Source organism: Xenopus tropicalis, chromosome 8 (genome assembly GCF_000004195.4).
Source record: "Xenopus tropicalis strain Nigerian chromosome 8, UCB_Xtro_10.0, whole genome shotgun sequence".
NCBI lineage: Eukaryota > Metazoa > Chordata > Amphibia > Anura > Pipidae > Xenopus > Xenopus tropicalis.
Genome location: NC_030684.2, coordinates 131,931,042 through 132,003,130, shown reverse-complemented (window position 1 = coordinate 132,003,130; position 72,089 = coordinate 131,931,042). Strand labels below are relative to the sequence as shown.

General features: G+C 42.7%; 3 protein-coding genes and 1 long non-coding RNA gene across 5 annotated transcripts in view; all 4 read right to left on the bottom strand.

Moving 5' to 3' along the window:
* Positions 1–3,773, bottom strand: part of LOC108648398 — a 5,229-nt gene extending 1,456 nt beyond the window's left edge. The window contains exons 1-2 of the long non-coding RNA XR_001925242.2: positions 3,478–3,773; positions 1–1,063 (exon numbers count right to left, since the gene is read on the bottom strand). The exon at positions 1–1,063 is cut by the window's left edge and continues 1,456 nt beyond it. This is a non-coding gene — a long non-coding RNA (uncharacterized LOC108648398). The remainder of the gene's footprint in view (positions 1,064–3,477) is intronic.
* A 5,015-nt stretch (positions 3,774–8,788) lies between these two features.
* On the bottom strand, positions 8,789–34,488 carry etv3 (ETS variant transcription factor 3). 2 transcript variants are annotated; one of them, XM_012967807.3, is made up of 5 exons: positions 34,321–34,488; positions 24,895–24,958; positions 22,018–22,255; positions 16,839–16,954; positions 8,789–14,709 (listed from the first exon to the last, which is right to left on the bottom strand). In XM_012967807.3, the coding sequence occupies exons 2-5, from the start codon at positions 24,938–24,940 to the stop codon at positions 13,514–13,516; spliced, it is 1,596 nt and encodes a 531-aa protein (XP_012823261.1). In that variant the 5' UTR covers positions 24,941–24,958; positions 34,321–34,488; the 3' UTR covers positions 8,789–13,513.
* Positions 34,489–50,873: 16,385 nt separating this feature from the next.
* LOC116407080 (protein kinase C theta type-like) lies at positions 50,874–52,054 on the bottom strand. The gene is made up of 4 exons (XM_031892412.1): positions 51,877–52,054; positions 51,510–51,723; positions 51,335–51,426; positions 50,874–51,212 (listed from the first exon to the last, which is right to left on the bottom strand). Exons 2-4 carry the CDS (start codon positions 51,612–51,614, stop codon positions 51,035–51,037), a joined length of 375 nt encoding a protein of 124 aa, XP_031748272.1. The 5' UTR covers positions 51,615–51,723; positions 51,877–52,054; the 3' UTR covers positions 50,874–51,034.
* Positions 52,055–52,159: 105 nt separating this feature from the next.
* On the bottom strand, positions 52,160–54,001 carry LOC116406564 (protein gar2-like). The gene is made up of 3 exons (XM_031890705.1): positions 53,580–54,001; positions 53,061–53,124; positions 52,160–52,509 (listed from the first exon to the last, which is right to left on the bottom strand). The coding sequence occupies exons 1-3, from the start codon at positions 53,919–53,921 to the stop codon at positions 52,340–52,342; spliced, it is 576 nt and encodes a 191-aa protein (XP_031746565.1). The 5' UTR covers positions 53,922–54,001; the 3' UTR covers positions 52,160–52,339.
* Positions 54,002–72,089: the final 18,088 nt, after the last annotated feature.

Sequence of the window (72,089 nt, the reverse complement as noted above, 5' to 3'; positions counted from 1 at the left end):
TTCCCTGGTGAGACAACATTGGGCGGCTTCAGAAAGCCAAAGTGGCACATATGTTTTGCCACCAGTGATTTACATTATTGCCAGCGGGAAGGCATTTGGAATAAAATAAGTCAACCACGGTAGAGGAAGGTTTATTGCGGGCGACTAATCTTGCGTCAGGGCCCTTAAAGTAGGGATACACTAAACCAAACCTCCAAAAAGCAGATTTGGTGCTTCCCTACTGTAAGGACTGTTAGCCAGTCAGTAAATAGCAGTGGAACACAGGGAGGTGTATCTCTTGGATCCAGTTAAAAGGTGCTACTGCACAGGTTTCCCCATCCTAAGGTCCTATGGTTTGCCAGCAGGTAAGTGCCAGGAGTGACTTGAAGGGTAACCCAGCCTTAGAAGTAAAAAGGATATAAATGGAAGAAGCAGCTTTGAAGAGATTGCCTTCTAGCCTTGTGCTTTGGGCAACTATGTAAAGTCTGTTAGACTGCGCCTAAGGTCTGTTGCTAATGAGGCGCGAATCACCCAATCAGGTCTCGCAGTCCATCAGGTTTGCCATAGAATACACCTTGGGTGCCATGAACCTAGGAGCTGAGTGAAACAGTTTAGCAGAAAGTCTGGGGGTGCATATACAAGTGTGGCTGTGGCACAGAATGGAATATAAGTTCCAGGCTGGGGTGAACCTAAAAACGGGCCATTGGCTAAGAAAGGCAGGAAAGGGTTAATTTCCAGTGTACAGAACCGTGGCCCGGGCAAACCCATGCCCAGAATAAAAATGAGGCCGAGGAGGCCGATTGCATTGCAGAGCAGCCAGGGCCCCATCTCTGGTTTCTGAAGGCTTTTCAGCTCCCATTAGCACCAATGAGAAGTGACAGGTGAAGGATCAATAGCAATCCAGCCCAACAGACTGACTGATAAATCCATTCGGCTCAGATTTAGGTGTCAGTTCGTCGGCGCTTCCCCACCCTCCTGTATTTATAGGAGAACAGAGGGTAACCAACCTTTGCAGGAGACCTTAATGAACCTTGGGGCTGAGAGTGGCCAATCAATTACTCCATGAGAAGAGTTTGCTCTTTCTCTAACAACGAAGGAAACGAGAGTTAAATTAGTGCTGATGCTTAATAGCAGTTATTTATTTATTTATACAATAAAGTATGATGCTTTATCACCCCAAATATATCTTCCATATACCTATTTCATTTGCATCCATGCCTAATCAGTGAGGGGAGAGTTTTGTTACTGTAGGTTTGTCATAAAATGACATTATAAAAAGTAATTGTTTCCATCGGCTTTCTTATGCCAGTCTGCTCATTAACTACAGGTTTCAGCTAAGATAATGCTCCGTTATACAGATAGAATCTCAGCCATAAAGCAGGGAAGGACTGCTGCTTACAATGGGGGGATCAGATAGGATCTGTGCCACTGTGACAGAATGCTCTGTTATACAGATAGCTAGAATCTCAGCCATAAAGCAGGGCAGGACTGCTGCTTACAATGGGGGGGATCAGATAGGATCTGTGCCACTGTGACAGAATGCTCTGTTATACAGATAGCTAGAATCTCAGCCATAAAGCAGGGCAGGACTGCTGCTTACAATGGGGGGATCAGATAGGATCTGTGCCACTGTGACAGAATGCTCTGTTATACAGATAGCTAGAATCTCAGCCATAAAGCAGGGCAGGACTGCTGCTTACAATGGGGGGGGGGGATCAGATAGGATCTGTGCCACTGTGACAGAATGCTCTGTTATACAGATAGCTGGAATCTCAGCCATAAAGCAGGGCAGGACTGCTGCTTACAATGGGGGGATCAGATAGGATCTGTGCCACTGTGACAGAATGCTCTGTTATACAGATAGCTAGAATCTCAGCCATAAAGCAGGGCAGGACTGCAGCTTACAATGGGGGGATCAGATAGGATCTGTGCCACTGTGACAGAATGCTCTGTTATACAGATAGCTAGAATCTCAGCCATAAAGCAGGGCAGGACTGCTGCTTACAATGGGGGGGGGATAGGATCTGTGCCACTGTGACAGAATGCTCTGTTATACAGATAGCTAGAATCTCAGCCATAAAGCAGGGCAGGACTGATAGGATCCCAGAACTGCAGAAAAGAAACTTTAATGGGCTTACAAACCCAAAAAATAAAATAGAGGTATCGGACCCCTTATCTGGAAACCCATTATCCAGAAAGTTCTGACTTACGGAAAGGCCATCTCCCATAGACTCCTTTATAAAGAAATAATTCTAATTTTAAAAAATGATTCCCTTTTATCTGTAATAATAAAACAGTACCTGTACTTGATCACAGAAAGATCCCTTATCCAGAAAATCCCAGGTCCCATACCTGTATAGTAAAAGATCGGCTGCTGGGAGGGGGGATATTACTCCAACTTGCAGCGCAGCAGTAAAGTGTGCCTGAGTCTGAGCTTTCAGAAGGAGCCAGCGCTACACATTAGAACTGCTTTCAGCTAACCTATTGTTTCTCCTACTCCCATGTAACTGGAGGAGTCCCAAGCCGGACTTGGATTTCTTACTATCGAGTGCTATTCTGATACCTACTGGGAGCTGCTATCTTGCTCCCTTCCCATTGTTCTGCTGATCGGCTGCTGGGAGGGGGGGGGATATATCACTCCAACTTGCAGCGCAGCAGTAAAGTGTGCCTGAGTCTGAGCTTTCAGAAGGAGCCAGTGCTACACATTAGAACTGCTTTCAGCTAACCTATTGTTTCTCCTACTCCCATGTAACTGGAGGAGTCCCAACTTGCAGCGCAGCAGTAAAGTGTGACTGAAGTTTATCAGAGCACAGGTCACATGGCTGTGGCACCCTGGGAAATGAAGAATATGGCTAGTTTCAAAATTAAATATAAAACCTTTCATTGTGTCTCCAACAGGAGGGGGGCCCAGGCACAATCCCACTCCATACTACTTTTAGCACAATCTTCAGCTGCACTTTGGTATGACCTGGCAGCAGCTGGGGGTGTTTTATTTATAACATTTTAGCAATAATACAGGCCCCCTTGGCACAGGCCCCTGGGGTGCCTATATATAAACATGGCCCTGCTATCAGTATGACGTTTTGGTGTGTGCTGCAATAATATACCCTGATCATATTTATGGAAATATAAACCCTAGGCTTGGTATATTTCCCCTTTAAAAGCCTTGAAGCAGCACCCATCTGACTAAAGAATAGGGTGCTGGACAGAGGGTGCTTGAGCGCTGATAGACGAAGCAAAAGCAACATCCTCTACCCCAAACAATGGCAGTTAAACTTAAAAAAAAAAAAAAAAAAAAAAAGGCCAATTTCTTAAAACATCAAGCCCTGAACTTTGTAATTACCCACCCGTGGGCCCCTGGCGAGCCGGAGCAGCCACCCTGCTATTGTTATTAGGGAATGGGCTGCGCGGAGCGGAGGCAGCGAGACGAACCGACACAGAGAAAAGCAATAGCAGAGCAACGTAACATCTAAATGAGATCTGAGATCAAGCAATTACCTGATCGATAGCAGCGAAATGGAGTAATCTGTGGGATCAATAGCGGCGGCACGTGCAGCGATTGTGATGTCTCCCCTGAGCGAGCACGGAAACGGAAACGGCCCCACGGCGCCCCAGCCTCACGCTCTCTCCCATCATACGAGCAGCATCTGCCTACAAACGGCTCAGAGCCAATTAGAAAGACTTACTAAATAGATTATTGGGGAGAATCTGCCTAGAAATGGTGTATTTTATACACTGAACTTACTGTACTAGGGTGCAAGCTACCTTAGCAACCAGGGAGCGGTTTGGACGAGAGTAGGCGAGGCCCTGAATAGAAAAGAAAGTTACACAAAGTACCAATAACAATAAAACTGTCGCCTCACAGAGCAAGCGTTTCTTGGCTGCCGGGGTCAGTGACCCCCATTTTAGAATGGCAAAGATTTGGAAGAAGGCAAATTATTGAAAAACTATAATAATGAAGACCAATTGAAAAGTTGCTTAGAATAGGTCATTCTATAACGTAGTAAAAGTTAGAAGCGGTCTGGTCAAGAGAAGAAAAGTTGAGGCCTGAACTTGCCCCTTGTTGCCTCTAGTGGCCCAACTGTATACTGCAGGCTTGGGAGACTATAACAGGGTCGGAAACATAGTGGCCCCTATGGGAAGATAAGATGCTTGCCTGGGGGTAACAAGTGGGTATAGTAAAGAGCCCTGGATTAAAGGAGAACTAAAGCCTAACTAAAGAAGTAGCCTAGAAATGATACGCACACTTACTAAACAATATTGAGATAATGTCGATTTTTCTTGGATATTTTCAAGATTTAACAATGGGTTTGTGCCAGTACTCTATTTTTCTGATATTGTTTCTTGAAAATTGAGGTTTTTTTTTTTTTTTGAAAATGTAAAATTTGGCAGGTTTATCTGTAGAGGACCATTGAGTCCCATGGAGGCTTAGAATAGAACAGGAATTGAATAGTCAGTGACAGCCTGGCCTTTACATTTTCAAGAAGTTAATTCCCTCATTGTTTTCAGTTTCACCCAGTTTCAAGGAGAAGTTAATCCCTTTATTGTTTTCAGTTTCACCCTGTTTCAAGGGGAAGTTATTCCCATCATTATTTTCTATTTCACACCTTTCCAAGCGGAAAATTAATCTCATCATTGTTTTCTATTTAATGTAATGCAAATGGTACTCAGCGCTATAGGTGGTCTGTGAAGAATACAACCCTTCTGTACAGTGTTAGAAGTGTTGCTTGCAGCTTCCTCTTGACAAACCCCCTTGGAATGGGCCTCCACCAACTGGGTTTGGTAGGTTAAAGCACTCACCAGCAGTCATCATAAGAGAAACCACTTATTTGGCTCCTGAGGAAGCGTAACGACAATTATGCGAAACGCGTTGAGCTTCACTTTGATACGTCTGTTCCATACTACCATTCTGTAAGTAGCCTGTATTGTGTAGGGTTTTATTCTAATAAACATTACTATGGTATTTTGCTTTCTCTTGTTTTACAACTAATTGAGGACTCGCCCATTGCTCCTATCAAAATGTATCCATACTGGAATCCAGGTCTGGTGAATGCTTTAACCTACCAAACCCAGTTGGTGGAGGACACTTACCATACTGCACACTTCAACTCCATTCATATTTTGCACAAGTGCACTATTGGTCTTCTTCATGGCTTTTTAAACGTACTGAACTATAATATAAAAAATTAAATATAATGTATGTATGTACATGTACAATCCCAAATTTTTCGAGCTGATATATATATATATATATATAAATTTATTTTGTTTTCACCTTTATGCGCTTCCATCATGTTTCACAAATTCTTTTCTATTTCACCCAGTTTCAAGTGAAACTTAAACACATTATTGTTTTGCAAGAATGAGCGCCAATGCTCCTAAAATGGCTGCTGAAGCGATTCCTGTTTGGGAAAAATAAATGGGATTCATGGAAATGTACGTCCATTTAAACTCAAATTTTTCAAGCTTTAACAACACTTTCAGCTCAAAAAATTTGGGATTTTCGAATGTAAACTCTACATTTTCGTACAAACGATTCAAGCATTAATGTGACATTTTATAAACACAATGATAGAGTTTAATTCACATTTATATCATGTCAATATGCCCCAGTAGCCCCCCCATCTTCTTTTCTGCTGATTCCCTGCCCATACTCTGTGCTGCTGGCACTTACCTGAGCTTAGGGACCCACCCACTATATACGGTGTTTGCACATATAATAAATAACACCGATTATTACATTCTGATGCTATTTGCATAGATTGCCAAGTTGCCATTTACCAACAACCAGCCCTGTAGCATCCATATGACAGTTGAACCTCATTTTGTGCTTAATAATGTGTGACGACCCTTAAGCTCAACAGCTGCCCACAGCCCACTGAGCATGTGCAGTGCCACTGACACTTTTGGTAAAATCCACTATGGTGCCCCCTGTGGAGACCTGGATCATTATTACTATATAGATGCTGAACTTTTAAGTTGGTGCAACAAGTTCAGTATATAAAATATGGCATTTCTATTCTTTGGTTCTTCTTTAATCAATTGCTAAGGGAGGGCAAGACCCTTGATATATTTCTAATCTATTGGATTTGGCGACAATGTGCCGCACATACCCATTGCACAGGGAACATACCGTCACACATCCATAAGCTCGCTATGAGGGTAAGGGGTGGCCGGTCAAGAGCAGGACTAAACCACATATGGGTTAAACTACTTCCGAAACATGAGAAACCTTAATAAGTCAGAGCAAACAAAACCACAATACTTTGTATATCTATAATCACAAAACAACACAGACAAAGAAACTTATGGAAAAGGGAACTTTATTAACTTGGTTTTTTTTTTTTTGTTTAATCTCATGTCCGAGGTAAAATACTTTTACTTTCAAATTCCATACAAAATACAGAGCTATCACATACCCCAGGGAAAATATGTATATTATACATATATTTCTATATAACATTACATCATATATATATAATATATATGCCAAAAAAAGGTTGTAAATTTTTTTTTTTGATGACTTTATAGAAATTGGAACGTCTAAAGGCACTGCACAGATCAGCTAGTTTACAGTTATGTACATACGTCACTTCTTCCTGAATCAGCGGGGAGGGAAAGGGAACCCCGTACGCTCCCACCCAAGAGCGACTTCTATACATCAGGGGAACACAAAGCAAGGGGCATTGGAGGGGGAGGAAAGAACACTACCATTAAACCTGACCCCTCTGTTTCAAAGAAAGAGTAAAGGAAAAAGTCCCTAGGGTTAGAATAAAAGGACAACCAATCAAGGATATGGAGATGTAAAACAAACGGATTCGGCTTGTGTTTGTCACAAGGAGAGGTTGGTTTGAACACACACACACACACACACACACACACACACACACACACACACACACCAGAGGCACTAAGGGTAATAGGAACAGGTTGGATTTGGATACTGTGGCACTATGGGTAATAGGGTAGGAGGAACAGGTCTGCTTTTGATACTGTGGCACTATGGGTAATAGGCAGAAGGAACAGGTCAGATAGAAGAGTTCTGCACAATATGGAATTTGCAATCCATTCCAAAGGAGGAGACTTATTCTGGGCCCCATACACAGAGAATATAATATATATATATATATATATATATATATATATATATATATATATATATATATATATATATATATATATATATATATATATATATATATATATATCCCCAACACAGATGGAGCAGACTTCTTCATATAAATATAGCACTGCTACATCAACACATAATCCCACATGCAAACAGACCGGCTATTAAAAGCAACATCCCTCCACCCAATAATAAATTCCAGTTTAACTCCACTTTAATGCTGCTTGCATTGGGGCATTTATGTACATAATACCACTGGCAGGGGTGTATATATACACACATATACATATATGTTTATACACACACGCACACTTCTGACACTGCCGCTATTCCACTGAGGTATTTTTATGTTTTAGTGTTCAGGCATTTACCACCTCGGACCTAAAAGGCAAGCAAAGGGCATATTTATAAAAGGCGTGCAGCATTTGTTTTTTTTCATACCAGAAGTGCAAATGCTGGGGCAAAATAAGCAGCTATTTTAGGGTAACAGCTTTTTTTTTTTTTTTTTTTTACACCAGAAGCTATACACTACACACAGCTTTATAAATACACCCTTTGGCTCCATGTATAAAATGGCCATGCTGGGTATAGAACATGCCCCTACACCAAGAACCTAGCCAGGACCGGTGATGTACTCAGAGGGCTGTAGAACTGATAGGCCCTGGCATTACAAGTACCCAGAGGCCCAAACAGCCCCCCACAGGCCCAATAAACAATGACTGTCTTTGGCATGTTCCTAGAAACCACAGGCCGGGGCCTAGCAGAGGGGGAAAGGCAGCAGATACAGTAGATAGCTAAACGAGTTGGAGATTTTTATTTTAATTATAAGTGGTAATTTGATATTGCCCAACAAAGCAAACCTTTGCCTATAATGCTTGTGTGGTTACCTCCATGTCTGTGAGCAGATGGAAAGCAGAGAATTAATGCTTATATTATATATAGGGAGTGTGTGTGTTTAAATTATATATATATATATATATATATATATATATATATATATATATATATATATATATATATATATATATATATATATATATATATATATATATATATATATATATATATATATATATATATATATATATATATATATATATCTCCAGACTCATCACCCATTCTACTTGATTGATTGTCCACTTAGTGTTTAAAAAAAAAAAAAAAAGCTAAAACACATCACAAACCAGTAACTCCTGTTTAACTTCTACATTCCTAGTTCAGAAATATTACTGGAGATTAAAAGTATTTATGTTACAAATATTTGGCACTTGTTTTTTTTGGACACAAATGGAGCTGGGGCTGGAGCCGAGGCAGCACCAAGCAGCATTGGGACACGTTGCAGACCCTCGCCCAACCCCAAGATTTGAATGGTTTGGTTTTGCGGTGTGTCCCATTTGCTGTTAATGCACCCGGCCCAATTATGGTCCAGTGTCAGAGACCAGAATTGTTTCCCTGAAAATTAAAAATAAAAACTATAAAACTCTTAGTGAACACCAAGTGCAATACCTTTGCATCTATATGTGGAATGGCTCTTCCCGCCACTATGTCAACTGCCTCCCATCCCTTCTGAACAGATATAAATGTTAACTTAAAATGGTAATATTATGTTTAAACACACATTATTATTATTATTATTATTATACAAGAGCAAGCCAGTGCCTGGAAAAGAAGCGGAATCTCTCTCTATAAATATATATAGTTTGTTTATTCTGGCACTTGGGTTAGCATAAAGGGGTATCATGGATTTAACAGTAAACTCATATTCCAGTAGGGAATAACTCACACCGGGGGATAATGAACACCACAACTGCTTTTGCCCGGCATATTAAAATTCAACTTTGATCAGCTGCTCTCCAGCTTGAAGCTATCTGGTTGCTAGGGTCCAACTTACCCTAGCAACCAGGTAGAGGATTGAAGGGCAGACTGGAACATGAATAGGGGAGGTTGAATTACCCCGGTCAATACAGTTGCATTGTGGAGTAAAGGTTACACAACCCCCTGATGCACACACTGTTCCTGAGTATATATATAAATATGCAGTTACCTGGTGAATTTTCAGAAGGTTTTGGTAACTGAAATAAAACATTTCACTCAATGCTGTGAAGGCAATGAATGGAGCAGGTTTAATTCAGCAGTACTATGATAACCAACACTCTGGATTAAGTGTCCCTCGCTTGTTTTAGGCCTAAGAAATGATGGCGCTTCCCTAGAGGCGGCTGCCCCCGATCATTTCTCAGACAAGAGGTAAATATTACGGGTACCTGAGATGTTGAGGTTGCTCAGAGTTAAACTGGAGCGTCTTTGTTGTTGCATTTCTAAAAATAAACGGCATTGTAAATACAGTAAGAGCTATAGCAGCAGCCATGTTTTCTATAATGGGAAGGTTAAAAGCCACTTAGCAGAAAGGGCAATGATTCCAGTAGAGGGAAGGGCACTACATTAATATAATAGGAGCCCCTATTAGGGCAGGAAATAATATTCCAATTCAACCAGAAGCTTGTAGAGGAAAATCTACTCATGGAAGGCGTCACTAAGGCAATCGCTCCCACTATGGGATCTATCATTTACATGGGCAGCCCTTAATGCTTCATGCCACCTCCTAACCTACCTAAGTGCCTGGGTTTAAGTCGTGAAGTCAGACCTATAACCAAATATTCAGGTAAAGCCTTCATTTAAAAAAAAAAAAAAATAAATAATAATAATAAAAGTGTGAAATTATAAAGGGAGCCAATAAAAGTTGGTTTATACTTTATTGAAATTCTCCCTAAGGCCAATCAGGATAACCCTTATGCCCCATCCAACTAGTGCTGATTAGAAGCTATGAAATAACACATACAACTTGCTCCAGGTAAGTCTAGTAACCCATAGCAACCAAACGACCTGAGGCACTTTATGCCAAGTGTCTCCCCCCCAGCCATCTTTTTTTGGCCTCCCTAGTATCCCCCAGCCTGAGATTTCCGTACTGCACACATACCCTATTGGAACTGGCAGAGGTACCCTAAGACTGGCTTTGAGCAATGAGAATCACTGCAGGCACTGACGACTCGGAATACCCCAGAGATTTTAGGTTTGCTTGTCCTTTAACTCCTTGGTATGCCGGCTAACCATTCAGAAGAGACTTATAGGGAGTGTACAATGACTATAGCCTGTTTTGAATGGGTTTGGGCAGCCATGTTTTCAAAGTGTGCACGTAAAAACAATTTTCTTTTCATGTCGCATTGAGCTTTTAATAAAAGCGGGGGATTGCCAAGTCCTTATTATGGTTCTACGCTCTAAAAACACGTACGTATGAGCTAGAATTTGCATCAGCGGGAATCATTTCATACGAGGAAATGAAAGGGGATGTTTGTACAAGCCAAGGGGACAGGTCTGACTGCATTCCTGGATGGGAGCACAGGAAGCTTGGGGCAGTTTGGGGCAGGATGGGAACAACCTGTTAGAGCAGCACACCCAGGGCAGAGACAGATAGAATAGCAGCAGCAGGAAGAAACCACGAGACGACTGTCTCTCTAACACTATGGAACGAGAGGCAATTACGTGCATAATCCAATTAACTACATTCTTGCTTTAATAAAATATTTGTAGCTTTGCTTAGAAAAATACAAATTCACCAATAAAAATATATATATATTTACAGGTTCTTCTTTTTAAAACAGGCATGGTTATTCTGGGGAAGCTTTGGTTTGAATACCAACTTGAGAAAAGCGGTAGGGATCTTGTATATTCTTAATAAAGGCAACTCAATCTTAAAGGGGCGGTTCACCTTTATGTTAACTGTTAGTATGTTATAGAATGGCCATTTCTAAGCAACTTTTCAATTGGTCTTCATTATTATTTTTTTTATATATAGTTTTTAAATTATTTGCCTTCTTTTCTGACTCTTTCCAGCTTTCAAATGGGGATCACTGACCCCGGCAGCCAAAAACCTATTGTTCTGTGAGGCTCCAGTTTTATTATTATTGGTACTTTTTATTACTTATCTTTCTATTCAGGCCCTCGCCTATTCATATTCCAGTTTCTTATTCAAACTGCTTGCTGACTGCTAAGGTAATTTGGACCCTAGCAACCAGATAGCTGCTTAAAACTCCAAACTGCAAAGCTGCTGAACAAACACTGAAACGATAAAAAAAAAAAAAAATCCACTACATACAGGTATGGGATCCCTTATACGGAAACCCATTATCCAGAAAGCTCCGAATTACGGAAAGCCCGTCTCCCATAGGCTACATTTTAATCAAATAATTCAGATTTTTTAAAACCGATTTCCTTTTTCTCTGTAAAAATAAAAAACAGTGCTTTGTATTAGATCCAAACTAAGATATGTTTTATTAATTTTTTTTAATAGACTTAAGGTATGAAGATCCAAACTACGGAGAGACCCCTTATCCAGAATACCCTAGGTCCCGAGCATTCTGGATAACGGGTCCTATACAATAAAAAATGAAGACCAATTGCAAACTGTCTCGGGATATTACTCTCTACATCATAATAAACGTTAACTCAGAAGGTGAACAACCCCTTTGGAACAACCTGGCATATTTGATAGATTCCAGTCAGTTTACGGGGCCCCAGCAGGGACACTAACATGCAACAGAGCCCGTATATACTGATTTTTCAAGTGACCCTGGTATGAGCTACGTACCTGCCTAGGTAGGGTTTGACCCACAAGGCTGCAGGCAGACATAAACAAGGGCTCTCACACTACACCGGCCGCAGACCATAATGATTCATCAGTCCCTGAGGCACAGGCAACTTAATAGCGCTACAAAGTCAAATTTATGGCCAAACCAAACAAGATTTGGCAGGTACTTAAAAAGGAAAAATAAACCCCCCTTTTTGACATGAGTTCATTCAGTTGAATATATACAAAAAAACACAGGTGAGGGGGGGAAAAAAAAAGTGACAATGTTGTGGAATCTCATTTATGATATAAAATGTTTTGGGGAAAACGACACCTAGAATTTTGGGTGAATGTAGTTGAATCCGACAAACTTGCGATATAAAAAGTTAAAGCAGGTCTCTCTCTATAAACATATATATCTTTATAAATATCTAGAGAGAATAGAATGAATATGGGTTGTTTTTTTTTAATCAAATCCAATGTCTAAAGGGGTGGTTCACCTTTAAGTAACCTTTTAGTATTATAGATTGGACAATTCTAAGCAACTTTTCAATTGGTCTTCATTATCAATCGTTTTTAAATTATCTGACCCCGGTAGCAACAACTACTGCTCTGTGAGGTTACAGTTTTATTGTTATTGATACTTTCTTTTACTATTTAGGCCCTCTCCTATTTATATACCAATCTCTCATTCAAACAGCTAGCTGGTTGCTATGGTAAGCAACACCCTAGCAACCAGATATCTGTTAAAACTCGAAAACTGCAGAACAGAAATTCAAATAAAAAATGAAGACCAATTGCAAATTGTCTCAGAATAGCAATCTCTACAAAGGTGAACAACCCCTTTAACACACCAGATTTAGATGCATGTGTGTTTAGGTGTATACACTGGCGGCGGTGTGGGAAAATCCCAACAACTGAGAACAAGGCTCTCCCGTTATATTTCTCCTCACCTTCCGCCATTTCTTTAAACTCTCCTTCCTGTAGGTCATAAAACCCGCAAGCTGCGCTTCCTCGACTTCCCGTCAGGAATTATTCAGCACACAAACACTGAGTCACTGCGACGGCAGGGTTTCTATAGAAAGTGACAAGGCTGAAGCAATAAATATTTTTCCTACAGGCAAAAAGAAAAAGAGTGGCTGGACCACAGGAGGTATATTTGTAGATAGTACTGCTGGATTAAACTTGATGGATGTTTGGTACATGAGCTTACCAGTGAACCTATTAAATCATGATGGGGGGGGGGGGGGTATATAGTTGACACAGATCTTTACACTACTATTCAAAATCCATTCGGTTGAGTAATAAAATTTCCGGTTGTCCGGGCTAATATGACTAAAGCAGTCAAAAATGTTCCAGAAAAATGGGAAAAAAAACATCCTTAATAAAAGGTATAAATAACCCAAAGACCGGAACTGAAAAGCCAAGTGCAAGATTCTTCCATTCCAAATGCTTTCCTAGGCCATTATTTTATCTGAAGCAGAGAGCTGCAAAACCACAAAGCAAAATGCTCTTACTAAAAAGAAAAAAACAGCTGAATGTTTTACGTCACCACCAGTAAAGGCAAAATATAAAGCGAAAAAAGAGAAACTCAGGTCCGTACTGTTGAGTCATTTCCTGTGTATAAGAGGTATTGTTCTCCCTGAATGCTCAAAGAGGGAAAAAAAAAAAAATACTAAATATGGGTCAGCTGTTAGGAAAGTTTGGAAATCGATAAAACGACCATCCTGTAGCAATGGCTACATGAACGGGATTAGATCATTAAAAAAATAAAATTCCCATGACTAATAATCAGCCACAGCAGCCACTGCCTTGTTTTCGGCGGGGATGACTGGAGACCTGAGACCATTAACAATGCAGCTGACTTTCCTGCTCTCTCCTCCTCTGTCCTCCGCAACCTCCATCTGACGGTCGCCGTTCCACATGCGCTTGAGACGCAGCTTTGGCGGGAGAGAGTCTTCTTTCTTTTCCACTGTAGCCACATCCACAGAAATGTCCTTCGCTGCTCTGTCGCTAGATTCGGAAGGATCTACTGCAGCCGCATAAGGATAAGAAGGTCTGGAAGATGCGGATGAAACTGCGGTCCAAGATGGGGTAGCGGGCTTGATAAATTTATGCCCCGACTTACTAGGGTCTTCTCTTGGAGAGAAGGAGTCTTCTTCCTCATCGCTGTGGAAATCTCTCTCTGCGGGGTCTGAAGTGTCTAGATCCTCATCAGAGGTTCGCTCATCATCAGAAACAGGCTCGACCTTCATAGCAGTTACAACGGGAGTTTGCTGTGGAGGAGTCTGGGTCTCCTCTTGGCTCTGATGACGCTCTCTGTGTTTGCGTCCCATTGGCGGAGGCTGCAACTTGATGGGGAATGAGGACTGCTCCTCTGGAGGATAAAGATGCTGACGTGGGGGCATCATGAAACCAGGGTATCTCGGTAAAGTCCGCGGACTGAGGTGGTAGTTTAATACAGAGCAAGCCTGGGCCTGCAGGTAGTGTTTCATCTCTTCAGGGTTGAAGTTAAAGCAGCTGCCGCTTTGGAAAGCTGGGCTCAGACCCGGTGATGGACTATACGAAAAGACAGTCGGAGTCAGAGATAAGGCAGGCGAGATGGGTACATTCAGGATGCTACCACGCCCAGGAAGAGGGGACAATGCAAAGGGACTGTGGGGGTCTGCATACATTCCCGGCATTGGAAAAACAGGGAGCATCAGATCCGATTTGTGCTTCTGAAGAGCAGGATGGCTTAGACCCACAGGATTCCGAGGGGCCATGAGGTCTGCGCTGCGACGCCAATCGGAGGAAATGTCATCTTGTTCCGAAGAGTTTGCCTTGCGATCAGCGACCTCATTCAAAGACTCGCGGCTGGACTGCGCGGTGGAGTTCCCCGAGAAACGGCTTCCTTGGGCATCTTCACTGGGGGAGTCTAGCGGGGGGAAGTGGAAATGCGAGGATGCGGTTGGAACTGGCGGAGCACTCTGAGGAACAGCTGACAAAGACAATGAAGAGAAATTGACTGCTTTAATACAAATAAATTAATAAAAAAATAAATAAATATAACTTTAAAGATGCATTTAGGCATATGATGGAGTATACACAGCACTATATAATGGTTATGGTGGGCTTTAGTTTCATATGTGTGCATTACTTTCTCTACGGAGGGGTTTTAACCAGGATGTGTTATTCTATGGAATAATCATAATAATCAGTAGCAGTAGTGATAAGAAAACCCTATGATTAAGTGCATGAACGTACAAAACGCGCCAGGCATTTTGTTTTAAAATGAAGAAATAAAGTCCGTTTTTATAGCAGATCTCTACAGTCCAGAGTGCTTGATGTTCCTTTTCTAACATTGATAAGAAAACCCTGCACTACACTGATGAGCCCCAAGAAGGGCGAAACCGGTCTGTAGTTGGAAATCTGATCAGCTAAGATCCTGGCTTTTGCTTTAAAAACCCAGTGGGTGAGCTTTAAAGGAACAGTAACACAAAAAAATGAAGGTGTTTTAAAGTAATTAAAATATAATGTACAGTTGCCCTGCGCTGGTAAAACTGGTAAGTTTGCAACAGAAACGCTACTATAGTTTATATAAATGAGCTGCTATGTCAACATGGTGGCAGCCATTGAAGCTGGGAAAAAGGAGAAAAGGCACAGGCACATAGCAGATAACAGATAAGCTTTGTAGAATATAATGGGGTTTTATCTGTTATCTGCTAAGTAACCTGTGCCTTTTCTCCTGTAAATGGCTGCCCCCCGTGGTTACACAGAAGCTTTATTATATAAACTATAGTAGTCTTTCTAAGGAAAACACACCAGTTGTACCAGTACAGGGCAGCATTACATTATATAGTAATTACTTTTATACACTTTCATTTTTGGGATAAACCCATGTAAATGAGTTTTTTAGGAGCCTTAAGGAATTTGTTCCCAGAATCCCTTTGGTCTATTTGCATTTGTATAAGGCGGTCTCCTCAACACTTGACTTGTCACTGGAATTATAAATACCCGATAAGGGCGGAAATCCCTCTGGCTCTTCATTTTATTAGGAGGGAGAGGACCCAGAGCATAGACCTATTCTTGTCCAAACAACATCTAAGTCACGAAAAGGGAGCGCTGAAGCGCTCTGTTCTTATGTTGATGTGCATAAACTCCACCAAGGTGGTACAGTTGGTCAGTACTATAACAGGCCAGGCACCAAGGGGGTAAAGAATGTCCCCCTAAGAAGAAGTAGAGGTAAACATTCCGGATATTACATTATATGCCAACCATAGTGGGGCCCATCTTACCACAACCTGTGCTCTTATTGGAGGTCAAATGCCCCATGATAAAGATAGCCTTGACAGACTTGATTATTTTAGTGTGGAGAAGTCTTACTGCAGTACGAGGGGGCACCCTCTGTTATCCAAGCTGGTATAATCATGGCAGAGGCAGCTTGGAAGTGAGGGACTGTAGGGGAGTGAGCAGTCTAGCAGCAATCTGTTTCTACATAATGTTTATCAAAGTCTCCTCCTTGGCTTTTCCGTGCTTACATTTAAAGATGGTCAGTATTAGAATTCTGTAAAAACACATTTTACACACACAGAAAGGAGAAACCAGTCTGTAGTTTGGTCATTTGCCCTGAGTTTGTCCTGATCTGATATAACAGCTGCTGCAAAGCAGAAATGAAACCGGATTTTAGCTTCTCATAACAGGTTGTGTTTCCTGTGTGTTCTGCCCATAGCAGGAAGGGTTAGAGAGAAAAAAAAAAATCATCTAAAATTTAGATGGGCTGAACTTGTGCACAGTTAGGCCTCTGCATGCCTAGGGGGAAGGTGTAGTTTGCTAGAATAAGAAAGCTGATGGGACTTGTACCTACATGCTTTTATGTTTAAGGTTTTACTAACAAGGCAGCCTATGTCCTACATCCTAGCACAAGGGACAGGGCAAAATGGAATGGAATGTAATGTATGCTTCAGTTCCTGCAGCAGCTAGGCAAAAAAATCTGGTTGCTATGGGTTACTGCATAAGTGCAGATTTGCCCTCCCACTGTGGCAAAAACACAATTCTGCCATTGCATTATACACCCATAAGGAATGTAAGGAAAGTAAGGGAGAAACCATCAGATTTTGTAGAGCTTACCATTGGGCCGGATGTTGATGAACGGGTAATTGGGCATAACCAGCTTGTTGAAGTTAAATTTGTAGGTAAAACGCTTTCCTTTTGTTTTATGCAGGATCCGCTTGTTGTAATAATATCTGAAATAAAAGCGACATATTAGAAAATAGTCATGGAGAATTTGACGGTGGTCATAAAGACTGGTTAAGTTACATACAAGCAAGGAACATTTTTTAAAACATGGGAGGGCTATACGGACAAAGCTCCAATGTATAAAATAAGCACAAACACAATGAGACTTATGGGCAAATTTATCCAAATGAGAGTTTTGAGCTTATTAAATAAAAATGCACCAACATTTTATTCATTCCTATGGGATTTTTATAACTCTAACTTTTACCCACTGATAAGTATGCTTCTAAAAATGCCATAGGAATGAATAGCTTTTATGTATTAAGCTTTAAACTCAAATTGATAAATCTGCCCCTTAGTGTAAGTTGAAAGACTTCTTTTCTCGGTGAGCGGTGTTGATCCAATCACTGGCTTTGGGTCAAACAACTGGATCACACTGCAGGTTTGAGACCCAATGAGTAAGGACAAACAGGCTGCAGGATGCAGTCCTTACCCGATTCTGCACACTGCCTGGTAGATATGTGGTTGACATTTAGACAGTATGGCAGGTAGTCAGAAAGATACACAATTAGCTGCAGACTCAGCAGCTTTGATTGGTCACTTTAACATATGTGATGCACAATCACAATAGGTACAGATGTCCCAGGGGAGACGAGTCAAACGATTAATATGGCCAAAGGACTGGGTGCTGGCAATGGCTTTAACAGGGTAGTTCACCTTTACGCTAACTTTAATATAGTTTTTTTGTTTGTTTGTTTTTTTTTTTTTTTTTTAATTATTTGCCTTGTTCTTCCAATTCTTTGCAGTTTTCAAATAGGGGTCACTGACCCCGGGAGCAAAAAAAAAAAACTATTGCTCTGTGAGGCTCCAGCTTTACTGTTACTTTTTGTAACTTTCCTTTCTATTCAGGCCCTCTCCAATTCATATAACAGCCTCTCATCCAAACCACTTCCTGGTTGCTAAAGTAGCATGGACCCTAGCAACCAAATAACTGCTGAAACTTCAAACTGGAGATCTTTTAAACTGAAAATGAAATGGTTAAAAAAAAAAAAACTACAAATAAAAAATGAAGACCAATTGCAAATTGTCTCAGATTACTCCTCTCTGAATTAACTTTTAGTATAATGTAAAGGTGAACTACCCCTTTAATAGTTATTGAAGGACCAAAACAGAAATAATATGCTTACAGAGGGGACTGTGAACAGCTCTTTTCTTGCAGCTGACAGTTCACACCAAAGCAAAGGGGAAAAAAAGTTGAGAAAAGGGTGTTGCGGCAGCTGCCACATATAATGCCAGTCTTTAAGAACTGTTGCCATAGACCGAACTGCTGAACTAAACCTGTGTGAGCACAGTGCTACTGTATGGGGAAACCATACCTGCACCATTACATTCCCATATGTACACATACACTGGCAATTAGGCAAATGTTTACTGTTGGCTGGATTCTTGTACAAAATCCAGCCATTTATTCGTACATTTGCGTTTAATGCAAGGCTGTGTGTGGGTGTGTAATGCAGATACCAATAAAACTTGACTGACAACATGAGGAATGAGGATACTGCTTATCCGCATCGCCCTGATTAGGATGTTATCTGCTGCCAACAGCTACGACAAGGGAAACCGACATCTCACATAGCAAATATGTATCCACAGAAGCCGCACATACAGGGAAAGCCCTTGAGACTTAAAGTTTAGAGCTATTTTGTTTCCAGTTACAATTTCTGCTGAAGGAACTCATTTATGACCACTGGCTCCAATATACCATCCTGCCATAAATTAGGGCAAATAACTGAGAAGATTACATTTTTAGTAGCCAGAAAAATCAAAAGCATACATATCTGGTTGGCTGTGCAGGTTACCCAACTTAGGGCAACACACCACCAAGCAATTTAAAGGGAAACTGCCATGATTTTTCTGGTTAACTATTTCTTAATTACACTGTTTACATAGCAAATGGTTCACTCTACCATTTAAAATGTTATTCTTGAACCAGCAGATGTATTTTTAGCAGGGCTGTGGAGTTGGAGTCGAGGAGTCGAGGAGTCGGAGGCAATTTTGGGTACCTGGAGTCTGAGTCGGAAAAAAATGAACTGACTCCGACTCCTACTAAATTTAAATGGGAATAAAAAAAAAAAAAAAAAGCAAGTTTAAATGTCCCAATTAAAAAACAGTCATAATTAATTACTTCTCTGCTATAAGAATAAGCCCAATGCACGCAGTGCATAAACGAACACGTTGAGCGACCATGAAGCTTTTCATTGACTGTATGCTTCACTAAATGGGACGTAACGCACAGTTACGGTGCGGCAGCTCCACTGCGTCGTGTTCCTCTGGGAACCCAGCCTAACTCTCACTGATAACTAATTAAGTAAAAAAAAATTGGAGGACTAGAAATACTTGTATACGTGAAGGGAATGGATAGTCAATAGTTTAAAGGAAAAGTAACACCAAAAAATGAAAGTGTATAAAAGTAACTAAAATATAATGTGCTGCTGCCCTGCACTGTGTGTTTACTTCAGAAAATCTACTATAATTTATATAAATACCCTGCTGTGTAGCCCCGGGGGCAGCCATTCCTGCCCTGGTACAGCTGGGGTGTTTGCTACAGAAACCCTACTATAGTTTATATAAATACCCCGCTGTGTAGCCCCGGGGGCAGCCATTCCTGCACCGGTACAGCTGGGGTGTTTGCTACAGAAACCCTACTATAGTTTATATAAATACCCCGCTGTGTAGCCCCGGGGGCAGCCGTTCCTGCACTGGTACAGCTGGGGTGTTTGCTACAGAAACCCTACTATAGTTTATATAAATACCCCGCTGTGTAGCCTCGGGGGCAGCCATTCCTGCACCGGTACAGCTGGGGTGTTTGCTACAGAAACCCTACTATAGTTTATATAAATACCCCGCTGTGTAGCCTCGGGGGCAGCCATTCCTGCACCGGTACAGCTGGGGTGTTTGCTACAGAAACCCTACTATAGTTTATATAAATACCCCGCTGTGTAGCCCCGGGGGGCAGCCATTCCTGCACTGGTACAGCTGGGGTGTTTGCTACAGAAGCCCTACTATAGTTTATATAAATACCCCGCTGTGTAGCCCCGGGGGCAGCCGTTCCTGCCCTGGTACAGCTGGGGTGTTTGCTACAGAAACCCTACTATAGTTTATATAAATAAGCTGCTATGTAGCCATGGGGGCAGCCGTTCAAAGGAGAAAAGGCACAGGCACATAGCAGATAACAGATAAAACACTATTGTATTCTACAGATCCATGGAAAGCAGATCTACTGACAAGGCCTTCCTACATACTTCCTATCACGTTTACAACGCGCTCCTTCGGTAGAGGAAACACGAATATTTTATAAAATGGGGAAATGTTTTTCTTTTGAGAGTCACGACTGCTGGGAATCATCCAAATGCAAGGTTTCATTTTTGGCCATGCTGCAATCTGCACAGGTGGCTGAGGGGGAGGCACTGAGGCGATGCATAGGTAATGCATGGGGGGGGGGGGGGGGGGGGGGGGGATCTTAATTCCATGCTCCCTGTACTGGGTTCTATACCTCTGACTGTGCACACACTCCTATGCTTCTCTAATTAAATGGTTGGTGCTCCCCATACACTATCGCTTTGATTTCAATTTTTTTTTGTTTTCAGTTTTTGAACAATTTGCAGACAACACTTTAAGATAAAAATGTAAATTTAACTCCAAAACTTCACTTTAACCTAGGAAGGTACAAGCTGTAGACTTTTAGCTATGTAACTAATGAGCAGTATACAAAGGCTGTGACAGGAGTCCTGTTGCTAACCTGTGTGCCATTTGTTGGTATACATATCCAGGCTTACTTGCAAAACCAGTAAAAAATGTATATGGAATGAAATGGTTTACTGGGAGTTCTGACTGCAAGCCAATTACCTAAGCAGCCACACCCAGGATTATGTAAGTGGCTTTATGGGTAATGGCTGGCCAAGTCACTACATTCCTAACCATACCTTTTCACACCAAACTGCTTTACACCTCTTTGATTTGCTTGGAGCATATGCATTTAAGCGCACATTCCTATATATGTCAGATGTTGTTATCGCTGGCTCATTGCCATCAGTGCATCACTTCCATTTAAAAAGAAGGATTTACTTCTTATTACAATTATAGACTTAAGATTTATAGAGGATTCTTCAGATGCTGTTGTAGCCTCACGGGATTCAACACATAATTATTCATCCCTTTAATGTACCAATGATTGGGGGAACCCTGGCAAGCATAGTACTGCTAATATCTTACATGATCACTAATTGGCTAGATACATGCTGGGTTTACTTGGAAGGGTTGAACTTGATGGACTCTGGTCTTTTTTCAACCCTATGTAACTAACGAAGACTAAAGGTGGCCATACACGGTAACATCCGCTCGCCTGGCGAGGTCACCAAGCGAGCAGATCTACTTGAGATACCCACCTAAGGGTGGGCAATACTGGGCTAATTTGGTTGTTTGCCACTTGGGCCAAACAATCTAATTAGAACGGCGGGTGTAGGCGCTGTTGGTTCAGCTCACTGATGCAGTCCCTGGTCCGAAGGAAAAACCAAACCTGCCTGATTGAGATCTGCACGATATCAGACAAAATGTCGGTCGGGCAGGCTTGTCATTTGTGCCCTTACACAGGCCCATAAGCTGCCGAATCAGCAGCCAGAATCAACCTGTGTATGGCCACCTTATAAGCATTTTTTTTTTTTTTTTTTTTTGTTTTAAGGCAAATTGCTCAAGGACCACAAAAATCAAACCAATTTATAGGCCATTTTTCCTTTTAACTGGACATCTAGACAGAATGCTTGTAGTTTAACAAACTGCAAACAAGCAAGAGCTTGGAGTTCAGGCTTCCCCCCGTGCACTACCTACGCATTGCCTCAGTGCCTCCTGGAACAAGGCAAGCAAATGCAAAATTTACAAGGGGACTGTATACTTTAAGATCCCCAAACTTGATTTTTTTTGTTTAAGTTTTACTGCCCATTTTAAAGAAAACACCTCCTCATTTATATAAAGCAAGGGAGTGCTACACAGTGAGCATAAAGCATCTTGGTCTCACCTTAGCGCTCGGCTCAGCTTGTCATAGTTCATCTGAGGTTTGCATTTGCGCCGGCCCCACAGCCTGGCTACTTCATCCGGGTCCTTGATCACAAACTCTCCATATTCCCCTTGCTGCCAGGCAATAACGTGCCGAAATTCCTCCTTCTGCAGCAGTTCCAAGATAAAATGCCATAGCTGAATCTGTCGGGAGCCAGGACTTGACTCCGCCTTGTACGCCCAGTCTGGAAAGTGGTACCCTGCACGTTGTTAAAGAAAAAAAATAAATGTAGAAAAGAAAAAAAAAAAAGAAAAAAAACAAAACAAAAGGAGACGAGTGACAGCAAAAGAAATGTAAGACAAAAATATGGCAAACTAAAAAAAGACAATCAAGCAGGAACATGTACACAAAAAAATAGAGAAGAGCAGAGATAGATTAGAAATGCCAGCATTAGACACAAACAGCAAGCATAGAGAAACAGTGGGCGTATTTGTGAAGAGCAGAGACTCTGACCATATGTTACACTTATCTACTAACTTGGCCCCAATAATAAAATGTAAAGGGTAAAGTAAAAATCTATATAAATGCAAGACTTAAGCAAAACAAAAGAACAACAAACACTGATAAAATTATAACAAGGTATATATTGCCCCATCAAAAAATTTTCTGGCTACTAAGTTGCTACTGACTACCTTTGCTAGTGGTTATAACCCAGAAGGGATAGGTCCCCATACACGGGCCGATCCGCTTGGCGATATCCCCACCTATGGGCGGGCGATATCGGGAGAATCCAGGCTAATTCGATCATTTGGCCCTGGGGCCAAACGATCGAATTATAATGACGGGTATAGGAAAAGTCGGTCCAGACACTGCATCAATGAGCCGATGCGGTCCCCGATCCAACTAGATTTTTTAACCTGCCCGATCGAGATCTGCCCGATTTCAGGCCAGATATCGGTCGGGCAGGCCCGTTGGTAGTCCCCATACACGGGCCAATTAGCTGCCGAATCTGTCTAAGAGACCAATATCAGCAGCTAGAATTGGCCCGTGTATGGGGACCTTATGTTTAGTACGTTTACCTGGCAAGGGATATGCACTTATTATACTAAAAAGATAAAAATAAGAGGAGGTCTAGTGTACATAGAAGGATCCATTAACTGCCCTAGAAAGTAATAACAGGGGCACATTTCTAAATCCTTTGTCTCCTTGCACAAGCACGGGCAGACGTGAAAGCAACAGCATAACACACCAAAATTAAAACAAGGCAGTTATAAAATTACAGTGGTCATTAACCAATAAAAACACAAGTAAAAATCAGGAGAAAAATAGGATCAAATAAATGGTCAACATTTTTCTTAACAAAAGGATGGCAAAAACAAGGTAAAGCAAAGCCATTTAGGTTGTAAAATAAATTTCTAAAATGAATAACAAACCTTTCACAGTCCTAAAGTGACCCCCTTCCCCTCCCCTTCCCATATGGCAACATCACTTGAAATAAAATGGTCTTTATCTAGGGCCTTTTTAAAGCAAGACGACAGAAACCTAGGCAGAAGGAAGCTAAGGAGGAATCCTATTTTCTCTCCTGGATACATGTGAAAGCCAAACATGAAGGTCAGTTAGGGTGAGAGACGGAATTGGATATCCTACAAATTCTTGGAACTATCGTGGAGTGACAGTATGTAACCTTATTATGAACTATGGGGGGTGCCTTGCCAAAGGTTGAACCTCCAAGAGGGTCTAAATTAAAAAAGTCTAACAAGCAAAGTCTGCTATGGAGCTATATAGTCTGCAAATCTAGGACAGACTGATGATCCCATCACTTGGGAATCACTATTGGAATGCAGACTGCATTTTTAAAAATAACTGCAAACCGAGGCTGCTCATTTGGTTAAGTGGAAATAATTGCGGCACATCTACTGCACTGCCCAAATGAGTAATTAGAGACAAAGTACAGTTGCCTGGTGTATAACAAGTAATTCAATATGCAATATATTATGTAATACATTTTATATGTACAACATGTCGGCTGTCAGTGCCTGACCTAGCATGGATGGCTAAATAAGCCTTACACAGTATTTACAGTGTCTGTGTTTGGGAGTTCTATGAACCCAACCTGTATTGTATTGCTTTATTGTTTATGCTTCTAGTTGTAGCGTTCGGGGAGCTGCAGCAAGAATGCCACACCAAAGTAATTAGCTAAAAGCATAACTCTCCCAGTGATCGGTCTCTAATGGGATGCATTTTGCACCAGCTACTTGGGCACGGGTGCCACAAACACAACACCCTGTGCACCCTTACCTTATAGAGGCCCACCTTTTTGCCTAGCGGTAGACTTAGTAAGGCATCCAGTTTGAAAAATAATTGTTTAGCAAAGACTTACCCCTTTGGAAGGACTAAGTGGCAAGCTAGACAACATTGCCTTGCATGTGTAAGACACTAGGGTCACTGGCCTGAGTCTTGACAAATATCCAACAGTAACACCAAAGAACGAAAGTGTTTTAAAGCAATGCAAATGTAATCTACTGTTGCCCTGCACTGAACTGGTTTGTTTGCTTCAGAAACCCTACTATAGGTTATATAAAAACTCTGCTGGCACAGGTTACATAGAAGTTAACAGATATGCCCTGTAGAATACAATGGTGTTTTATCTGTTTTCTGCTATGTAACCTGTGCCTCCTTCTCCTTTTTTCCCCAGCTTGAATCGCTGCCCCTGTAGGGTTTCTGAAGCAAACACACAACTTTCGCCAGAACTGGGCAACAGCACATTATATTTTTATTACTTTAAAACATTTTCATTTTTTTGGTGTTACCGTTTCTTTAAGCGTGTTCAGAAGAACCCTGGACACACAATTACCCAGCACACACTTTAGCAAAATATAACCAACATAGCACACTTACCTCCCCCTCCTTTAGGCTTTTCCCCAATGCTACAGCCAGTTTTCATATTTCCTCTTCTTGCTGACTGTTGAACAAAAATAAAACAATGGTAAATTATAATAGCAAATTAGCACGGCAGAAGTAGCCCAAAGCAGTAGTGCAATCAGTTCAAGGAACAGATATCACAAAAATACAGCAATGTTAAGAAATGCTACACTTTCCTGAGCACACATTACAGTAAAAATGACTGTCATATTCATATCAGGGAAAAAGAGCCCTGTAGCTGCTCAAACAAGAAGCTATATCCTCACTATGTCTGGCCCAGCTAGTACTTTCCTATGAAGGGGTACAGTACCCTGCAAGGGGCTAGAACCTAAGGCTATTCTGCAAGCTCTCTGCACAAACATTTACTCTCACCTCAATGGAATTAGTTTAACCTTTTCATATTAGAAAAAAAAAAAAAATCCGACTGAGGTTGTGTATAAAAGGATATACACTGTTGTGACAGAATAACTACATGTGAGGGTGGCCTTTCCATAAGATATGTATGTGACCTCTTTTGTTTCATCGGCAAGAGGAAACACACTGCATACACACTTCCTTCCTGGCAGCCACACAGCGATTCTGTCTGCTAAGGGACCAGCGCTGCCTGCCCTCACAGCTAACCATCCACTAACTTTTCATTATTTATTTGTTATAGTTCTTGAATTATTTGCCTTTTTCTTCTAACTCTTCAAATGGGGGGGTCACTGCCCCCGGCAGCCAAAAACTACTGCTCTGTGAAGCTACAATTTGGTTACTTTTTACTACTCATTTTTTTATTCACATTTCAGTCTGTCATTCCAATTCCTCCCCTGTTGCTAAGATAATTTGGTCCCCAGCAACCAAATAGCTGCTGAAACTCCAAACTGGAGAGCTGCTGAACAAAAAGTAAAATACTTAAACTATAAATAATGAAAAACGATTCCAAATTGTCTAAGAATATTATTCTCTACAGCATACGCAAAAGGTGAACAACCCCTTAAACAGGCTTTACTAGAAGATACTATAAATCCATTTCTACTTCCTTTCTGGCAAACAGAAACCCTGCCTTGCTTTATGGCAGGGATTCTAGGTACACATTCAGGGCACTAGAATCATAAATTTGCTTTATTGAAAGGAAAGTAACAGCTTAGTATTTCAATCAGCAGTTCTGAAACCTATCTGCTGCCATAAGAAAGCTCTGACACCCTATTAGGGTGAAGACAGACTGCGACTTTTAAGAACACGCCAGTAGCAGCAACTAATCTCTATTTAAAATATACAAGCCGCCACAACTGTTAGCAGTGGCAACTAGCTGCAGCTATTGGATAATAATAATTGCGGCAACTAATAGCCCTGTGTCTTCAGCCTTAAGGTAGCATACACAGGTCGATTCTAGCCGCAGATATCTGTCCTTTATCTGCCCATGTATGGGCATGAACGACGGGGCTGCCCGACAGACATCTGGCCTGACTAGGGACAAATTAGCCAGATATTGCCCACCCAAGGTCTCCAAGCGAGTGGATCTTAAGGCCCTCATACACGGGCCGATAGAAGCTGCCGATATCGGTCCCTTGGACCGATTCGGCAGCTAATCGGCCCGTGTATGGGCAGAAACGAGCGGCCTGGCCTGGCCCCCAGGGCCAAAAGATCGGATTATTTTTTTTTTAAAGCGACTTGCTACCCGATATCGCCCACCCGTAGGTGGGGATATCGGGTAAAGATCCGCTCGCTTGGTGATATCTTATAGTGTATGGGGACCTTTACTGCGTATGGCCAGCTTTACAAACTGAAGATGTTACACATTATCAATGGCATGCAGCACGTGCAAACAAAACAAAGGAGCAAGCTTGAAGGAAATACACAGGAAACCTGGATATTGTGTAGCAGAACAAACAAGATCCGGCTAGACTGAAAGTATGAAGGGATCACACATAACGTATCACATGTAAATAGTGGATAAAAACAATAGTTGAATGTTTGCATCTGTTTTTACGGTTTCTGTAACCATACGATTATGTACCGCAGAGTAGCCAGAGGGCTACAACCTTTGACATTCCAGTTACTGTATAAAGAAAAAGAAGCCTCTAGCACCTTGGAGAGATATATAGCACTGCAACACAACGTCAACACACCAAGAGGTCTAGATCATTTAGCAAAGGGTAAAGGTGGCCATACACTCAGATATTATCGTCTAATAATCGGTGTGTATGATACATTATCGGCAAAGCTTTGGATATCAGTCGTCTTGTCTATCATGCAGGACTGAAAATAAAGGCGCCGAGCACCATAAATTCACATGGGGCTAGCCATATTCTTAGTTTCCCAGGGTGTCACAGCCATGTGCTCTGATAAACTTCAGTCACACTTTACTGCTGCGCTGCAAGTTGGAGTGATACCCCCCCCCTCACCCCCAGTAGCCAATCAGCAGAACAATGGGAAGGGAGCAAGATAGCAGCTCCCAGTAGGTAACAGAATAGCACTCAATAGTAAGAAATCCAAGTCCGGCTTGGGACTCCTCCAGTTACATGGGAGTAGGAGAAACAATAGGTTAGCTGAAAGCAGTTCTAATGTGTAGCGCTGGCTGAAAGCTCAGACTCAGGCACAATGCACTGAGATGGCGCCTACACACCAATATTACAGCTACAAATACATTTGTTGGTTCAAGAATAAAAGTTTAAATGGCAGAGGGAATTATTTGCTATGTAAACAGTGTAGAAATAAAAAAGTACCCCATGACAATGTCCCTTTAATGCTGAAATGTCAGACATGGGTAAAAGACTTCCTCTGTTCTTACCCACATATGTCGATTCAGCTCTTAACGTCAGCCAAGTGGATGAATAAATCTTTCCTACTAACCAATGGTCATTTGCAAAGATCGTAATTGTAGTGTGTATGGCTGGCTTATAGTGAACACGGGGTTTAGAGAACTGCTACCATTGGGAGTAATTGGACACAGCCGCATGGTGCCAAAGAAATGCAGAAATACCAAATACATCAGCACAGGAGAAGCAGGCAGATACTTGACAGGATAGAAAATGAATGAGCCAGAACTTGTGACCCCATCACAATTCCCTGGATACACGCACTGCTGCCCAGGTGGATCTATGAATATCGGAGACAGGAGTTGGAATTTCACACCCATTTACTAAAAGTCCCACTTCTCCTTTGTGGATTTCAGACGGTGCCCAGGGTTCCAAGAAAAGGCCTGAGAGCAGCGCTATAAAAAGAAACAACTGTGTAGGATCAGAGCTTGGCTAGAGCCTATAAACTAATCCACTTATGGGAAACATCCAGACGCATTTCATGACTGACAAACGGTGAAATGCCTCTCTCCTAAATTCATCCTGGTCGACTGGCTCACCGAGAGCACAGTGTCAGGGCAAGATCCCGGAATGGCATTCCACAGCCACTATTAGCGGATACTGTTGGCCTTTGCTCCATAGGAAAGGACGCCATAATGGATGAGTCCAATCACCATTAAAAAGGTATCTACTCATAACAGGAAACACATGGGATGGTCGCTACAGGGCTACCACTCAGGAACGCTGCTGGCCTTTCTTTCCTGTTAGGAACATTAATCAAAAACCCCCATCTGGGTTAAAGTTTTTAAGCACTGTCTAAGGCCTAAGGCAGAGATACCCAACCAGTGGCTCAGGGGCAACATGTTGCTCCCCAACCCCTTGGATGTTGCTCTCAGTGCCCCCAAACCAGGGAGTTATTTTTGAATTCCTGACTTGGGGGCAAGTTTTGGTTGAATAAAAACAAGATTTCCTACCAAATAAAGCCCCTGTAAGCTGATAGGGTGCATAGAAGGCCCCTAATAGCCAATCACAGCCCTTATTTGGCACCTCCACTTTTATGGTGCTTGTGTTGCTCTCCAAGTCTTTTTTCATTTGACTGTGGCTCAGAAAGGTTGGGGATCCCTGGCCTATCACTCTCTGCATCACTCTGAGTTATAGTTAAGCATCATCTACAAGGCCTCTGTTGTTGTTGGTACACTACAGGAAATTATTCCAGTTCAATCAAAATATATATATTATTTTAAAGGCAGAGTGCAAAAAAGCAAAACCTTTTTAAATTCCCAATACAAAAAGGCAAGAAGAGGATGGAAAAAATTAAATTAAATTAAAAAAAAAACATACCCAAATCCTAGCCACAGTGTTAGTATCCAATGAAGGGAATAGGCAGTGTAGTCCAATACAGAGCAGAAGAAAATCAGCACAGCCTCACCCAGGTTTCTTGCTGGGGTAAGGAAGGAGAGGCAGCGAGCGAGCAGTGGATTGTTCCTGCCACTTGTGTTGATAGTAAAAGGAAGTAATACTGTATTACATCTCGCTCGGCTCTCAGGGCTTTCTAGGGAGGCACATGCCTTATGTAAATAGCAACAAGATGTTCAGCAATGCAGTCAACCAGGAACAGATAATCTGGTTAAATATTCACAAGTCGGTACAGCCTGCATTCTTGAGGGATATAAATAAAGCACATTAGCAGACCACACATTTCAGCGGCGCAAGACAACAGAAATGATGTGTTCTAAGACGCATTGGTTTCCTTTAGAGCCACAGGATTAGACTGCCAGGTGAGCGCTCATACAGCACTGCTGGCAGTAAGGGGCTGGGGACATAAGGAGCGCTATATAAAGATATACACTTGTAAACCCAAAGCAACATACTGCTCAATAGGCAGTTAAAAGATTTGGCCTATAGAAGTTACTGCCCCCCGCGTAACACAACCTTAAAAGGAACAGTTCAGTGTAAAAATGATACCGAGTAAAACAGACAGCGCAAAATAAAATGTTTTCAATATAGTTAGGCAAAATTGTTATCTATAAAGTGAGCAAATGTCTAACATAATAGCCAGAACACTACTTCCTGCTTTCAGCGCTCTAATCTCTTAAGGTGGCCATACACGCACCGATATTATCGTACGAAACCTCGTTTCGTACGATAATCGGTGCGTGTATGGCATGTCAGCGAGCCGACCGATATCGCAGGAAGCTGCTGAAATCGGTCGGCTCGCCGATCGGCCAAGTTAGAAAATTTTGATCGGGCGCCATAGAAGGCGCCTGACCAAAATTCTCCCTTCAGAGCTGAATCGGCAGAAGGAGGTAGAAATCCTATTGTTTCTACCTCCTTACCTGCCGATTCAGCCCTGAATGGTGTGTGGCGGATCTGACGATGTTTCGTGCGACCGACGGTCGTACGAAACATCGTGAGATCGCCACGTGTATGGCCAGCTTTAGTCAGTGACTTTAGGGGGGAAAACATGGAACATAACTGTTCAGTTTGTTTGTGATGACGTAGATCACATTCAGAAGCAAACTAAATGAACAGTTATGTCCCATATGGCCCCCCTCAAGTCACTGATTAAGCTGTTAGCAGTCAGTAACCAGAGAGCTGTAAAGGAAGAAGTAGAGTTCTGGCTATTATGTTAGACATCTGCTCACCCAAGCCTTCATAGATTACATTTTTGCCTAATTAACTATATTACAAATTTTTTATTTTGTGCAGTCTATTTTACCCTGAACTGTTCCTTTAAACTGGGCTGAAGCTGAACACGAGGCCAGATGCAGCTCTACTTGGTCCTGTACAGTCCTCAGTCTGCTCAGGGGTTCCAGAGACAGCACTGATCTATATGCTTGAAGCCACCACCAAAGCCCCATAAAGACATATAAGCAGCTTTCTTACATTAAATCCCGCAAAAACAAAGTGTCTGTACAGCAAGCATGTGGATTTTTGACCTTTGTAATGTTGTTTGCCATTAAGAGGCCATGCTGGCTAGTTTGTAATCAGTGTGAATCTCAGATGAAAACAAAAAGGTTCCGAAGCATGAATGACAACCTGTACGCATGTAACCAATAATAGCGCACATTATTTCTTGCAGCAGAATGCCTAGCTGGCACTTAGATAAATATGAAATACTGCCAAGCAGGCATACACAGCATTGTTTGGGCAGAGGCAAAAATCCAATTAATGCCCACCAGGGTGCAAACAGCAGAGTACTAAAAGGCATGGTATGTTTTCAGATAAGCAACTAGACATAAACATAACATGCTCTGCAGACGTCAGGATGCAGTTAAACAATACACAATGTATTACAATAACCAATCTGACATTATGCACATAATAAAAGCTTATTTTGATACTACGCCCACTGACAGGCTTGCCACTAATAGCAGGCAAATAAAGCAGGAGTGGTGCGGAGCTCATTTCTGGAAGCGTTAAGGCACAAAGGAAATATACACCCATACTGGGGCTATTAATAGAACATCTCTTCATAGAACATCTCTTCAAATCCCCATTCAAGCTGCTTTAACTCCCTTTCTGCCTATAAAAAGCATAAAACTGCAGAAGTAAATAGGTTATATAACTGCCCTCGCTTTATGCCCAAGTAATGTAGTCCCTATTATAACACATTGCCTTAATGCTATAGCAACCAGTAACACATTGCCCATCTGTCGCTTGGCTATACGGGCAGGAACACAGCTGCATAAAACAGTCCCTAAAAGTTAGCGTGCCAGTGATCCCCGTCATTTGTGCTTTTGCCCAGACCTGACCAAATAGGAAAATCCTTCTTTTATCAGTACGCTGAAGAGAACAGAGCACTGGACAAACCCTACACATTTGGCCCTGTATCAGCATCGTGTTGCCTTGGGGAAGTCACTTTATCTCACGAGGATTGTAAACTCTAGAGGGTAAATAACAGTCTGAAGGAAAACAACCTGCCCTGCCTGGGGCAAAAGGAACAGCACTAAACAAGCCCAAATATGTTTTGCAGAGACGCAAACCAGTTTGTTTTTTTTTCAAAAGGAACAAATATAACATTCCCATGCCAGCTCCTTGTGACTTTGAGAGTGATTTGTGCAATCTACCCTGTGCATTCATAATGCACACAGATCCATGGGTGAAGACATACAGAGCTACTAGCAGCAGCTACTTTTTCATGGCTACTAAACTACAGAAAATCCCCTGCCATAGACAATACTGAGAATTGCCTCTGCTAAAACACATGTTGAGACTGTTATCAGTAAATGATCAGCATTGACTCTTAGTAGCCACTACAAGTAGCTCCATGTGTCTTCCACCTAAGGGCTCAGACACACGGGGAGATTAGTCGCCCGCGACAAATCTCCCTTGTCACGGGCGACTAATCTCCCCAAACTACCATCCCACCGGCGAAAATGTAAGTCGCCAGTGGGATGGCATACGCTGCGCAGGCGATTTCGGCAAATCACCGAAGTTGCCTCGCGAGGAATTTTCGACGATTTGCCGAAACCGCCTGCGCAGTGTGTGCCATTCTACCAGCGACTTACATTTAGACTAATCTCCCCGTGTGCCAGAGCCCTAAAGACTGCCATGAAAACATCTCTTCCAGGAAACAATATTCTGTGTTATGCTAAACACTTATATCACGCTTTATGGCCGATATTGCAAATGCAAACAATTCACGAGCCTCACAGAAAAGACGGCTGATCTCTTAAGTGATTTGAAAGTTGCAATATCTATAGAAGTCTGGCAAGGGATAAATTGAGCAACAGCAGACCAGACATCAGAGGATGCGGTGTTGATAAAACCACAGATTTTAGTGTACATACGTTTAACAAAAAATGTATTTCTAACAGTCGGCAACAGGACCAAGAAAGGTGAACATACACAGATACAAATAGCGGCTGAGATTGGTGATAAAGAGGGCCTTACTCAGCGGAACTTAAGATGTTATACTAAGAGGAATTTAAGAAAGAGCAATAGGAACTAATAAATGACAGTGTCGCTAAGAGAAGATCCACTTCCCCTTTAGTGCTCAGCAGAATGTTTCCTCCTTTCCCAGAATTACCCAAGTGCCACCATACAGCGAGACTTTATTGGCAGCGATATCTAACCTGCACCATATTAAGGTGTAACTAAATGGAGGTAGTCCATATATAAGTTAACTTAATAAAGGTATGGGATCCCTTATCGGGAAACCAGTTATCCAAAAAGTTCCAAATAACAGAAAGGCCATCTCACAGACACATTATAAGCAAATAATTTTTAAAATAAAAAAATAATAATAATAAAACAGTACCTGTACTTGATCCCAACTAAGATATAATTACCCCTTATTGGGGGCAGAACAGCCCTATTGGGTTTATTTCATGGTTAAATGATTCCCTTTTCTCTGTAATAATAAAACAGTACCTGTACTTGATCCCAACTAAGATATAATTACCCCTTATTGGGGCAGAACAGCCCTATTGGGTTTATTTCATGGTTAAATGATTCCCTTTTCTCTGTAATAATAAAACAGTACCTGTACTTGATCCCAACTAAGATATAATTACCCCTTATTGGGGGCAGAACAGCCCTATTGGGTTTATTTCATGGTTAAATGATTCCCTTTTCTCTGTAATAATAAAACAGTACCTGTACTTGATCCCAACTAAGATATAATTACCCCTTATTGGGGGCAGAACAGCCCTATTGGGTTTATTTAATGGTTAAATGATTCCCTTTTCTCTGTAATAATAAAACAGTACCTGTACTTGATCCCAACTAAGATATAATTACCCCTTATTGGGGCAGAACATCCCTATTGGGTTTATTTAATGGTTAAATGATTCCCTTTTCTCTGTAATAATAAAACAGTACCTGTACTTGATCCCAACTAAGATATAATTACCCCTTATTGGGGCAGAACAGCCCTATTGGGTTTATTTAATGGTTAAATGATTCCCTTTTCTCTGTAATAATAAAACAGTACCTGTACTCTACAATTTTATTTTATATTGATTATGTCTTAATCATGCTCCAGTCTCTCATTCACAACACCGCCTGGTTTCTAAAGTAATGAGGACCCTAGCAACCAGACAGCTGCAGAAATACCAAACTGCCTGTGTTTTAAAGTGGAACAGCACCCACTGTGTATAATAAAAAGCCATCATTCTAAGCAACACTCCAATATAACAGTAAGAGAATTGTTTCAGTGGTGATTGCTATTGAAAGGAGTGTTTATATTCAGTGGTTCTGACTAATGAAACAGTTTCAACAGTCAGAACCAGAAGAGTTAAACACAGCATTCACCAGCAATAACATAATCACTGCAAAGGCAGTGATTTGGGTCGGGAAAGGGTTAATGAAGTCGGGTATGGCCGAACCCTAGTATGTACAGATGTCAATAAACTACAACTCCCATGATCCCCGGCGGTGTAAGGGATATGGAAGTTGTAGCAAAGGCGTATAAAAACGATATAACAATATACACCAAGGAAACTACTGTGTAAGCGGGGCATTGCCGGCCTTATCCAGCTGAGCAGTCCAGCAGGGAAGCCTTGGGGCCTAACACGGAAAGGGCGCTAAAGTGAAGCCGCACTCGATGGAAGCGGGTGTCTCGGTTTGCCCGGACTGTATCCGCGTCAGATAAGTAAAAGTAACAAGAGGAACTCACCGGGGCCGACCGCTAGGTCACAGCTCCGCCGCCACTCCTGTCGCTTCCTTCTCCAGTCTCCTCATACAAGCGAACAGGAAGTGCCTGCCGCCTTATTAATCCCACTTCCGGCTTGGCCTTCCCACCTCCCACTGCGCTTAGCGGGGGAGTCAGCAATGACGCTGCGTGGAGTGGGAAGGAAACAGACGCAGGCGTGACGCCACCGGCAAAACCCCGCCTCCTCGCTGAAAAAAAAAAAAAAAACAAATCCCGCCTACTACGGTGACGCGCCTCGACAAAAGCCGCTTTCACCAATCGCCCAGGGAACTGGGAAGTGAGGCGGAAAAGGGGGCGTCAAAGGGTCCGCGACGTCATTCAGGGGGTGGGATTTAAGCGTTGGTTGCGGGGTAAAAGCCTTTGAAGGGAAATTGTAAACGTGAAGTGTTATGAATAGGTGTAGGGAAAGCGTTTGGTAATAAAGTGAGATTATCTGCGGCTCAGGCGTATTTTCTTTCCATGTACGTTTGCACCACGCTGTACATGTATGACTTATGTACTAAATTGTGCAAAGTTTTTACCCATAATGCAATAAACTTAGTATTTTAGCATTATTCCCCACAGACTGCCCAGGTGCATGTCCAGCAACCCTCCTTGTCTGGAGATTTCTAAAGAAAAAATTTAGAAAGAGAAACAACTGAGGTGAATTATGGCGCCCCATTGCCATTTGTGTCCAGACCATTCGAGGCTTTTGGCTACAGTGTGTGACGCAAACTCTGCCTGCCTTCCCTCAACCCTCACCAAGTATTATTATTATTAACATTTATTTATAAAGCGCCAACATACCCCGCAGCGCTGTACAATAAGTGGGTTACATACATTGGGCATACAGAGTAACATATAAAGCAATCAGTAACCGATACAAGAGGTGAAGAGAGCCCTGCCCAAAAGAGCTTACAATCTACATTATTATTATTATTATTAACATTTATTTATAAAGCGCCAACATATCCCGCAGCGCTGTACAATAAGTGGGTTTCATACATTGGACATACAGAGTAACATATAAAGCAATCAGTAACCGATACAAGAGGTGAAGAGGGTATAACCCCTATTTGGCTATAAAACAGTCAAAGCACAGCTAGTGTAGGTGTTAGAGCATGGGGTACACGTGACTCAGTCCTTCAGGATGGACCTTCGCTAGGTGGAAGTGACCAGCAGAGCTATGGGGTAGTGTAACTACAACCTACTGTAACTGTGTGCAGCGCAGAATAGCAAAGATGGATGCCAGAAGGTTCATGCAGTTTAACACTAGAGCTGGTTTATTGTCAGAGACGAATAAAGATGCAGGGTTAGATCAAATACTCACAATGCAGATAAAGACAGAAAGAGAGGATGCACATCGGTTTATCCCACTTCCTTTAGAGTTTGGGCAGGGTAAATGCACCTGGTAAGCGTGGCACCCCTTTGAAATCAGTCAGGATAGATACCTCAGTCCTCAGGTTGAATACCTCTAGCTTTAAGAGTGCTACAGCCAACTATGGATCAGGGTTTAGATACTGCCTGACTCCTATGCCTTAACCGTGGCCCTATGCTGAGGCAACAGTGCCTGTATGGAAGGGTACTTCCAGCTACTTTCCTTGGTGGAGCCGAAACTGTTCTTGCTTCCTTCCCGCTCACTATCCTAGAGAGTTCTCTACGAGAGTAACTTTCTAACTGGTCCTCGTTCATGCGGTCCCTGTCCCCGACTTCACTAGAGTATAAGATGGTGACTCTAGGGTAAAGTATGGTTTTACTGGGGCCCTGTTGATCCCAGGCTCTGTGGAACTTCCACCTGAGACACCAGAGGCAGCCAAAGAGGAAGACACACCCCTTTGCTAAACACTATATTGGAGTGCAAAGGGTGGATCAACCTAATAACCAATAAGGCATAAGTTCAAAGGATAAACTAGATACATGGGTCTTTGCCCAGTAACAGCATAAACTAAGGAAGTTGTAGGATTAAAAGCCATAGGGGCATGTTAACCCTATGGGTCCCTACATAAGCAACCAGCAAATTAGTGGTGTGGGCCCAGGGACCCAACGATGGTTGGGTGCATCCCCCTTAAACGTTGATCAAAGGTGGTCACAATAAATGGGGTAAGCTCCCCAACTGCATATACAGGTATAGGACCCATTATCCAGAATGCTCGGGACCAAGGGTATTCCGGATAAGGGGTCTTTCTGTAATTTGGATCTCCATACCTTAAGTCTACTAAAAAATTAATAAAACATTAATTAAACCCAATAGGATTGTTTTGCATCCAATAAGGATTATTTATATCTTAGTTGGGATCAATTACAGGTACTGTTTTATTATTACAGAGAAAAGGGAATCATTTAACCATTAAATAAACCCAATAGGACTGTTCTGCCCCCAATAAGGGGTAATTATATCTTAGTTGGGATCAAGTACAGGTACTGTTTTATTATTACAGAGAAAAGGGAATCATTTAACCATTAAATAAACCCAATAGGGCTGTTCTGCCCCAATAAGGGGTAATTATATCTTAGTTGGGATCAAGTACAGGTACTGTTTTATTATTACAGAGAAAAGGGAATCATTTAACCATTAAATAAACTCAATAGGGCTGTTCTGCCCCCAATAAGGGGTAATTATATCTTAGTTGGGATCAAGTACAGGTACTGTTTTATTATTACAGAGAAAAGGGAATCATTTAACCATTAAATAAACCCAATAGGGCTGTTCTGCCCCAATAAGGGGTAATTATATCTTAGTTGGGATCAATTACAGGTACTGTTTTATTTCTACATAAAAAAAGGAAATCAGTTTTAAAATTCTGAATTATTTGCTTATAATGGAGCCTATGGGAGACGGGCTTTCCGTAATTCGGAGCTTTCTGGATAACGGGTTTCCGGATAAGGGGTCCGATACCTGTACTGTGTGTGTGCGGCTCCAGTTGTCCACCCACATATCACTAAGAAGACTGCAGGAGCAGGAATAGCAGTACTGTTAATAAGGCAGGCAGTGAGGGTTGGAGTTCAGCCCACAACCTGCTAAAATAGGGTTTTTCCAACCTGGACACACAGGGAGTTTTGGGCCTGCTCACACATCGCTAGCAGGCAGGCCTGGGACTAGGTTGCCACCTTTTATCTTTCCTAACACTGGCCTTCAGGTTGGGACAGGGCTATGACAAATGCCCCAATATGTAAAAAAACACGATACATGATAAGATCTGCTTGCTTGGCGAGGTCGCCTAGCTAGCGGATCTTCTCCCTATATCGGCGCTATTGGGCTTATTCAGTCGTTTGGCCCTGGGGCAGGCCCATTGTTCGTGCCCATACACGGGCTGATAATCGGTCTAAAGGGCCGATATCGGCAGCTAGAATCGGCCCCTGTATGACCACCTTTGGTGCCCAGGGGCAGTAACCATAGCAACTAATAAGATATTTGCAGGTGACCAGTAAATGCTGCCTGCTGATTGGTTGCTATTGGTTACTGCTCCTGGGCAAACTTAGTGCCCTTTATTACATAACCTTCATGGAGTGGGAAAAAAGGGCAGAAAAAAGGTGGATGGAGCTATAAAATGGGCAGACTGAGCAGGGAAATGGGCAGAACAGAGGCTTGCCTGTGGTTATAAGGGGTGATCGGCTACAGAGAGGGTCAGGGAAGGGAGGAATTTATAGGGCATTACCAGCAAGAATGTTGCAAGGCGAGTACAAGGCAAGTTGGCACAGCAGGGTGGGTCTGGGAGACAGTGGGTTAAGTTCACTGGTGTGCGATTATATGGCCTTCAGTTGCTGGTACAACATTTAGGGGCACATTTACTAATCCACGAACGTCCGAAAAGCGTCCGAATGTGTTTTTTTCGTAATGATCGGTATTTTGCGACTTTTTCGCGAATTGTCGCGAAATTTTTCGAGCGCTCAATACGAAAAAATCGCGACAATTCGCAAAAATCGGAATGGCTATGCAAAAGTCGCGACAATTCACGAAAATCATAATGGCTATGCAAAAGTCGCAAAATGTTCGTTTCCAATCCGATTTTTTCCCATTCGGGATTCGGATTCGTGGATTAGTAAATCAGCCCCTTAGAGTTTGTTGGAGAACTGAGCTCAGGCAGTTGTGTACTTATCAGTTGCTCAGCAATAGCAATCATCTGGCTGTAGGGCTGCCCCTTTCTGGTTGAATCTGACCAGCCTGCGGGGAGAGGGGCAAAATAATTGTCCATTCCCAGTCAGTAACTGGTTGCCTCACCTTTAATGTGACTGCAGCCAAACACATTCTGCAGCTCTTGACAGGGTCTAACACGGTGGTTCTAAAACTTTGGATCAGGCCCCTCACTGGTGGTGTGAACTTTAAACAGTGGCCCGGGAGGCTCAGTCTGAAGACCAGTTAGGGTAAGAACTGGGGAGAATGGATGGCCAATTGCCTGCCTAGAGGGTGAGCAGGGGTGGATATATATTTGTTGTCCTAGATATCCTTGAAACTATAACCGATAGACAAACAGTCTACTGTGTCTTTACACATATCATGGGTTGGTGAGCCCAAACCAAAGGTTGGACATTCAAGGGGAAGGGGGGGGGGGGGAGAGGCTGGCTAAAAGATGATCCTTAAAGTTACTGGTCTAATATCACTGTGGAGGACAGTGTTGGACTGGGGCACCTGAGCTTCACCTGAGTACCTGACCTCAAAGGCTCCCATACCCAGAGCACAATGTGGATTGGTGACAGCCTGCGGAAATGAAAAAGTAGAAGGGTGAAACCACTAGTGGTGGTTCATGTATGATACTAGTTTGCTTAGTTATCTAGCCCCATCTGTTCCGGTGGGGGAAATTTCAAGGAATACTGACATGGGAAAACATGTTTGGTTCAAAACCCATCAGTTAATAGAGCTTCTCCAGCAGAATCCTGTATTGTAATCTGTTTTTCCCATGGGGCTAGCCATATTCTTCATTTTCCAGGGTGCCACAGCCATGTGACCTGTGCTCTGATAAACTTCAGTCACACTTTACTGCTGCACTGCAAGTTGGAGTGATACCCCCCCCTCCCAGCAGCCGATCAGCAGAACAATGGGAAGGGAGCAAGATAGCAGCTCCCAGTAGGTATCAGAATAGCACTCAATAGTAAGAAATCCAAGTCCGGCTTGGGACTCCTCCAGTTACATGGGAGTAGGAGAAACAATAGGTTAGCTGAAAGCCCTTCTAATGTGTAGCGCTGGCTGAAAGGCACAATGCACTGAATTGGCGCCTACACACCAATATTATTATTATAAATTACATGATCTTCAGATATAAATATGTTCGTGCCATCAAAAAAGTTATAATACAATATTCCCGAAGTCCTGAGAGATATCCAGGTGTTCTTTTGGCAAATAGTAAATATATATTTCTGGTTTCCTCCTTTGTACTCTTCCAGGTATCCCATTTTCTGCAATGCGTCTTGATTATTTTTGGGTCATGGACATAACCTTGAGCAGAAGAAAGAGAGGCCATCAATTCCATGGATGTTGTTCTGAGGTTTTTCCTTGGGCTCCTATCCTTGGTCTTCTCACTACTGCAATCATTCCCTATTTCTTGACTATGACTCTGACCCCAGCCCCAGAAATGATTGTGAAACAATTCTGTCTGGACTTAAAGGCCTCGGCAACATGCTTCCAGAGGTCTTCAAAAATTTCAATTAAGTGTGGTGTGACGTTCCTCTATGAATCTCTATATTGCTAATGAGACATTTGCTGGTATGGTTTAGGTAGATTAGAATTCCATTTGACAGGACTAACAGGTCACCCAGAATCTACTGTAGTAGAACCTGCTCTTTACTTAGGGAAGCTGCTTCCTTTCATCATATTGGGCCGGGGGCAGCACAATTCTTCTATTGGTTGGATTACAAAGTGAGCTAGTACTGCAGCCAACTGAAGGCCAGTGTGACTGACACTGTTTCAAGAGCACCTGTTATATCAAAATTGGTTTCTCCACTGCTGTTAGCGGAAACAATTCTATGTTTGCAAGAAAATGCCCCTTGTGAGCACTATGCCATTCTGTCTGGGTGGGAGATCCTGGCACATTATGAGCAAATTCTCCCGCTTGCTCAATATATACGTGTGTGACATAGCACGGGAGGACATGTTCCCCAATCTTATGTAACATGCACACTTTGTGTGAGTGCACCAGGCTCAGGGTATATTCAGTGTTTGACTAGGGTACCTGGGGCCCACTAGAGAACCTAACCCCAAGGGTTCACTACCAACCCACTCTTCCTGATAAGCCTGGGGCAGCAGGGTCCACCAGGATTTTGGTGGCTTACAACCATGGCTATGTTTATCTGTGTGTAAAGGTGGCCATATACAGGCTGATAAAAGCTGCCGATGGACCAAGTCAGCAGCTTATAAGCTCATGTATGAGGTCCTCCAACTCACCTTCCTGACCCATATCTGGCCAAAAATCGGGCAGATGTTTATTGGGCAGGTTGTGGTTAGGACCACATCTGAGTGTTGATGAAGTCCTCAATCTGATGGGCTGCATAGCAGCAATTATGATCTGTTCATTTGGCCTGAGGGCTATTGGACCAACCCAACATCACTTACTTCAAGGTATACTGGGGATCTGCTTGTTTGGTGACCTCACCAAAAAAAAAACCCTTAAGACACCATCATTATTCCCAGAAAACCGTTCACATGAACAATATTGCAACTAAGGAAATCGGGGCATGCCAATATTCTACGGGGCAGGGACCATCATCATCATCATCATCATCCTCTTAACTTATTGCAACTATATCTTGTATTTATTGTTGTACTTTGTTTTTATCTATTATTATCTTAATAACCCCTTGTTTGTATTAATGTATTCTACTGTACAGCGCTGCGTACATAAGTAGCACTTTATAAATAAAGATATATATACAAACATATTTTGACATCAGAAATATTACTACACTACAGATGGGTATAGCCCTGGGCAGCCACAAGTGTCCCCTGAAAATCTGCGAAGATGGCGGAGTGGTGCCAGTCTGGGTTAAAAAGTAAAGATCCCCATACACACTGAGATCCGCTCGCTTGGCGAGATCGCCAAGCGAGTGGATCTGCACCCGATATCCCCACCTACGGGTGTGCGATATCGGGGAGCGTGTAGTTAAAAAAAAAATAATTTGATCGTTTGGCCCTGGGGCCAAATGATCGAACTATACTGGCGGCAAGGGGCAGTAGGTTCAGGGACCACATCAACGAGCCGATGTGGTCCCCGATCCGACTGAATTTTCTAACCTGCCCGATCGAGATATGACCAATTTCAGGCCAGATATCGGTCGGCCTGGCCCTTCGTTTCTGCCCCTACATGGGCAGATAAGCTGCCGAATCAGTCCAAGGGACCGATATCGGCAGCTACAATCTGCCCGTGTATGGGGACCTTAAGTCATTGTATTCACTGCGATAGTTAACCTATTAGTACCAATGAATTCCACTTCTATAGGAAGTCACTATCAATATCCTTTCTCAGGTGAGGTTCCCCTTTAAAGCGAAATAGAAGAGGTCTTGCTGCTACTGTTATTTGCGCTGATGCTGTCGTATTATCATTGACTGGGAGACATTACGCTCAAAGTGCAAACGTCTTTCTCTTTAGAAAAAGAACTCTGATGTCACCATTGTATTCGCCGCTTTATCTCCTTAGGTAACAGTCCGGGTATAAAGGAGGCAGCGGTGGGCTCGGGGAGAAGGCTGAGGTTTGACACTACAGATGCCTCCCACCCAGGCCTCCCCCCTGCGACAGCATCACACACGCAAGCCGTGGGAGGAACTGCCATGTCACAGCAAGGGCTTTGTGGGTAAAACGTGCTTCAGATTTCTACAAAAGGAAGTGTCTTGACAAGGTCCTGCGCTCAGGCGAGGTGGTTTTGTTAAGGAACCCTCTGTGGTTAGCGAGCACCGTAGCCTCAGTAATGGAAAGTGCTGCCGAGATGCTTCGCAGAGCTGTTCTCTTACTAGGGGTCCTGAAGTGGAGTCCCGTGAAGAGGAGATCACAGTCCTGCACCGAATGATTCAAAGCAATCCAACCCTTCAAAAGTGATCTTTTAACATTTAGTACAGAATTACAAGGACATTTATAGTAAAAAAGCAATTGCAATTTGGATCCTAGCAACCAAATAGCCGCTGAAACTCCAAGCTAGAGAGCTGCTGCACAACAACAACTGAAAAAAAAAATGGCAAATAATATAAATGAAGGTCAACTGCAAATTGTCTCAGAATATTACTCTCTACGGCATACCAAATGTTCACTCAAAGGTGGACAACCATTAATTTGTTTTGTATCTGACAAAACATCTTTATGGCTGAGATTCTAGCTATCTGTATAACAGAGCATTCTGTCACAGTGGCACAGATCCTATCTGATCCCCCCATTGTAAGCAGCAGTCCTGCCCTGCTTTATGGCTGAGATTCTAGCTATCTGTATAACAGAGCATTCTGTCACAGTGGCACAGATCCTATCTGATCCCCCCATTGTAAGCAGCAGTCCTGCCCTGCTTTATGGCTGAGATTCTAGCTATCTGTATAACAGAGCATTCTGTCACAGTGGCACAGATCCTATCTGATCCCCCCCATTGTAAGCAGCAGTCCTGCCCTGCTTTATGGCTGAGATTCTGGCTATCTGTATAACAGAGCATTCTGTCACAGTGGCACAGATCCTATCTGATCCCCCCATTGTAAGCAGCAGTGCTGCAGCTTTATGGCTGAGATTCTAGCTATCTGTATAACAGAGCATTCTGTCACAGTGGCACAGATCCTATCTGATCCCCCCATTGTAAGCAGCAGTCCTGCCCTGCTTTATGGCTGAGATTCTAGCTCTGTATAACAGAGCATGCCACCCTTATTCTGTCACTATTGCAAAACATTCACTGGGCAGGGAAGTATGGGTACATAACTGGACCCCCAGAGACATTTTGGAGCCCTCCACTATGATTTGCAGAGGGTGAAGCACAGGGCACTGGATCTATAAACTGTGACCAGAAAGGGTAAAACACAGATATCAAATTAAGGGGCCTTCCTATAAAATAGTGGACATTTGGTACTATTTAGGCTGTAGTTTATACCCCTCCCTGCACAGGGCAATCCTTTATGTGCATAGCTATTGGAACAACATCTATGTTATGTTTTTAATTTATTTACACAGTTTCTATATATCTAGAGAAATGTGGAAAATTCTAAAGGGATGTGTTACTACTGGGTAGTAACTATGGCAATCTGATTATATGTGAACTCTACCACGATAGCTTATGTCATTTAGAGAAACTAAGGAGTCCCTGTATATAATTGCGGCACTTACCATGGTTACCAATAACGTAACTATTAGCGCCAGACCCCCCCCCCACCCTTCCCCGGTCACAGTTTTAACCACTTATTTGCATCAGCGCAGGTTTCCAGAGGACCCCAGGGGGGGGGGGGGGCTGGGCCAAAGTTCACCCCTGGTAGTACCGCCACTGATGGTTACCATAGGATAGTTTATACAAACTCAGCGGTTACCATAGTTACCCGCATTTTGAATCAGAAGAGTAATGGAGTTTTAAAGCCTTGGCCATGTAAAAAGGTATTACGAACAAATGTACAGATAATAAGGGACTACACTGGCTGCACAGAAAAAAATGGCAGCGTAACCGCGCCTCTGATGGTGTCTGATTGGCTAAACACGTAAGGTGTGACATCACTAGGTACCCTTATTGAATATAACTGAAACTAGGGTCAGACTGGGGGTGCAGGACCCACTGGGGCTACTGCCTGTGGGGCCCCTGCACTCTCCAATGGGTCCCTGCTGTGGCCTTCACATCCCCCTGCAGGGGCCCCCACCACCAGTTGGGGGAGCTCCCTGTGGGGATCGGGACATGGGCCGGGGCCCCGAAATGCTTACATTTTGCACTTCTGTGGCCTTTGTATCTTTCCTTCTTTTGTGAATCGCAGTGAAATTTGAATTGCACACAAAAATTCGCAAATGAGATTGCGGTTTGCGCGTTTACAGTGCGAATATAGTTTCAATTTTTAATATACACTTAGGGGCCAATTTTTTTCTGGGCTAAAAACACGATATGGTAAAAATTCGGACTAACCAAGATAATTTCTGATGTTCTAAAATGTCTCGAAAATGCTTTTATCGGTCGTACAAAAATATCGCAATTGCGTTCCGAAAGTCACGAAATTTTGGTGCTGAAAATTTTGTTAAGCCATGAAAACCTTTGACTCTTTAAAGCCTTCCATGTCTGGCTTTGGCAGCCTTCCATAGGTTGCTCCTCAATGGTTCTCGACAGATCAAACCTGGCGAAAAGATAGTCCCGATGAAAGTAAAACCACATCGTTAATGAATTCCAAAATGTTCGTAGTCTTTGCGAAAACCATGATTTTTTCGTGGGAACGTACTGAAAACCACAAAATAGTCGTGGAATTTTAACGAAATTATCGTGGACATTACGAAATGGTTAGAAAAAATACGAATTTATGTCATTAATACTTAATAGAGGTTTATTTTATGGGCCCCTTAGTGTAGTGCACACACATGATATGTGTTTAACTTCAATCAATTATGATTACCATTAGGATTATAACTAGGATCTACAGTAGCTCTGTGTTGGAGGCGGGATCAAGGCGTGAGGAAGGAGCTACCGCAGGTACCCGAGGGGTCCAGGGTTGGCGGGGGCAGCGGGAATCGGGTAGCAGGGGGTGCTAGAGGGTGCTAGCTAGGGTCTATAGGGACTCGAGTATAAGCCGAGGGTGATTTTTTCAGCACATTGTGGGTGCTGAAACACTCGGCTTATACTCAAGTATTTAGGCCACTGGGGGCCACACAGTCTATCTTGTGGATCGAGTATACTTCTTCGCGCAGTATCTTCAACTTCAAGTTTCCTCCTTGTTAAAACTTTTGATTTCGCATTTATGTGTTTTTTTGAAAAGGAGTTTATTTTGAAGGATATGGCACCTACTATAAGCGGTACATCAATGGTACGTTTTTTGTGGTATGGAGGCGAGAATGCATTATTAGAATTGGTAGAAAGGCTAAATAAACACTCAGAGGGAATCCAAGAAGGAATAATTACAACTAAAGTCTATGGCAAACCGACAGATAAAAAGGTTGCACTGAACTATAACAGTCACCGCCCTAGACATTACATTAATTCCTTACCTAAATCACAAGCCCTGCGGATTTTGAGAATAACAGAGGATGCAGATATTAGTGAGAGAGAAAGAATTAACTTTCCTTAGAGAAATGTATTTGGCTAAAAGCTACCCTGAAAATGTAGTTGCTAAGTTAATTGAAGAAGCTAAGGTGACTAAAGGCGCCCATACACGGGCCGATTCTAGCTGCCGATATTGGTCCCTTGGACAGATTTGGCAGCTTATCGGCCCGTGTATGGGCACTACCGACGGGCTTGAAATCAGGCAGGTTTGATTTTTAGTCGAATCAGGGACCACATCGGAACCCAGGACCAAATGACCGAATTAGCCCGATATCGCCCACCTGTCGGTGGGGATATTGGGAGAAGATCCACTCGCTTGGCGATCTTAGCATGTATGGCTACCTTAAAGGACAATGAAAGGTTAATATAAATTAAAAGTAAGTCTAAAGGCATTCTTTTTAAGTACTTACTGCATATCTAAATTCCCAGATCCCTGCTTGCTTCTCTGAGATATGGTGCTGGCAGCCTACAGCAGTGTGAAGCCTACAGTGACATCACTGAAATCTCTCTCCCCTTCCTGTAGGTGCCAGCGGCAGCCTTCCTATTCTCTGAGCATGTGTGTAACTTGATCCTGTCTCCTGATCTGAGCTATACATGCCCACCAGCCAATCAGAAGCGGATCTGGCAGAGGGGGGGGGGAGGGAATGAAACACATGTGCAGTATGAAGCAAGGAGGGAAAGGAAGGGAGAATACCTTTTTAGAGATGGCTGCCTGTTCTAGAAAATGTGAGTAAGTGTGAGTGAGTAAATATGTGATTAGGTGAGCCAAAAGTGTGGTGTTTTTACTAAACAATAGGAGGGCTATTGGGCAGGATGCTTTTTACATTTTGATTTGCATTCTCCTTTAAGGCTGATAAAGTACAGACAGGGTTACCTGGGGCACACCAGTTACCTGACTCAGGGGCCCATAGTTGCTCCCGCTCCTGCGCTGCTTACTGACTGGTAGCCCAATGGGCCAGTCTGACCCTTGACACAGGAGAAAATGTTAATTAACTAATTTTTTTTTGTCACCACGCCTAAAGCAGTACGTCAAGTCATCAAATCCACTTAAAATTTGTTTTCAACATACCATGCTTCAAGCTATCGTAGGGGCAGAACCCTGGATGGCATCATAAGTCCAACAAATCCTGTGAGTAAATACAACAAAACCAAACAGACATGGCTAACCCCCAAACAGACATGGCTGACCCCCAAACAGACATGGCTGACCCCCGAACAGACATGGCTGACCCCCAAACAGACATGGCTGACCCCCGAACAGACATGGCTGACCCCCAAACAGACATGGCTGACCCCCGAACAGACATGGCTGACCCCCGAACAGACATGGCTGACCCCCGAACAGACATGGCTGACCCCCGAACAGACATGGCTGACCCCCGAACAGACATGGCTGACCCCCGAACAGACATGGCTGACCCCCGAACAGACATGGCTGACCCCCAAACAAACATGGCTGACTTCCACACCTGGTGTCTATAAATGCAAAGGCTACATTCATTGTAAATACCTGATTCTCGGGGACATTATAATTCAACATTGCTAAGCACTGTTTAGAGAAAGGACACACTCCAGTTTCCATTAAATATATGCTACTGGAGCAGGTTATAAAAAATCCCACAGGGGGGAAATTACAAGTTAAAGATACTGCACAGATAAGTTTACTAGATCCACAAGATGGACTGTGTGGGCCCCAGGGGCCTAAATACTTATCTTTCTTTAACTTGTTTTTTAGATAATAGTTTTAGTTATAGTTTTTTAGATAATATTTTTGTGGGTTTGGAAAATAATGCTGAAATCCAATTCCGGATATCCAAACAGGGCCGGATTAGGCCACAGGGCACCGGGGAAAAACCCGGTGGGTCCCAATGACACAGGCTCAGTCTCTGCGGGCGCTCCACAGCTGTGCTTCCTCCCTGATTAGGGGAGGGGGTTGCACAGGCAGCGGGGGCCACTGGGGGTGTGTGGGGTCCCCTGGGGTGGCAGCCTCGGCGGGCCTTGCACCCCCAATCCAACCCTGTATCCAAATAACTGGCATCACACAATTTGATAGTATACCTGCTAGAGTAAAAGGATTGAGACATTGCCTTTAAAAGATGTAGCAGGAATATATATATATATATATCCAAAAAAGACCAGAAACACTGAGTTATATTCCAAAAACAATCAATTGTGTATTAAAAATGCATGAACATCCTGTTCATGCGTTTTTAATACACAATTGATTGTTTTTGGAATATAACTCGGTGTTGCTGGTCTTTTTTGGATATATAAATCATTTACCTTGCACCCGAGCTAAGAGCTGAAGCAGAGTGCCACCCTGGGTTCGCTATATATATATATTATATATATATGTGTATATATATATATATATATATATATATATATGATATATATACTCTTTGTTAAAGGCATTGTTTGATGTAGCTACACAGATTCACTAAAAATCCATTATGTAATACATAGTTTGGACACATATGGTTAAAAGTTATGTGAGGAGACTGGTTGTTAACAATCGTCACATGGTATAAATAGTGTTTAACTATTTTAACCTTGAAATTGGCCCCAAGAAAGAGCCGAATCTTGGATGAAATTTATGAAATAAAGCACTTTGAGAAACACAGACTTTTGGCGCGCAGACCGCCTTTATTATAAAAAATATACATTTATAAATATATAAAAATATTACATTTCATATTAACATTGGCTCTTAAGCATTTGGCCAGAATTTAGAAGCAGGCAGCAGGGCCATGAATTGTACAATATGTACAACTGTATATAAAATATATAATGTTTTAGCGCAAAAGCTATAGCTTTTGGGTCCTGCTGATAAATCTTATGGGCCCAGTTCTTCTTTTGTACTTGGGCCCCCCTCCACCAATCCCCCCTGCAGTTGCAGGGTCTGCTTCTTATGTTATTTTGCCATTGGCAGGCAGCATCTTATGTCAGCCAAAGGTGGCTAGAAACTGAATAACTGTATCAAAATCTTGGTCTTTAGTTACTGGGCGGCTTGATTCCTCTCTTCATTAGAAGCATCCAGTCTATTTTCTGTAAAAGAGAAGATACAACTTTACTAGTGTTATTCTTCACACACACTCTGTAATCTGTCCACTTTTATTTTTTTTTACCTATTTTAAGACAAAGAATGCTACACGCATTGGCTATGTCTCCTCATAATAGATACTTTTTAGCGCTGCCAGCACTGGTAGATTATATATGTATAATGATACTGCATTTTAGCTGTAGTGTGAAGCCCACAGAGTACATTCATGCCAATTAAAAGAAGCAGTCCAGTTAATAAAGGATTCCCTACTTATCACTATTATGTAAAACACCTAGTATATATACATACCCTGAAGAAAGGCATTTCCATGATCTCTTCGGCATTACGCTCAGTTGAGCCTAGCCGCTTCATGGGATTCTTATTCAGGAGCTAAAAAGTAACATTTACAATATGTTAGAAATCAGGGTTGTCCAACTGGAGCCCCACGGGCCCTATGTGGCCCTCCAAAGGATATTTATGGCCCCCAGTCTGCTCAAAGGCCCCACAGACTGCACTATATGACATCATTATTTCAATTTAATCTGGCCTTCCAGCATACTATATGCAGGGTCGGACTAGGCCCAGTGGGTCCCAGCCTTGGTGGGCCCAGACCTGATTCCCGCTGGGCGCTCCTTCCCTGATGCACTTAAGGTAAGTTTAATTTCCACGCAATCAGGAGAGGGGGTCGGACGGGTGGTGGGGGCAGTGTGAAGGCCACTGCAGGGGCCCCTGAAGCAGTAGCCACGGTGGACCCTGCAACCCCCAGTCCGACCCTAATTATATGAGATATAATCGTCTCACTACTTATAATAAGTTGGACAATACTTTGTTACAGTATATGATAAAACAATAATAACTGAGAACAATGTGAGCTCCCTAGATATCAAGCATTACTGTTATAAAACAAAAAAGCAAGATGAGGACTTACGCCTTGTAATAGTCTGCAGGTTTCTTTGTTCAGGCTCAGTGGGAGATTTAAGCGTCCATTGACCACATTATCACGCAACTCCTCACGGCTGTCTCCTTTAAATGGAAACTACAAGAATAGAAAGACGTGTGATTAAAGTTTATAGGAAGAATGCCAGCAATATCACTGTCCGAATCCCCACCTATAATGACATGATGTATCCCATGCCAGTTGTATATAAAGAAATAAGAAGAAATAAATGCCACTGCTTCATGCTTACCTCGCCAACGACCATTTGATAAAGGATTACTCCTACAGCCCACCAGTCTACTGACCGAGTGTAGAAGGTCTTCACAAATATCTCTGGAGCCCAATAAGCCGGAGTTCCACATCGGCCACACATTCTGTTTCCAAAGCCAATTCCTTCAATAGAAAGAAAATGATAAGTTATAGGTAGAAAAAAGGCAATGCATTTCTTGCTGGATGGGTAAAGTAATAATAATAATAATAATAATAATAAATATACAAGATCTGTTACACAGCATATATACAAACATTCTCTAGTTTCATGCACATCAGTAATAATACATTATTCTAATGTTCTATATCAGCCATGCACAATGCAGCACTTAAAACTGATCCAGGATATCTGTACAATTATAGAGGGAAATCCTACCAGCTTTGCTGAGTCCAAAATCTGTAATTTTGGGAAAGCCTCTCTCGTCCAACATGATATTTTCAGGCTTCAAATCTCTGCAGTAGAAAAAATGATTTAAATAATGGAGTTTATTGTTTATTTGCATTATGATAGACAAATAATTCTGATGATATCAGTAATAATGAATATTTATGGGACACTAGTATTTATATTCCATCACTCACCTATGGACTATTTTGTTCTCATGCAGGAACTTCACCCCGAGCACAATGCAGGCTGTGTAAAATCTGCAAAGATAAAGAAAATGAAAATGTATCTCTCTTTTTCTTTAGTAAAGGGATCTTAGTCTGTAAAGGTTTTATCTAATGTTCATGTGATCTTTTTCATTTTTAGGGATTATTTATCTTCTCCATTGAAGACAGATTCAGCAATGGAGTGGACACAAATGCACAGTCATCGTCTTATGCTCACTTGCATATCAGACCATCACCCACCCCAGGACCCACACGTTTCTGAGCTTCCAGGCGAATACCCAAGGCTGTAATACATGTAATATATGGAACCTCTCTTGGACCAATTCGGCAGCTTATCGGCCCGTGTAGGGGCAGAAATGAGGGGCATGCCCAACCAATATCTGGCCTGAAATTGGGCAGATATCAATCGGCCAGGTTAAAAGATTTAGTCAGATCGGGTACCGCATGGGCTCGTTGATGTGGTCCCCTAACCAACTGCCCCATTGCCGCCTACATTTTCCCCGATATCGCCCACCTATAGGTGAGCCAAACGAGCAAATCTTCACGTGTATGCCACCTTTACTGGTGAGAAGTAAAATAAACCGTAATGGCTTACATTGCATTATGAATACTACTTTGGGGCAGCTGCTAGTCTACTACAAAATCTGAGTAAACCTACTTATTACTTACACACTAGTTTCTATACTCAAAGTGCGGGTCATCACACTGGATAAGTCACCACCGGAAGCATAGTCCATTGCTAAACACATATCGTGTTGTGTTTCAAAGTAGGTGACCAAACCAATAAGGAAGGGATGGTTCTTTTTCTTTGCCAATTCTAGGATTTCTTTCTCTCGCATTACACTGAAAAATATAAGCAGTAAAAATCATACTAAAACCTGGGCGTGTCTACTTATTCACCAGTATTTAAAAGGCACACATTTTTGGGTAGATAGAACCACATGACCCAAGACCAATTAACTCACCCTCGAACTGCGAGAGCATCACAGACTTTTTCGCGTGGTATCATTTTAATGGCAACTTTCTTTCTTGTTTGTTTTTGTTCTGCAAGGTACACCTGGAACAAAAGAGTAGCCTTGAGTAATCCTGAATCTAGATATAAATATACTACTAGTTGGGTATGTGGGCTGAGTAACTCACCCTTCCAAAATTTCCTGCACCCAGGAGTTTATGGAGCTGGAAGTCTCCCATATGTGTCTTGGCACCAAGCTCATTGCTGAAAGGGAATAAAAAGAAATGAAACATTTGTCTGGCTAAACTCAAAACCTTGATATAGTATTAAGCCCTTAGTTGAAGCTTACCTTGGGTTCACATTTATTTGCCTCTGGGTGATGCGAGGTATTGCACTAGGAATCTAGAGAAGCAAATGAGACACCATCAGTTCAAATGTTCAGTGTTTAAAAAGTTTCCTTAGCTTTAAATTTTTACAGTAATGGTGCTAATAAGCTGTGAATGTAATATACTTTCTCTGGCCTTCTCAAAGATAAAGTCTAATGGCTAAACTCACCTTCTCTGTGCTATTATGGTTCTTAAATTGCTGCAATAGATCAGGGCTTCTCATAGGTGGGATATTAGGACCAACTCTCCTTTCCTGGCCCATGGGGGATGGCACTAGGTTGCTACCCCTAAATCTTGAGAATACTGGAATTCCAGTATTTGCAGCACCTGGTGGTTGGGAATGGTAAAAAAATATATGAAGTCATAATCACAAAATCATAGTTCACATGAAGATATTTCTTTCTATAGTCAAATAAATGACAATGACTCCTCATTTAACTCACCTGGCGGTTTATTGGTTCCTGTTGACAGTAAATCAGGCTGTTTGCCACTCATTTCCTGTAATTATAAAAATAGATATATAAATATAATAACTTACCTAGCTGCCAAGAACGTAATAGTCCCATTAGTATCTATATATATATACTGAGCATAAAGATTACGTGTCCCTAAGAAACAGCATACCCTACAGGCTATTTATAGTAAGCACTAAAAAGGAAATCAAATATAGCCTTTAAGAAAAGCAAGAAAACTGCACCAACCTTGCTCTCCTGGAGCTTTAGCCTCTGCAATGGGTCATAGCCTCTTAAAGCTGAGAAGACCGGAATGGCCCTTTTTGGAGGCTCTAGTGGCTTAGCAGTACCTGCAAATACCAAACAAATTCAATGTTAATTGGTAATTTAGGCCTATGGCAAGGAGTATTAGACATAGCAGGTCAGTGGAGTCCTGTCTTCTTTGCTAAGGACTACCTTATCTTTACATTACTATATACAGGGTCAGATTGGGCCGGTGGGGCACTGGGATAAAACCCGGTAAGCCCTACCAACCCATGCCCTCTACCTGCCCGCCCCCAATCAAAGCCACAAACTTAAGAAAGTAAAAGAGATACAGTGTGAAGGGGGGGGGAGCTGATGTTGGGAGGAGGGCCCTGAAGGTTGCAGTCCTGGTGGGCCCCAATGCGGCAGTCCATTGCTAACTATATCAGGTGATCTATATACTCAACAAATGTTGTTAACTTCCCACCATTGATATATATCATGTTTAAACCCACCAAGACCCAATTCAATGTGACTATAGGCTGACTGAGTAATTCAAGGCACACACACGGCTGCCCAATTACCCAACTAGCTTTGTATACACACACGCTTATATTTTAACTCTAAATGAGCTGAAATGATTCAGTGAATCTTGTACCTGTTGTCTCAACCACTTCTTGGACCAAAATTTCCAATACTTTAGTTCTTTTACCAAAGGATTCCTGTAAATTTAAAAATAAAAAACCATTAATGTAAAATGAATATAATAGTCATGGCAGTATGTAAGCAAAATTCTAAGGTAAAGAATGACACCACTAAAGCTGGCCATACACGCACCGATAATATCGTACGAAACCTGGTTTCGTACGATATTCGGTGCATGTATGGCAAGTAGGCGAGTCGACCGATATCACAGGAGGCTACTGATATCGGTCGAATCGCCGATCGGCCAGGTTTAAAGATTTTGATTGGGCGACATAGAAGGCGCCTGAGCAAAATCTGCCGTCAGGGCTGAATCGGCAGAAGGAGGTAGAAATCCTATTGTTTCTACCTCCTTATCTGCTGTTTCAGCCCTGAATGGTTAGTGGCTGATTGAACGATCATTCGTGCAACCGATGGTGGCACGAAAGATCCCAAATCGCCACGTGTGTGGCCACCTTAAATCTTTATTACTTACATTGGAAGGTTTCTCTAATACACTCTCAGTACTGCTGCTATCAGAGGATTTTCTTTCCTCTATCACTTGCTCTTCAGCTATACTATCTTGGGTAATGCTTTCAGTACTGGATGTAGAGGTTTCAGAACCTTCTACTTCTTCTATTACTTCCTGTTCATCTTCAGTCGTTTGCAAAGTAATCTCAGTACTGCAGTGAGAGCTTTCTCTTTGCTCAATCACTTCACCTATATCTTCACTATTCTGTGTAAAAGTCTCAGTACTGGATTCTGCATTCTCCATAAAAAGATCTGGAGAAATACGCTCAATTCTGTTATCAGAGCTTTCTGTGTCCTCTGTCTCCATGTCTATATTCTGCTCCTGCAATGGAGTGTTACTTCCAGCAGGAGAGACATTTTCAGAGTAGTCTTGTAACTTGGGAGGTTCTATAAAAAAAAGGATACAATTATCGAACTTGAAACAATGATATTAGTGGCAAAGATAAGTAAATAAAAGTATGAATTCATTAAAAATTAAAAAGTCTAATGATTGGCTGGCATTATAATAATACTCTCCACCCAACTCTATTTTTGTTCTACTGGAAATATTAATTGGATTCACTGCAATTAATTGGGAAGCCATGAATATTAATGGAAATCTATATAACTGCCCTGGTATAAAAATGCTCTTGTGTCTGTAGAGACTCTTCAATAGTAATTATTATTCCCATAGTATGCAAATATACTATACTCATCTGGCAACCAGAGGATTTCAGCATACAGTAAGTATAGTTACTTGTTTGGTGGTTAAACATTTTGATTACATACACTGTGTCAATAAATAGCAAAAAAGACAGATTTCCTAAATAACTTACCTGTATTTTCCATATCTTCTTGTACCTCCTCAATTTTATTACCAAGAGACTGATCTTTACTCTGGAGAAGTTCCAACTCTGTCTGTTCATCTTCTGAAATACTGTATTCAACCACATTGGGAATCACAGTCTTCTCCGTGTCAGTCTGTTCATCTATTGGAGTCACATTCTCTGGCACCTGTCTGGGATCTGCTCTGAGAAAGAGCTCCACAGGGCATTCAGCATTGAAGCTGCAAGACTCCTACAAAATAGTAAAAATGATTTTATATAAAAATATGCTTACACCTGGAAGAATGAAGGGTTAAAGAAAGACACATAGTTCAACATATTAAGTTAATGCAAGAACAGGAGACAATGTGGACTCACCGTATCATCAGTGTTCAAGGGATGAACCTGAAACAGAAAGAAAATTCATATTAGTCTAGGAATTCTCTGCATATCTGTATATTCAGTGCCAGACTGGGCTGGTGGGATACAGACCTTATGGCCCCCTCAACTCAGTAAAGCTGCATTCCTCCCTCCTTCCAGGCTGGGTTCTGTGGGCCTACAAACCATATTTCTGTTTGTTATGACCCTGAAGGTACACATGCTTGGCCAGACATAAAGCAAAGAGGCAACTTAAGGTGGCCATACATGGGCTGATTCTAACTGCCGTTATCGGTCCCTTAGACAGACTCGGCAGCTTTTCGGCCTGTGTATTGACACTAACAACGGGCCTACCCGACCGATATCTGGCTTGAAATCGGCCAGATATCGATCGGGTAGGTTAAAAAATCAGTTAGATCAGGGGCCGCATCGGCTCGTTGATGTGGTCCCCGAACCGACTGCGCCTATACCCATCGTTCTAATTCTATGGCCCTGGGGCCAAATGACCCAATTAGCCTGAATTAGCCCGATATTGCCCACCCGTAGGTGGGGATATCGCGAGAAGATCCGCTCGCTTGGGGACCTCGACAAGCAAGCGGATCTTATTGTGTATGGCCACCTTTAGCAGCGTAGCTCAGACCATGTTCTGATAATATTGTCAAATTAAACTGCATGCTTACCTTGTTCTTGCGATGGAATAATTTCTGGATTCTTTTAAAAAATCTTCTGAACATTGTTGTCACTCCTATAATAGAAATGTCATAGATTAGTATTTATCAGGGTTTATTTCTATTTATATACACACAAATCTTGCTCATACTGACTTGGACGGCACCAAAGCTTTACTAAAGGCCTTTCGAAAAACAAATATAAAGGGCCCAACACTCTGCCACTCTGTGACCTTATGTTCACTATAAAGCTCTGATGGACTATCTAGACAATTAGGGCTTAACAAAGTGAGTGGATCTTTCCAAAACATTAACGTTGCTGCTGTTTTGAATCATATCTGGCAGGGTAGTGTGAACTAATAAACATTATGTTGGAGCATCGATGGAAGCGCTTTGCTTCATTGAAGATATATAAATATATATATATATCTGTTTGCTTAAAGGGGAGGGCATTGCTTAGTAGCTAATGAACAGAATGGCTTAATGTCCTATATATATTGATAATGGGTGAGTGCAGAGGGACTCTTGTTGTCTATATGAATTTTGTGGTCACAGCCTCATTGTACCACCACCTAATGATTTAAAATGTAAAACTTCTACTTTTTTTTCCTATAGTTTATACAGGAGCAGTGGCCAACTCCATGTTGTAGCCCCCACCCTTCCCAGCTACTGTCAGGTGATCCCAATGGACCAATAAAAGGGCAACCATTTGGGGGCTTTAACCTTGAAAGCAAGAAAGTTGCAGGTAAAAGTTAGATAAAAGTGACTGGCCAGACCGGGGGTGAGGGAGTGTAGGACAGGCCAGACCGGGGGTGAGTGAGTGTAGGACAGGCCAGACCGGGGGTGAGTGAGTGTAGGACTGGCCAGACCGGGGGTGAGTGAGTGTAGGACTGGCCAGACCGGGGGTGAGTGAGTGTAGGACAGGCCAGACCGGGGGTGAGTAAGTGTAGGACTGGCCAGACCGGGGGTGAGTGAGTGTAGGACTGGCCAGACCGGGGGTGAGTGAGTGTAGGACTGGCCAGACCGGGGGGTGAGTGAGTGTAGGACAGGCCAGACCGGGGGTGAGTGAGTGTAGGACAGGCCAGACCGGGGGTGAGTGAGTGTAGGACAGGCCAGACCGGGGGTGAGTGAGGGTAGGACGGGCCAGACCGGGGGAGAGTGAGTGTAGGACAGGCCAGACTGGGGGTGAGTGAGGGTAGGATGGGCCAGACCGGGGGGTGAGTGAGTGTAGGACTGGCCAGACCGGGGGTGAGTGAGTGTAGGACTGGCTAGACCGGTGATGACTGTGACGTACTTGGTCGGTTTGAAGTATATTGCAATATATGGACAAACAGGCTCATTGCAACAACGCGAGTATCACATGACTGACCTTGGGCTCCCACAATAACATGCAAAACAAAGTACTGGTCAATCAAACGCCCTTATTAAGACAAACCAAGTTCATATTCCCTTGAGCAGCAACAAAGTTTTACTAGAAAACTTCTATACCAAATCTAAACCAAAAAAATGTAAAAAAAAATAAAAATTGCCCAACAGGTAACATTCTTACAGCTGAGGGAAAGGCCCTGAATTTCAACAATTATTATCCTAGCTATTCTTATACAGGTGGCATTTTTGTAGTATAAAACAAAGCATATCAATAACAACATGAGAAGCAAATTAGCTTGCATGCACAGAAATTATTGATTCAGTTCAATATTGTCAGCTGATGGGGCCTCTAATGACCAGTTTTTTTTAATTATAAAATACTAACAGCCCCCCAATAAATATCCCCTATATATATAGAGAGAGAGGCAGGTACTTACAGTTCAGTAGGATATCCCAGCGAGATGCTAGATGAGAAACTCTCAGCAGGGATTCTCTGAAAAAAACCGTTGGGATCAGCAGTGACAGTAGCAATGCCAACTGTACGACAGCTCAACCCCAACTGGCCAACCGATCCTGCTTGGCATGTAAACAACTGTGACATCACAATGCTGCACAATGTTGGAACTTGTCACATCACAGGTCACATGACTGCATCTGGAAACACTTCAGCAGCACCAAAGTTTTCTGTAAACAAACAATGGAGATAAAAGGATCCAATGCTTTCTAGTAAAGTTCTTTTAACTGAGCAAATCCTTATAACTTTGGCAAATGCTAGAAGTATAAAAATATCATATGGAGGCTCTAGAAGGGTCAAAATATGACCAATAAAAGCCATTGATTTGGCTCTGAAATTAATGGCGGAAAACATTCAAATAATATGACAATATCAAATGCAGTAATGATCGGCCAGTGAGGTATTCTGGCCATGGTTGGGCTTTGGCTATAACTAATATATACAAAATGTATAAAGCTCATTTAATGCCTAATGGTGCCTATTTAGGGCCATTCTCTGGGGTCAATGTCTAGAAAAAGAATATACTTAGAATGTAATATATACAGTATTTATATACATTACAACATGGACGCAAAATTAGGAAGGAAGCAAAATGAAATAAAGTACTTTTCTGCAGTTTTTATTGGCCTGGCAATATGTTTTGGGTCACGTGGTCTCAAGTGTGAATGGAAGTTAAAAAGTGCATGACATTTAAACCCTTGCTACACATCCCTTGATACAAATTAGGTTGCATAGTGATGGTCCCTCTGGGTTAAAGTCCATGTCTCAGTAAACTCCTCTCCAGGCTGAAGTCAGTAATAAACTGTTCCAATAAACTTTCACCCAAAGGTGGGTATTCATAACTGAAAGTTCACGTTAAATAGTAACAAAAAGGAAATATTTTTGGTAATACCCTGTGATGCAAAAGAGTTCATTATATACATTTAGTCCATATATCCATAAGATAATACATAATATACCCACTGAGAAGATTTAGCATATATAACAGTATAGGCCCAGACTGGCAATCTGTGGGTTCTGGCAAATGCCAGAGGGGCTGCTGTAAGGTGCAACAGACAGTCACTATTTATTGGGCTGGGGGGGGGCTGTTTGGGCCTCTGGGTACTGGGAATGCCAGGGGGGCTGTAAGGTGCAACAGACAGTCACTATTTATTGGGCTGGGGGGGCTGTTTGTGCCTCTGGGTACTGGGAATGCCAGGGGGGCTGTAAGGTGCCATAGACAGTCACTATTTATTGGGCTGGGGGGGCTGTTTGTGCCTCTGGGTACTGGGAATGCCAGGGGGGCTGTAAGGTGCCACAGACAGTCACTATTTATTGGGCTGGGGGGGCTGTTTGGGCCTCTGGGTACTGGGAATGCCAGGGGGGCTGTAAGGTGCCATAGACAGTAACTATTTATTGGGCTGGGGGGGGGCTGTTTGTGCCTCTGTGTACTGGGAATGCCAGGGGGGCTGTAAGGTTCCACAGACAGTCACTATTTATTGGGCTGGGGGGCTGTTTGTGCCTCTGGGTACTGGGAATGCCAGGTGGACTGTAAGGTGCCACAGACACTCACTATTTATTGGGCTGGGGGGGGGCTGTTTGTGCCTCTGGGTACTGGGAATGCCAGGGGGGCTGCTGTAAGGTGCAACAGACAGTCACTATTTATTGGGCTGGGGGGGGCTGTTTGTGCCTCTGGGTACTGGGAATGCCAGGGGGGCTGTAAGGTGCCACAGACAGTCACTATTGATTGGGCTGGGGGGGCTGTTTGTGCCTCTGGGTACTGGGAATGCCAGGGGGGCTGCTGTAAGGTGCAACAGACAGTCACTATTTATTGGGCTGGGGGGGCTGTTTGTGCCTCTGGGTACTGGGAATGCCAGGGGGGCTGTAAGGTGCCACAGACAGTCACTATTTATTGGGCTGGGGGGGCTGTTTGGGCCTCTGTGTACTGGGAATGCCAGGGGGGCTGTAAGGTGCCATAGACAGTAACTATTTATTGGGCTGGGGGGCTGTTTGGGCCTCTGTGTACTGGGAATGCCAGGGGGGCTGCTGTAAGGTGCCATAGACAGTAACTATTTATTGGGCTGGGGGGGCTGTTTGTGCCTCTGGGTACTGGGAATGCCAGGGGGGCTGCTGTAAGGTGCCATAGACAGTCACTATTTATTGGGCTGGGGGGGGGGGCTGTTTGGGCCTCTGGGTACTGGGAATGCCAGGGGGGCTGTAAGGTGCCATAGACAGTCACTATTTATTGGGCTGGGGGGGCTGTTTGTGCCTCTGGGTACTGGGAATGCCAGGGGGGCTGTAAGGTGCCATAGACAGTAACTATTTATTGGGCTGGGGGGCTGTTTGTGCCTCTGGGTACTGGGAATGCCAGGGGGCTGTAAGGTGCCATAGACAGTAACTATTTATTGGGCTGGGGGGGCTGTTTGTGCCTCTGGGTACTGGGAATGCCAGGGGGGCTGTAAGGTGCCATAGACAGTAACTATTTATTGGGCTGGGGGGCTGTTTGGGCCTCTGTGTACTGGGAATGCCAGGGGGGCTGCTGTAAGGTGCCATAGACAGTAACTATTTATTGGGCTGGGGGGGCTGTTTGGGCCTCTGTGTAGTGGAAATACTAGGGCCTATTTTGAATCCCAGTCCAGGCCTGTAACAGTATATGTTAAACTAGAGGAACTGGGTGATTCCTGGCCATGTTCCTGTTCCACCCTGGACAATGCCCCCATCCGCTCAGACCATGACCATGCTTTGCCCCCACCTGGGGTAAAAATACAGACCCCAAACATGCCCCACCCCCACTTGGGGTATAAATACATGACTTCTAAAAATATGGTAGAGTTGACAGGTCTGTAATTATTCAAAATAACAGAGAAATAGAAGCACCTACGTATCAATATTCTAACATTACAGGGGACATGTGCTATGGATACAACATCATAGGAAGTACATGGCGCTGCTGCTTCTGAACCAGTTGGTACTCCCTGGGTTACATGCCTGAATGGGTGTCCAAATGCCCATGCACTAGCCCCAACATACCCCTCATGAATACAGCCCTGCTAAATGCAGGTAGCACTATATTCATGGGAGAAGCACAGGTTCTGTGCCAGAGTGCAATGATCTGTGTCTAGGGTGCTAAGTTCATACAAAATGCTAAATAAAACACATTTTTTGGCTTTTGCACTTTATATTCCACCCTACATACCTATAAACAACATATACTCTTTCAAGAGTCATAACTAGCAGTGTATAAAGGAAGAAACTAGGGATGCACCAAATCCACTATTTTAAGATCCGCCTGAACCCCGAATCCTTGTCTAAGAATGGCACGATGCATATAAGTAAAGTTAAAAATAAAATTGCGTTTTGCTGCAAATACCCTGAATAAACAGAACCATTTAATGAGATACTTGATGCATAAATCCTTTTGCCCAGTAGATCTGCAAAGCTCATAAGGATTAATTTGCTCATCTCGGTGTCCTGGTTTTAAAGCTGGATAGCTTTATCCAACAGACGTTGGAAAACTAAGATTAAAAAGAAATATCTGATTTTAATGCATAGTGACATCTTGTGGTCACTTTAATGTACTATGTTCTGGATTGGCTTTTCAAAATATGATGGACGGATCCTGTGTTTACAATGGGAGATGGGGCCAATCTATAGGTACAATAGCTTCCTCATAGCTATAATGTGAGGGTTATAGGTTTCTTCTACTTGCCTGTACCAGCTCATCGGGTATACAGAATTTATCTAATGCATGGATACTTGCACAAGCCCTGGGCCAAACATAAGTTCTTTTATACCCTACATATAACTACTGACTAGAGCTAGGTAAATAGAATGTGTGTTCAGGCTATAAAACCACATAGGGCAGGGGTGGGCAAACTACGGCCTGCGGGCCACATCCGGCCCGTCAGCCCTTTCAATCCGGCCCGCCGTCTCCGGCCCCCTTAAAAGAATGACGGGCCCTGATTGGTTGCGCCCCGTGGGTGCGCACAGCGTCAGCATGCACGGGGCGCAACCATATAAAAGAATGCACTGGGGAGCCGGGGAACAGAAGGACGGGACGGAGGAAGCAGCGGGTCGCTGGGGGGGAGCTGAGAGGCCCCATAATTTTTGATGGCAGCCCCGGGCGTAACGCTGTCCCGGCCCGGTCCGGCCCGTATGTTAGTTAATGTAGCCCCTGAGCTAAAAAGTTTGCCCACCCCTGACATAGGGGGTAATTCAGCTACGGCTAATATGCCACATTTGCCTTGCAACAGGTCACATCCCTATGTAGATAGATCCTGCTGGGTTCTTTTAACCTGGCTCAAGGCATTGAAAAATTACAGGATGGATACAAGGTCTGATATAGGAAAGTTGTGACCCTTAAGACAATGGAAGTTTTGAAAAGTGAGAGAGTAACATAAGGGGAATAACTATGGATTTATAGATGGCAGAAATGAACTGGGGAAAGTAGGACATGGGCTGGGTAGGTAAGAGGATTGTGTCCTTATTACACATTATGCACGGGTCGCACAGCAGTGAGGCCTCCAAACAGACCACAATAGGGGACTATGCAGAGCTTTTGGGAAACACTGTATACATAGCCTATTGCAGTCAGTGGTCAAAATAGGAGATTTTTTAAATCCAGGCCATCGCTGTGGCCCCATACACAGACCAATAAGCTGTCATTTTGGGCATGGAATAAAATTGTTATTTTTACATTGGCTGGAAATTCTTCTACTATAAAGAGAAACTGTTATGCGAATAGTTTTTCACAAGCTTCCATATAGGAGAAAATAGTTGCCAAACATGGTAAGCACTGGGAACACAAGTTAATTAGATTTTCCCCCTTTTCAGCATACAGCCAAAAGGTCAAGAATCTTTTATAATTTGTGCCTCAAACTAGGTTTACTATATATTGTATAAAGAATATGCTTCATAAATATAGGTATTATAGCTTTTTGGGGAAAGCAAATGCCACAGAATAATATATTATGTATATATATACCCAATGACTAGTTAGCATGGTATGCCTGCCATCCGACTAACATAGGCACTACTTACACACTATCTACAAGTATAGGACCTGTCATCCAGAATGCTTGGGACCTGGGGTTTTCCGAATAAGGGATCTTTCCGTAATTTGGATCTCCACTTAGTCTGCTAAAAATCATTTAAATATTGAATAAACCCAATAGAATTGTTTTGCTTTCAATAAGGATTACCTATATCTTAGTTGGGATCAAGTACAGGTACTGTTTTATTATTACAGAGAAAAGGGAATCATTTAACCATTAAATAAACCCAATAGGGCTGTTCTACCCCCAATAAGGGGTAATTATATCTTAGTTGGGATCAAATACAGGTACTGTTTTATTATTACAGAGAAAAGGGAATCATTTAACCATGAAATAAACCCAATAGGGCTGTTCTGCCCCCAATAAGGGGTAATTATATCTTAGTTGGGATCAAGTACAGGTACTGTTTTATTATTACAGAGAAAAGGGAATCATTTAACCATTAAATAAACCCAATAGGGCTGTTCTACCCCCAATAAGGGGTAATTATATCTTAGTTGGGATCAAATACAAGGTTCTGTTTTATTATTACAGAGAAAAGGGAATCATTTTAACATGAAATAAACCCAATAGGACTGTTCTGCCCCCAATAAGGGGTAATTATATCTTAGTTGGGATCAAGTACAGGTACTGTTTTATTATTACAGAGAAAAGGGAATCATTTAACCATTAAATAAACCCAATAGGGCTGTTCTACCCCCAATAAGGGGTAATTATATCTTAGTTGGGATCAAGTACAGGTACTGTTTTATTATTACAGAGAAAAGGGAATCATTTTAACATGAAATAAACCCAATAGGACTGTTCTGCCCCCAATAAGGGGTAATTATATCTTAGTTGGGATCAAGTACAGGTACTGTTTTATTATTACAGAGAAAAGGGAATCATTTAACCATGAAATAAACCCAATAGGGCTGTTCTGCCCCCAATAAGGGGTAATTATATCTTAGTTGGGATCAAGTACAGGTACTGTTTTATTATTACAGAGAAAAAGGAAATATTTTCTTAAAATTAGAATTATTTGCTTATAATAGAGTCTATGGGAGATGGCCTTTCCGTAATTCGGAAATTTCTGGATAATGGGTTTCCGGATAAGGGATCCTATACTGTACCACATTGTCAGGTTACAAGTCAGACATGGGCAGGGGCCAACTTGCAAGATTTCCATCCCAACTAACTTCAACCAAATACCATTTTCAATTAAACCTGGCCTGTACCTGCTTTCTTAGTTGAAAGCTGAATTAGGGAAAATTCAAGAATAGACAAAACAGTTCTTTAGGGGTAGTTCATCTGTAACATTTAATATGCTACAAAAAGTCCTAAATGTGGGTCCCTGACACAGCAACCAATAACCTATAGTTCGGTAAGGCTACAATTTTAATGCAATGGTTACTCATTTCTACTTATCTTTCTACTGATGCTCCCTCATATTCATCTTCCAGCCTCTCGTTCAAACCACTGCCTTGTTGCTAGGGTAAATTGAACCCAAGCAACCAAACATCTGCAGAAATTCCAAACAAAAGGCTAAACAATTCAAAATTGAAAACGAACAGCAAATTGTCAAGGTGTTCCTGTCTGCATAATACAGAATGTTGTTGTAGAGAGTGCTATTCTGAAACAATTTGCAAGTCTTCATTTTTTATTATTTGGGTTTTTTGAATGATTTAGCTTTTTATTCAGCAGCTCTCCAGTTTGGAATTTTAGCAGCTATATGTTTGCTAGGGTCCAAATGACCCTAGCAACCAGGCAGTGCTTCAAATTAGAAACTGGAATATGAAAAGGAGTGGGTCTAAAGAGAAAGATAAGCTATAAAACGTAACTATAACAATAAAATTGTAGCCTCAAAGAGCAATCGTTTTTTGGCTGACGGGGTCATTGACCCCCTTTTGAAAGCTTAAAAGAGTCAGAAGAGGAAAAAACCATGAAAAATAAGAAATGAAGACCAATAGAAAAGTTGCTAAAAACTGACCATTCTACAGCATACTAAAGTTAACGTAAAGGTGAACCACCCCTTTAATAAGTAATTTGACACAAACTGTATCGCTGATAACATTACTGTATAACTGACCTTACTAAGCCAGGTTTAGGGTACAGTTTACAGGATATTCATGGCCAGATATCGGGCGGGTAGGCCCGGAGGGGTTGCCCATACATGGGCAGATAAGCTGCTGAATTGGTCTAAAGGACCCGAGTTGGCAGCTGAAATCTGGCTGTGTATGGTCACCTTTAGAAAAGCATAAACACCTAAAAAAAAATGGAAAGCAAAGTATAAAGAGGCAAGCTCTAGCCATGGCATTAAGTAATCAAGTCCATTGCTCAGTATTGATGTTTATGTTTCCTGAGTGACATAATTGGCTAAAGGACTTGCTAGGAAAAGATTATGTTGTTCTGAGAATCAGGAATAAACACTGAGGTTACAAATAGCCTGTGAGATCTTGAAAGAGGATAATGGCTGCCCTGGACGTCTTACTGATCGTCCTTAGGTCTTTTCAACAGGAGTGGCCCGCTTGATGCTAATTCTCTGTGACATGTCCAGTCGCTTCAAACGGCCGTGGAGGAGATGGGACTGTCATGGCTCAGTGACCCAAAGGAGGTCTAGGGGTTTTCTGCAAGTAAATTGGACTAATTAGGATGCGACAGTCTTGTTTGCGTTCTGCTCTGGCTGAGATCTGAGATCTTGATGTAGAACGGAAGTGGCAGGAGTCTCCTCAGTACTTTAAGATCTGCAAGCAGACAAACAGAGATGGCATTGGTTTCCCAGCAGTACTAAAGCACAGTAGCCTACCCGCTCTTCTGTGGGTACATTAAAGGGAATCTGTCATGTGCTGAGTCTGGGTAAATAGGGATTATCGCATCAGTGTTTGTGTCCAATTCAATGCATTTTAATTAAAAATAAACTCTCCTTTCAGCAGCCAAGGGTATTTATTTTATGCATTTATTTTATGCGCAACAGACATTTCACAAAACTGGTTATGCACAGCATGATATATAAATAAATGGGGACACCTAAACAGTTTCTGGGCAGGCCAGGCTAGAAAGACTGGCCCCAACTCACTGCAGTTTGCCTTTATCACAACAACTGACTTGACGCTACAAGTGCCCTAAGCCTGCAGGTGACATAGCTAATGGTTTTAACTGGTCTTATTGCTTACACTCAGCATATACAGAGTTAAAATCAAGACAACAGCCTTCCCAACCAATAGTTGTCCAGCAATCAGGCAGATTAAACGTTTCCGGCGTGTATAGACCCCTATTATGATCCATTTGTTGGCCCAGGCCCTGTATAATTGGATCAGCCTATTCTGGGCCACCAAATCAGCCAAATGTTGTTTGGTCACATCACTAAATGAGTGGACCTTTCCATATATATGGCTGCTTAAGTATGTTTTTCAGCTGAAGGGGAGGCCACTATCAGTTAAAGCACACTTACACAGCCTGTCTGGCTTTGGGAACTATTCAGGTATCTCTGGGTGTCATGGAGGCACCCATATGTAATAAATATGCATGCAATAAATACATTTCATTAGATATCAGTATTAATGCTGTAAAAAAAAAAGTATACGCAATCAGGTAGTAATTAATAGATGCCCTTTAGTAGCATTCTAAATCATAATATTTAACTTAAAGGTAATTTTTAATGTGATGCAGAGAGTGGTATTGTAAGACAATCTACAGCTTGCCTTTATTTTATACTATTTATGATTTTTCATATTATTCTATGTATAAATATATAAGGGGATCATATAATAACCTCTCTAATGTTTTATTTACCAGTAGGTGCTTCCAGCGGACACGAGGGCACCCACTCCGTTTAGAAGAAGGGAGGTTCCATTTAAATATTGGGAAAGGGTTTGTTACAGTGAGAGCTGTGAAGTTGTGGGATTCCCTCCCTGAATCAGTCGTGCTGGCTGATACATTATATAGCTTTAAGAAGGGGCTGGATGGCTGTTTAGCAAGTGAGGGAATACAGGGTTATGGGAGATAGCTCTCAGTACAAGTGAGGGAATACAGGGGTAGGGGAGATAGCTCTCAGTACAAGTGAGGGAATACAGGGGTATGGGAGATAGCTCTCAGTACAAGTGAGGGAATACAGGGGTAGGGGAGATAGCTCTCAGTACAAGTGAGGGAATACAGGGGTAGGGGGGATAGCTCTCAGTACAAGTGAGGGAATACAGGGGTAGGGGAGATAGCTCTCAGTACAAGTGAGGGAATACAGGGGTATGGGAGATAGCTCTCAGTACAAGTGAGGGAATACAGGGGTAGGGGAGATAGCTCTCAGTACAAGTGAGGGAATACAGGGGTAGGGGAGATAGCTCTCAGTACAAGTGAGGGAATACAGGGGTAGGGGGGATAGCTCTCAGTACAAGTGAGGGAATACAGGGTTATGGGAGATAGCTCTCAGTACAAGTGAGGGAATACAGGGGTAGGGGAGATAGCTCTCAGTACAAGTGAGGGAATACAGGGGTATGGGAGATAGCTCTCAGTACAAGTGAGGGAATACAGGGGTATGGGGGATAGCTCTCAGTACAAGTGAGGGAATACAGGGGTAGGGGAGATAGCTCTCAGTACAAGTGAGGGAATACAGGGGTAGGGGAGATAGCTCTCAGTACAAGTGAGGGAATACAGGGGTATGGGAGATAGCTCTCAGTACAAGTGAGGGAATACAGGGGTATGGGGAGATAGCTCTCAGTACAAGTGAGGGAATACAGGGGTAGGGGGATAGCTCTCAGTACAAGTGAGGGAATACAGGGGTAGGGGGGATAGCTCTCAGTACAAGTGAGGGAATACAGGGGTAGGGGGATAGCTCTCAGTACAAGTGAGGGAATACAGGGGTAGGGGTGATAGCTCTCAGTACAAGTGAGGGAATACAGGGGTAGGGGGATAGCTCTCAGTACAAGTGAGGGAATACAGGGGTAGGGGGGATAGCTCTTAGTACAAGTGAGGGAATACAGGGGTAGGGGGGATAGCTCTCAGTACAAGTGAGGGAATACAGGGGTAGGGGAGATAGCTCTCAGTACAAGTGAGGGAATACAGGGGTAGGTGGGATAGCTCTCAGTACAAGTGAGGGAATACAGGGGTAGGGGAGATAGCTCTTAGTACAAGTGAGGGAATACAGGGGTAGGGGGGATAGCTCTCAGTACAAGTGAGGGAATACAGGGGTAGGGGAGATAGCTCTCAGTACAAGTGAGGGAATACAGGGGTAGGGGAGATAGCTCTCAGTACAAGTGAGGGAATACAGGGGTAGGGGAGATAGCTCTCAGTACAAGTGAGGGAATACAGGGGTATGGGAGATAGCTCTCAGTACAACTGAGGGAATACAGGGGTAGGGGAGATAGCTCTCAGTACAAGTGAGGGAATACAGGGGTAGGGGAGATAGCTCTTAGTACAAGTGAGGGAATACAGGGGTAGGGGAGATAGCTCTCAGTACAAGTGAGGGAATACAGGGGTAGGGGAGATAGCTCTCAGTACAAGTGAGGGAATACAGGGGTATGGGAGATAGCTCTCAGTACAAGTGAGGGAATACAGGGGTAGGGGAGATAGCTCTCAGTACAAGTGAGGGAATACAGGGGTATGGGAGATAGCTCTCAGTACAAGTGAGGGAATACAGGGGTAGGGGGATAGCTCTCAGTACAAGTGAGGGAATACAGGGGTAGGGGAGATAGCTCTCAGTACAAGTGAGGGAATACAGGGGTAGGGGAGATAGCTCTCAGTACAAGTGAGGGAATACAGGGGTAGGGGAGATAGCTCTCAGTACAAGTGAGGGAATACAGGGTTATGGGAGATAGCTCTCAGTACAAGTGAGGGAATACAGGGGTAGGGGAGATAGCTCTCAGTACAAGTGAGGGAATACAGGGGTAGGGGGATAGCTCTCAGTACAAGTGAGGGAATACAGGGTTATGGGAGATAGCTCTCAGTACAAGTGAGGGAATACAGGGGTAGGGGAGATAGCTCTCAGTACAAGTGAGGGAATACAGGGGTATGGGGGATAGCTCTCAGTACAAGTGAGGGAATACAGGGGTAGGGGGGATAGCTCTCAGTACAAGTGAGGGAATACAGGGGTAGGGGAGATAGCTCTCAGTACAAGTGAGGGAATACAGGGGTAGGGGAGATAGCTCTCAGTACAAGTGAGGGAATACAGGGGTAGGGGGGATAGCTCTCAGTACAAGTGAGGGAATACAGGGGTAGGGGAGATAGCTCTCAGTACAAGTGAGGGAATACAGGGGTAGGGGAGATAGCTCTCAGTACAAGTGAGGGAATACAGGGGTAGGGGAGATAGCTCTCAGTACAAGTGAGGGAAAACAGGGTTATGGGAGATAGCTCTTAGTACAAGTTGATCCAGGGACTGGGCCGATTGCCATCTTGGAGTCAGGAAGGAATTTTTCCCCTCTGCAGCAAATTAGAGAATCTTCATTATTAATAACAACCAAGGCTCACAATTTGCCTTCTACTTACAAGGGTTAGTAGCCCAATACATGAAATAAGCTTTTAAAGTACAGGCTGCTAAATAATTCAAAATTTCCAACATAAATTAATTCCAGAAAATGATTTAAATTTACAATTTTACATAAATACTATAACAGTGGTTTGCTATTAATACAGCCTATTTAGGTTGTAGGAGGAATGACATCGCTTGAGGTGTGGCTGGGGAGGAAGGAGCGTGGCCAAAACACGCCCAAAATACAAAGCCACTTAGTAGGCTTCTCACGTCCACCCTGTGCCATAAATTCAGCATAACAAGAAGTGTAAGCTATAAGGTGAGAAAATCATTGCTAAAAGTCACCATGGCATTACCCAATATCTTCACTGACTTGTCATTGGGTAAGTAACCACTAGGTGGCACTGCCATTACCCTGCATGAAATCAAAGCACAATTAGGCACCTTTCACATAGACACAAAAGGTTGAACTAAACAGACAAGTCTTTTTTCACCCTTAACTGGCATGTTACCAGTATCCACCTTCATGATTAATATAAAAGGCCCTATACTCTGTATAAATCTTCTACAATAAACTTGCAAATGGATAGCGATCAGGAGGGGGGGGGGGGGTACTGAATCTAGTTGAATATACACCACTGGGGGGGGTGGCCCATTGACAAATACCTGAGATGCAAGGACATAAGCACTAATAGAAGCAAAATCGCACTCCTTGGTGCTTATTCATCCAGCACTTGCATCAGGGCATAGTTACACTCTGAATGTTAGGGGTTCAGAAACATTGGTCACAGCTCATAGGCTTCCAAATCCTTGTTTCATGATTGTCCAAATCTTCTGCTCCCACATCCATCCAACGCCCCGTCCTCCGTCCCCTGAACAGAAAAGAAATAGTTTAAGTATATTACCATCAGCAATGTGACTGCAAAGACATCCCTTGACACCTGGGAGTGCAAGCATTAAGTATAGGAAACCCCTGCACCCATTAGCGTTGCACCAAAAATAGTATTTACAACAGGTGCAGGTCCTCTATGCATAGGCCCCAAGGTGGTGCTCTAGCACTTGTGCCTAGGCCATGGCAAATAAGCCCTTTCATGTCCAAAACTAAGAACAATGGCAGCCCCCATGCCTTGGGTACACAAAATAAGTCAGAACCTTACATTTTCCTCCACTTAAAGAAAATGAATTAGTGGTATGAACCCAAATTGTAAAGAAATCCTCTGCTCTAAAAGGAAAAATATGGTCATTTTATTTTAAAAAGTGATGTAAATAATTTCATTACTTGCATGGAATATTACATTATATAGTAGCATGTTGAATGAAGAACATATTTTTATTGTAATGACCATTGATTTACCTGAGTGCCCAGTGTTTCTGTAGGTGCAAATAGTATATACAAACCACAATAATAACCCCTCTGGTAGGAAGAACCAGTAGCGCAACTCCCGGGGGTCCACCAGGCTGAGTTATACAGTAGACTCTGAGTATCACTCATGTATTATAAGGGATAATGTACCCCCTACTGTAAATGATAAGGATATTAGCAGTCACTGAGGGGTTCTGTGCCCATATAAAGGCACAAGGCTGCAGGCTGAGTTATACAGGGAACTCTGAGTATCACTCATGTATTATAAGGGATAATGTACCCCCTACTGTAAATGATAAGGATATTAGCAGTCACTGAGGGGTTCTGTGCCCATATAAAGGCACAAGGCTGCAGGCTGAGTTATACAGGGAACTCTGAGTATCACTCATGTATTATAAGGGATAATGTACCCCCTACTGTAAATGATAAGGATATTAGCAGTCACTGAGGGGTTCTGTGCCCATATAAAGGCACAAGGCTGCAGGCTGAGTTATACAGGGAACTCTGAGTATCACTCATGTATTATAAGGGATAATGTACCCCCTACTGTAAATGATAAGGATATTAGCAGTCACTGAGGGGTTCTGTGCCCATATAAAGGCACAAGGCTGCAGGCTGAGTTATACAGGGAACTCTGAGTATCACTCATGTATTATAAGGGATAATGTACCCCCTACTGTAAATGATAAGGATATTAGCAGTCACTGAGGGGTTCTGTGCCCATATAAAGGCACAAGGCTGCAGGCTGAGTTATACAGGGAACTCTGAGTATCACTCATGTATTATAAGGCATAATGTACCCCCTACTGTAAATGATAAGGATATTAGCAGTCACTGAGGGGTTCTGTGCCCATATAAAGGCACAAGGCTGCAGGCTGAGTTATACAGGGAACTCTGAGTATCACTCATGTATTATAAGGGATAATGTACCCCCTACTGTAAATGATAAGGATATTAGCAGTCACTGAGGGGTTCTGTGCCCATATAAAGGCACAAGGCTGCAGGCTGAGTTATACAGGGAACTCTGAGTATCACTCATGTATTATAAGGGATAATGTACCCCCTACTGTAAATGATAAGGATATTAGCAGTCACTGAGGGGTTCTGTGCCCATATAAAGGCACAAGGCTGCAGGCTGAGTTATACAGGGAACTCTGAGTATCACTCATGTATTATAAGGGATAATGTACCCCCTACTGTAAATGATAAGGATATTAGCAGTCACTGAGGGGTTCTGTGCCCATATAAAGGCACAAGGCTGCAGGCTGAGTTATACAAGGAATTCTGAGTATCACTTATGTATTATAAGGGATAATGTACCCCCTACTGTAAATGATAAGGATATTAGAAGTCCCTGAGGGGTTCTGTGCCCATATAAAGGCACAAGGCTGCAGGCTGAGTTATACAGGGAACTCTGAGTATCACTCATGTTTTATAAGGGATAATGTACCCCCTACTGTAAATGATAAGGATATTAGCAGTCACTGAGGGGTTCTGGGCCCATATAAAGGCACAAGGCTGCAGGCTGAGTTATACAGGGAACTCTGAGTATCACTCATGTATTATAAGGGATAATGTACCCCCTACTGTAAATGATAAGGATATTAGCAGTCACTGAGGGGTTCTGTGCCCATATAAAGGCACAAGGCTGCAGGCTGAGTTATACAGGGAACTCTGAGTATCACTCATGTATTATAAGGCATAATGTACCCCCTACTGTAAATGATAAGGATATTAGCAGTCACTGAGGGGTTCTGTGCCCATATAAAGGCACAAGGCTGCAGGCTGAGTTATACAGGGAACTCTGAGTATCACTCATGTATTATAAGGGATAATGTACCCCCTACTGTAAATGATAAGGATATTAGAAGTCCCTGAGGGGTTCTGTGCCCATATAAAGGCACAAGGCTGC

What these genes read in the sequence shown, in the direction of transcription:
- etv3 (XM_012967807.3), bottom strand. Translation starts at nt 24,940, where the DNA reads ATGAAAACTGGCTGTAGCATTGGGGAAAAGCCTAAAGGAGGGGGAG. An exon ending in AAAGCCTAAAGGAGGGGGAG is followed by an intron (nt 22,256 to 24,894) that starts GTAAGTGTGCTA and finishes AACAACGTGCAG; the next exon opens with GGTACCACTTTCCAGACTGG. An exon ending in CATCAACATCCGGCCCAATG is followed by an intron (nt 14,710 to 16,838) that starts GTAAGCTCTACA and finishes TGTCTTTGTCAG; the next exon opens with CTGTTCCTCAGAGTGCTCCG.
- LOC116407080 (XM_031892412.1), bottom strand. Translation starts at nt 51,614, where the DNA reads ATGTTTCATTTCTTTTTATTCCCTTTCAGCAATGAGCTTGGTGCCAAG. An exon ending in GTGCAGGAAATTTTGGAAGG is followed by an intron (nt 51,427 to 51,509) that starts GTGAGTTACTCA and finishes CTTTTGTTCCAG; the next exon opens with GTGTACCTTGCAGAACAAAA. An exon ending in GATGCTCTCGCAGTTCGAGG is followed by an intron (nt 51,213 to 51,334) that starts GTGAGTTAATTG and finishes TATATTTTTCAG; the next exon opens with TGTAATGCGAGAGAAAGAAA.
- LOC116406564 (XM_031890705.1), bottom strand. Translation starts at nt 53,921, where the DNA reads ATGGAGACAGAGGACACAGAAAGCTCTGATAACAGAATTGAGCGTATT. An exon ending in TATTAGAGAAACCTTCCAAT is followed by an intron (nt 53,125 to 53,579) that starts GTAAGTAATAAA and finishes TTAAATTTACAG; the next exon opens with GAATCCTTTGGTAAAAGAAC. An exon ending in AGAAGTGGTTGAGACAACAG is followed by an intron (nt 52,510 to 53,060) that starts GTACAAGATTCA and finishes TGGTATTTGCAG; the next exon opens with GTACTGCTAAGCCACTAGAG.